Here is a 66,924-nt window from a genome sequence, read left to right on the forward strand (position 1 = left end):
CATAGTGATGCTCCCTCCCTCACAGTGATGTTCCCTCCCTCATAGTGATGTTCACTCCCTCACAGTGATGCTCCCTCCCTCACAGTGATGTTCCCTCCCTCACAGTGATGCTCCCTCCCTCAAAGTGATGCTCCCTCCCTCATATTGATGCTCCCTCCCTCACAGTGATGTTCCCTCCCTCATAGTGATGTTCCCTCCCTCATAGTGATGCTCCCTCCCTCATAGTGATGCTCCCTCCCTCATAGTGATGCTCCCTCCCTCATAGTGATGTGCCCTCCCTCATATTGATGCTCCCTCCCTCACAGTGATGTTCCCTCCCTCATAGTGATGTTCCCTCCCTCATAGTGATGCTCCCCCACAATAATCCCCCAAATAATTCACAATGAAAACCACCGTTCTCGTCATTTCATCTGCCCACGAGAGATTAGACCTGAGGGGAGACACTGGATTTGAAGTTCGCAGGTGGGGCTACACACACAGTGAGTATCCCTCACAGTGATGCTTCCTCCCTCACAGTGATGATCCCTCCCCCACAGTGATGCTCCTTCCCCCACAGTGATGATCCCTCCCCCACAGTGATGATCCCTCCCCCACAGTGATTCTCCCTCCCTCACAGTGATTCTCCCTCCCCCACAGTGATTCTCCCTCCCTCACAGTGATTCTCCCTCCCCCACAGTGAATCTCCCTCACAGTGATTCTCCCTCCCTCACAGTGATTCTTCCTCCCCCACAGTGGTGCTCCCTCCCTCACAGTGATTCTCCTTCCCTCACAGTGATTCTTCCTCCCTCACAGTGATTCTTCCTCCGTCACAGTGATTCTCCTTCCCTCACAGTGATTCTCCCTCCCCCACAGTGATTCTTCCTCCCCCACAGTGATTCTTCCTCCCTCACAGTGATTCTCCTTCCACCACAGTGATTCTCCCTCCCTCACAGTGGTGCTCCCTCCCTCACAGTGATTTTCCTTCCCCCACAGTGATTCTTCCTCCCTCACAGTGATTCTCCTTCCCCCACAGTGATTCTCCCTCCCTCACAGTGATTCTCCATCCCTCACAGTGATTCTCCCTCCCTCACAGTGATTCTTCCTCCCCCACAGTGATGCTCCTTCCCTCACAGTGATGCTCCCTCCCTCACAGTAGTTTGGGCTTTGGTGGTTAACAATGCTTGGGATGACATGCAGTCATAGCCATCTAGACTGAGACTCCAGACCCTCCAAAATCAAAAACTCCCCTTTATTTTCAACTGCCTTTATTTTAAATTTGCCAAAAAACAAGTCTACAAAGGACTGGACTCTTTGAACTTTAATCTCTTTAAAATAATATTATTAACATATAAACATATAATATCTTGTCATGACAGGAAGTAGTCCCTGCATAATATTTTCTGTCTACTTCTCTGTTTCTTCTAATAAACTCTTCTATAAATGATCCAGTTGGATTTTTCCTAAAAGATACAAAAACATATTTTTGAACAGGCATAAGGCCAGCTAAAGCCCCTAGAACAAGGACCCCACTGTTGGAGAATCCTCTCTGACATGGCAGTAGCCTCTAAGAACTCACAGGAATGTATGTGATTAACTCAGTAATCACTAGCTTTAGGAAATATGCAAGAAAACATAGTTTTATCGCATTGGGAAAGCCTCGTGTTTGTACTGCTACTGAGCTGTTTAAGGGTCTTGAAAGATGAGGGCGTTGTAATGTTAAATCAGCCACCTGTCTGAATGTTTTGCACGTCATCATATACGTGGAACTTGCAAGTGTATATGGGTAAGCCAGATGGAGGAGCCCCTGAGAAGAACCAAGGGATGCAGGTTGTCCTGGACCTGACACAGGGACTGCGTGACCACAACATCACATGTAATAACTTTTTTACTTTGCACAAGCTGGGACAGGAGCTCCTCAAGAGGAAGCTGACGATGGTATGAACAGTACGGAAAAAAAAACAAGCCAGAGCTTCCTCCCCAGCTGCTGAATACACGGAACAGGCCCATCAATTCCTCTGAGTTTGTGTTCACTGCCGACACGTCCCTAGTGTCATACGTGCCAAAGAAAGGCAAAAATGTGGTACTAATGAGTACGCTGCATAGGGATGGGAGAATCTGTGGCCAGGAACATCAAAAACCAGAACAAAAAAACAAATGGAGCTTTTATTGATTAATGTAATCTAGCAGAGGTAAATGGCAACTCACCATGTATGCTGTCTATATTTCTTGTAATTGATATAAGTTAACATCTAGGTATTAAGTATTTTTTACGTAAACTGCTATGGCTGTATTGTTGTGGGTCCATCAGAACATTGGGTGAATAAGAACATTGGGTGAATAACAAAAACATGAACACGATTCAAGGGTTAATCATGCAGGGGTTTTAATTGTAGATTCTCTGGACAGGATTTTGGCAGGATTTGGTATCTGTGACTAATTTACAACAGCAGTTACTTCCAAACATCCATGCGTCACTTTCTCTGAATATGAAATCACGGTAAAGTCTGAAGTTCAATCTTACTGTTCTGCACCTCTACCTGTCATAATTTAGATCAGGGCTGGAGAGCTACCGTTCCTGGAGAGCTACCGTCCTGTAGGTTCTCTCTCCAACCCTGTTCCTGGAGAGCTACCGTCCTGTAGGTTTTCTCTCCAACCCTGTTCCTGGAGAGCTATCATCCTGTAGGTTTTCTCTCCAACTCTGTTCCTGGAGAGCTATCATCCTGTAGGTTTTCTCTCCAACTCTGTTCCTGGAGAGCTACCGTCCTGTAGGTTCTCTCTCCAACCTTGTTACTGGAGAGCTACCGTCCTGTAGGTTCTCTCCAATCCTGTTCCTGGAAAGCTACCATCCTGTAGGTTCTCTCTCCAACCCTTTTCCTGGAGAGCTACCGTCCTGTAGGTTTTAACTCCAACCCTGTTCCTGGAGAGCTACCGTCCTGTAGGTTCTCACTCCAACCCTAATCTAGCACACCAGCTTCTAATAATTAGCTGGTTGATAAACTGAACCAGGTTAGTTACAACTGGGGTTGGAGTGAAAACATACAGGGGGCTTGGCCCTCCACTTCCTGCATCATGGCTGACCGATGCAGACTAGACCAGGGAAAGACCAGAGCCCGGCCAGGCCCAACCTGCCTTAGCCGTCCAGCTTGGAGACTGTCCAGGAGATCCTGCTTTAGAGGATTTACATTAGAATGTCTTTGTTTTGCTTCCAAGATAACTACAGGAGGTATCTACAGGAGATAACTACAGAAGATAACTACAGGAGATAACTACAGAAGATAAACAGGCATTCCTTTTAACTCTCACTCCAGTCCTCTGTAACGTAACTGTGTTATGAGTCCTAACGATTGGCTCTGGGGCGGCAGGTATCCTAGTGGTTAGAGTGTTGGACTAATAACCGAAAGGTTGCAAGGTCGAATCCCTGAGCTGACAAGGTAAAAATCTGCCGTTCTGCCCCTGAACAAGGGAGTTAACACACTATTTCTAGGCCGTCATTGAAAATAAGAATTTGTTCTTAACTGTCTTGCCTAGTTAAATAAAGGTACAATAAAAAAGGATTGGCTGAGAGGGCGAAGCTAATGTCTCCTTAGGTTGTTTTTTCTTTGTCATTTTTCCAATTGAGACTGAGGCTCTTGTCAATCAAAACTGAAGAATTTGTTGTGTACTGTAGCTTATGTAGAATGACTATGCGTTTTGTTTTGACAGCATTGTAATATATGTAGGCTTTGACATAAAGGACATTGCGGCTCATGATGTTCTGCTGTGGGAACAATGGTTGTGCCAATTTTCTCTGAATACTCCTCCACTGGCATTGTCTGTGAGGACAGAGTGTGGACACAGAAACTTTTGGGTGAATTGGCAATGGTTAGTTACATCCCCTCAAAGTATTTGTGTCAGACCTCATAGCTAGCTACCCCCACGCTGAAAACCAAACCCAATAACAGTCACTCCGGTGGACTGAAGTTTCCAACAAAAGCCATGGTGTCAGATGAAACTGGAATGCCACTGCGGTTCTCACTCTCTCCTGCCTCTCGGTGCCCGGAAAGTACCCAAACAGACAAAAGAGTCAGACAACGGCCAGGACAGTTTCGCTCTCTCTCTCTCTCTCTCGTTCTGGCTGCCAGATGAGATCCTGAAGAGGTCCCTGTACATGTCCATTATCTGGGTAACCCATCTCCCCTCTCCTCTGAGTGCCTCTCTGAGGTGTACTGTACAGTTAGTCCAGCCCGGCTGGCTGGACAGAGAAAGGAGCCCATTCTTCTCCTCTCTGAGTCTCGGCAGCAGAGCAGTGCTACCTCAGGCTTTGGTTTCTGTGGGGGCTTTTGTCTCGCGTCACCGAGTGAGGACACAGAATGGGGTCTGGAGGGAACCCAACACCACACCCTCACGTTTCTCATCGGTCCCTGCGCCTTGCTTTCAATGTTTCTGTTTCTAGCCCACAGGGCAGAGAAGAGAGAGAATGTTTTTGTGGAGAGTGATTCAAACTTTGTAGGATTTGTTTTTTTTTACTATGGCTATACCCCATCCATTCCTGTCCAATGAAGTATTGGATTGACTTTAGATTTGCCCTTTAGAATGACACTTGTATTTATTCTTCAACAACATGTTCAAATGTATCAACATGGTCTCAGGGCAATGCATATAATTCTGTACGTAAGTCTCAAAACCTCCTTTAATATGCTGTATTATTTTATGTTAGGTTACATTATGAATGGAATAGCAGTCATACAATATCAGACAAATTATGAGAAGGAAAGTATCGTACGTCATCCACATTCGCACAATAGCATACAAACTGAATGATATAACTTAGGCATCTTAGAGGACTTATAGTATTATACGTCTTTCTCTGAGACCAGGTTAGGTTGGCAGATAGGGGAACTAACGGCAAAGTTTAGATACAGTGCCTTGCGAAAGTATTCGGCCCCCTTGAACTTTGCGACCTTTTGACACATTTCAGGCTTCAAACATAAAGATATAAAACTGTATTTTTTTGTGAAGAATCAACAACAAGTGGGACACAATCATGAAGTGGAACGACATTTATTGGATATTTAAAACTTTTTTAACAAATCAAAAACGGAAAAATTGGGCGTGCAAAATTATTCAGCCCCCTTAAGTTAATACTTTGTAGCGCCACCTTTTGCTGCGATTACAGCTGTAAGTCGCTTGGGGTATGTCTCTATCAGTTTTGCACATCGAGAGACTGAAATTTTTTCCCATTCCTCCTTGCAAAACAGCTTGAGATTGGATGGAGAGCATTTGTGAACAGCAGTTTTCAGTTCTTTCCACAGATTCTCGATTGGATTCAGGTCTGGACTTTGACTTGGCCATTCTAACACCTGGATATGTTTATTTTTGAACCATTCCATTGTAGATTTTGCTTTATGTTTTGGATCATTGTCTTGTTGGAAGACAAATCTCCGTCCCAGTCTCAGGTCTTTTGCAGACTCCATCAGGTTTTCTTCCAGAATGGTCCTGTATTTGGCTCCATCCATCTTCCCATCAATTTTAACCATCTTCCCTGTCCCTGCTGAAGAAAAGCAGGCCCAAACCATGATGCTGCCACCACCATGTTTGACAGTGGGGATGGTGTGTTCAGCTGTGTTGCTTTTACGCCAAACATAACGTTTTGCATTGTTGCCAAAAAGTTCAATTTTGGTTTCATCTGACCAGAGCACCTTCTTCCACATGTTTGGTGTGTCTCCCAGGTGGCTTGTGGCAAACTTTAAACAACACTTTTTTATGAATATCTTTAAGAAATGGCTTTCTTCTTGCCACTCTTCCATAAAGGCCAGATTTGTGCAATATACGACTGATTGTTGTCCTATGGACAGAGTCTCCCACCTCAGCTGTAGATCTCTGCAGTTCATCCAGAGTGATCATGGGCCTCTTGGCTGCATCTCTGATCAGTCTTCTCCTTGTATGAGCTGAAAGTTTAGAGGGACGGCCAGGTCTTGGTAGATTTGCAGTGGTCTGATACTCCTTCCATTTCAATATTTTCGCTTGCACAGTGCTCCTTGGGATGTTTAAAGCTTGGGAAATCTTTTTTGTATCCAAATCAGGCTTTAAACTTCTTCACAACAGTATCTCGGACCTGCCTGGTGTGTTCCTTGTTCTTCATGATGCTCTCTGCGCTTTTAACGGACCTCTGAGACTATCACAGTGCAGGTGCATTTATACAGAGACTTGATTACACACAGGTGGATTGTATTTATCATCATTAGTCATGTAGGTCAACATTGGATCATTCAGAGATCCTCACTGCTGCACTGAAAGTAAAGGGGCTGAATAATTTTGCACGCCCAATTTTTCAGGTTTTGATTTGTTAAAAAAGTTTTAAATATCCAATAAATGTCGTTCCACTTCATGATTGTGTCCCACTTGTTGTTGATTCTTCACAAAAAAATACAGTTTTATATCTTTATGTTTGAAGCCTGAAATGTGGCAAAAGGTCGCAAAGTTCAAGGGGGCCGAATACTTTCGCAAGGCACTGTAAATGTACATAGCAGGTTAGGTGAATTGGGTTAAGTTTAGAACAAGGGTTAACTAAATTGCTACAGTTGTCCCCAACGCGACTCAAACACGCAACTGAAGCGAATCACGCCCACCCATCCTCCCCGACCAACCTCCTTACTTTTGTTTCTATCTACAGTAACTAGACCATTAGTAGGTATCATAAAGTGTCAGTCAAAAGTTTGGACACACCTACTCATTCAAGGGTTTTTATTTATTTTTGACTATTTTCTACTAGAATAATTAATAGTGAAGACATCAGAACTATGAAATAACACATGTGGAATCATGCAGTAACCAAAAAAGTGTTATATTTTATATTCTTCAAAGTAGCCACCCTTTGCCTTGATGACAGCTTTGCACACTCTCTCAACCAGCTTCACCTGGAATGCTTTTCCAACGGTCTTGAAGGAGTTCCCACAAGCAGCCAAAAAAAGGCTGAGCAATTGTTGGCTGCTTTTCCTTCACTCTGCGGTCCAACTCATCCCAAACCATCTCAATTGGGTTGAGGTCAGGTGATTGTGGAGGCCAGGTAATCTGATTCTCAGGTACTCAGAAATACGTAAAGTATGTTTTGTATGGCTCTGGGGCCAGTATTGAAATCAAATGTCCTTTGATAAGGAATTCCTGTTAACCACTCTGCCTGTGTCCCAGGTGTGTTGGCCAGTAAAGCAAAGCCATTGTCCCATGTAATGTGAGGAGTGTACTTCCTGCTAAAGTAGCTCCATGCCTGGGAGAGTGGATAACGTGGGTTACTCACAGCAGTAGGGGAATTCACAAAGCTAACGTTCTGGCCCCATAACCAGGTTGACGTTGGCATTGAGTTTCACCACCTTGACTTCTGTAACACTGTGGTATTCTGAATAAAAAAAACAAGAAACCTTGAGACTTTATATCTCAGTGATCTGGCAATACCCTACTAACTGTACTGTTGTGGGTTGTGAAATGTCTTCAAAGCATATTTCATCTGTGTGTGTTTTTCCTGCGGTTGGCACTGACAGATTGGCACCTCACTCTCAGTCTCTGCATAGGGGAAACTCTGCCAATCCACCTCTCAGCTCAGACAGACAGACTGGCTTAGCATGGCACAGGCCCTGGGACTCCCTCCAGCCTGGAAGGCTAAGGCAGGTTGAGCCTTGCCGGGCTCTGGTCTGGCCCTGGTCTGGTCCACATCGGTCAGCCATGATGCAGGAAGTGGAGGATCAAGCCCCCTGTCTGGACTTCCTGCTAGCTTCACTTCCTGTACGTCCTGTTCTCAGTAAACCCTGTCGTCTTTAGTCTCTGCATGGTTTTGTGAAAGATCAGAGGAATTATATATATTTTATTTTATTTATATATTCCAAAACAAATGACCTGTTTTTCTCCTCAATTAGTAGTTACAGTCTTGTCTCATCGCTGCAACTCCCGTACGGACTCGGAAGAGGTCGAATGTCGAGAGCCGTCCGTCCTCCGAAACACGACCTCGCCAAGCCGCACTGCTTCTTGACACACTGCTCGCTTAACCCGGAAGTCAGCTGCACCAATGTGTCGGAGGAAACACCGTACACCTGGCGACCGTGTCAGCGTGCAGGCGCCCGGCCCGCCACAGGAGTCGCTAGAGCGCGATGGGACAAGGACGTCCCGGATCTGAGTTTTACCAGTGACCTATTCTCCAGGTGTTACCGCTTCACACTCTCTTCACTTACAATTTAAGGCAATAAAATGAACGTGAAGAACTGGACTTCATTCCCAGAGGTACAGAAAAATGATCAGCCGCCGTCTCTATCGCAAAGTGCGATATTGCCACTTCTCACGCAAACAGGCCATAGGCCACAAGTAAAACTAAATGCATGCTCTTCAACCGATCGCTACCTGTACCTACCCGCCTGTCCAACATTACTACTCTGGACGGCTCTGACTTAGAATACGTGGACAACTACAAATACTTAGGTGTCTGGTTAGACTGTAAACTCTCCTTCCAGACCCATATCAAACATCTCCAATCCAAAGTTAAATCTAGAATTGGCTTCCTATTTCGCAACAAAGCATCCTTCACTCATGCTGCCAAACATACCCTTGTAAAACTGACCATCCTACCAATCCTTGACTTTGGCGATGTCATTTACAAAATAGCCTCCAATACCCTACTCAACAAATTGGATGCAGTCTATCACAGTGCAATCCGTTTTGTCACCAAAGCCCCATGTACTACCCACCATTGCGACCTGTACGCTCTCGTTGGCTGGCCCTCGCTTCATACTCGTCGCCAAACCCACTGGCTCCATGTCATCTACAAGACCCTGCTAGGTAAAGTCCCCCCTTATCTCAGCTCGCTGGTCACCATTGCATCTCCCACCTGTAGCACACACTCCAGCAGGTATATCTCTCTAGTCACCCCCAAAACCAATTCTTTCTTTGGCCGCCTCTCCTTCCAGTTCTCTGCTGCCAATGACTGGAACGAACTACAAAAATCTCTGAAACTGGAAACACTTATCTCCCTCACTAGCTTTAAGCACCAACTGTCAGAGCAGCTCACAGATTACTGCACCTGTACATAGCCCACCTATAATTTAGCCCAAACAACTACCTCTTTCCCTACTGTATTTTATTTATTTATTTATTTTGCTCCTTTGCACCCCATTATTTTTATTTCTACTTTGCACATTCTCCCATTGCAAATCTACCATTCCAGTGTTTTACTTGCTATATTGTATTTACTTTGCCACCATGGCCTTTTTGCCTTTACCTCCCTTATCTCACCTCATTTGCTCACATCGTATATAGACTTGTTTATACTGTATTATTGACTGTATGTTTGTTTTACTCCATGTGTGACTCTGTGTCGTTGTATGTGTCGAACTGCTTTGCTTTATCTTGGCCAGGTCGCAATTGTAAATGAGAACTTGTTCTCAACTTGCCTACCTGGTTAAATAAAGGTGAAATAAAAAAAATAAAAATAAAAATAGGAATAGGAAACTGATAGGAGACTCATAAGAGACTCAGGAGACTCACAGGAGACATATAGGAAGCTGAAACTCATAGGAGACTCATAGGAAACTGAAACTCATAGGAGACTCATAGGAAACTGAAACTCATAGGAGACTCGTAGGAGACTCATAGGAAACTGAAACTCATAGGAGACTCATAGGAGACGCATAGGAAACTGAAACTCTTAGGAGACTCGTAGGAGACTCATAGGAAACTGAAACTCATAGGAGACTCATAGGAGACGCATAGGAAACTGAAACTCATAGGAGACTCATAGGAAATTCATAGGAAACTGAAACTGTCAGGTGCGTGAATGAGGACCCAAAAGCGAATTAACAAGCAGAGTTTCTTTAATGATGAACACACGTGGGCTCAGATGGACAGGTAGATTCCGACAGGACAGGACAAGGTTGCAGCAAACACGATGATAGTCTGGTTCAGGCATGAGACACACAAACAAGAATCCGACAAAGACAGGAGCAGAAACAGAGAGAGATATAGGGACCTAATCAGAGGGAAAAAGGGAACAGGTGGGAAAAGGGGTGAATGAGGTAGTCAGAGAAGACAAGGAACAGCTGGGGGAAAGAGGGACAGAAACGGTAACCTAGTACGACCAGCAGAGGGAGACAGGGTGAAAGGAAAGGACAGAAACAAGACACAACATGACAATACATGACAGAAACTCATAGGAGACTCATAGGAGACTCATAGGAAATGCATAGGAGACTCATAAGAGACTCATAGGAAATGCATAGGAGACTCATAGGAGACTCCGTCCTAGCTCATAGGAGACTCATAGCATACTCATAGGAGACTCATGGCATACTCATAAGAGACTCATAGGAGACTCCGGCCTAGCATGGGGATCTCTACATCACAGAGGTATCTAATATTTACCATGTACCTGTGGACTGTGGGTGGTGGATATGGTGGAAAACCACAGAGCAGCATAGCTCGGATGACGATTTCCTTCACTGGGGGCACAAGTGTGTTCAAGTGTTCAGAACCAGTCATCTTGTGTGTGTACTGACACTTCAAGTCTTTTACTGACTCTAAACAGGCTCAGGCAGTATCACAGAGACAGACGGTTTGATCTACCTAGTAGTGGCGTTACTGACTCTGGATCAGCTCAGGCAGTATCACAGAGACAGACGGTTTGATCTACCTAGTAGTGGCGTTACTGACTCTGGATCAGCTCAGGCAGTATCACAGAGACAGACGGTTTGATCTACCTAGTAGTGGCGTTACTGACTCTGGATCAGCTCAGGCAGTATCACAGAGACAGACGGTTTGATCTACCTAGTAGTGGCGTTACTGACTCTGGATCAGCTCAGGCAGTATCACAGAGACAGACGGTTTGATCTACCTAGTAGTGGCGTTACTGACTCTGGATCAGCTCAGGCAGTATCACAGAGACAGACGGTTTGATCTACCTAGTAGTGGCGTTACTGACTCTGGATCAGCTCAGGCAGTATCACAGAGACAGACGGTTTGATCTACCTAGTAGTGGCGTTACTGACTCTGGATCAGCTCAGGCAGTATCACAGAGACAGACGGTTTGATCTACCTAGCAGTAGTTCACGTGTGGCACACGTCTCCTTCCTAGCAAGCGTTACTGTGATTTTGTTCCCTTAGCCAAATACTCAATTACTACATCTACAACCCAATATGTTACATTTTTGCAAATGTAACTTTAAATCCTGAATGTCTTTAAATATAACCAAACATCTCCACTGCTCACGATTCAGTATGAAGCATAATACATTGTATTGGTATGGCGTCTTGGTGTGGTGTGGCCCAAACCCTCTTTAACAGTCCAGGTTAAGGCTATAGGGCTATAGGACCATGGCTGAGAGAATTACAGGCTTTACAGGCCATTCTCTAAGCAGAGGTTGTAGGGGAGTATCTGGGCTGTAGCTGGGCGTACTCCCTTCAGGAAATTAAAAGCTGGAGCTACTTCCTTCAGACTCCCTATACCCTCTCATCTGCTGCCAGTAATGAATAGCAAACTATTAGTCTTCAACTTCCTTCTTCCCCTTGTGTTTGTATAAAGGCACTCACCTTGGTACCGAGGCTATCAAAGCAGACAACCTGTGGTTTGACGTTATATACACTGAGTGTACAAAACATTAAGTTCTTTCCATGACATAGACTGACCAGGTGAATCCAGGTGAAAGCTATGATCCCTTATTGATGTTGCTTGTTAAATCCACTTCAATCAGTGTAGATGAAGGGAAGAATACAGGTTAAAGAAGGAATTTTAAGCCTTGAGACATGGATTGTGTGTGTGTGTGTCATTCAGAGGGTGAATGGGCAAGACACAATATTTAAGTGCCTTAGAACAGGGTACGGTAGCAGGTGCCAGAAACCCCGGTTTGTGTTAAGAACTGCAACGCTGCTGGGTTTTTCATGATCAACAGTTTCCTGTGTGTATCAAGAATGGTCCACTAACCAAAAGACATCCAGCTAACTTGACACCTCTGTGAGAAGCATTGGCGTCAACATAGGCCAGCATCCCTGTGGAACGCTTTCGTTCTGTTATAATCTCCACCCGGCACAGCCAGAAGAGGACTGGCCACCCCTCAGAGTCTGGTTCCTCTCTAGGTTTCTTCCTAGGTTCCCGCCTTTCTAGGGAGTTTTTCCAATCCACCGTGCTTCTTCTATCTGCATCGCTTGCGGTTTGGGGTTTTAGGCTGGGTTTCTGTCCAGCACTGTGTGCTACACGTGCATGTTAACATTAGAAGCCTCCTCCTAAGTTTGTTTTATTCACTGCTTTAGCACACTCTGCCAACCCGGATGTCCTAGCCATGTCTAAATCCTGGCATAGGAAGACCACCAAAAACCCTGACATTTCCATCCCTAAGTATAACATTTTCCGACAAGATAGAACTGCCAAAGGGGGCGGAGTTGCAATCTACTGCAGAGTAGATTCAGGTCTGTACCCAAACAATTCGAGCTTCTACTTCTAAAAATCCACCTTTCCAGAAACAAGTCTCTCACCATTGCCGCTTGCTATAGACCACCCTCTGTCCCCAGCTGTGCCCTGGACACCATATGTGAATTGATTACCCCCCATCTATCTTCAGAGAACATGCTTAACACCCCGGCCATCCTACAGTCTAAGCTTGATGCCCTCAATCTCACACAAATTATCAATGAACCTACCAGGTACAACCCCAAATCCGTAAACACGGGCACCCTCATAGATATCATCCTAACCAACTTGCCCTCCAAATACACCTCTGCTGTCTTCAACCAAGATCTCAGCAATCATTGCCTCATTGCCTGCGTCCGTAATGGGTCTGCGGTCAAACGACCACCCCGCATCGCTGTCAAATGCTCCCTAAAACACTTCAGTTAGCAGGCCTTTCTAATCGACCTGGCCCGGGTATCATGGAAGGATATTGACCTCATACCGTCAGTAGAGGATGCATGGTTATTCTTTAAAAGTGCCTTCCTCACCATCTTAAATAAGCATGCCTCATTAAAAACAATGTAGAACCAGGAACAGATATAGCCCTTGGTTCACTCCAGACCTGACTGCCCTTGACCAGCACAAAAACATCCTGTGGCGTACTGCATTAGCATCGAATAGCCCCTGTGATATGCAACTTTTCAGGGAACTTAGGAACCAATATACATAGGCAGTTAGGAAAGCTAAGGTTAGCTTTTTCAAACAGAAATTTGCATCTTGTATACAAACTCAAAAAAGTTCTGGGACACTGTAAAGTCCATGGAGAATAAGAACACCTCCTCCCAGCTGCCCACTACACTGAAGCTAGGAAACACTGTCACCACCGATAAATCCACGATAATTGAGAATTTCAATAACATTTTTCTACGGCTGGCCATGCTTTCCACCTGGCTACCCTTACCCCGGTGAACAGCCCTGTACCCCCCACAGCAACTCACACAAGCCTCCCCCATTTCACCCAAATCCAGATAACTGATGTTCTGAAAGAGCTGCAAAATCTGGACCCCTACAAATCAGCCGGACTAGACAATCTGGACCCTCTCTTTCTAAAATGATCTTCCGAAATTGTTGCAACCCCTATTACTAGCCTTTTCAACCTCTCTTTCCTATCATCGGACATTCCCAAAGATTGGAAAGCTGCCGCGGTCATCTCCCTCTTCAAAGTGGAAGACCCAAACTGCTACAGACAGAGCACGTGCTCTATCCTACCCTGCCTTTCTAAGGTCTTTGAAAGCCAAGTTAACAAACGGATTACCGACCATTTCGAATCCCACCGTACCTTCTCCGCTATGCAATCTGGTTTCAGAGCCTGTCATGGGTGCACCTCAGCCACGCTCAATGTCCTAAACGATATCATAACCGCCATCGATAAGAGACAATACTTTGCAGCCGTATTCATCGACCTGGCAAAGGCTTTCGAATCTGTCAATCACCACATTCTTATCGGCAGACTCAACAGCCTTGGTTTCTCAAATGACTGCCTCGTCTGGTTCACCAACTACTTCTCTGATAGAGTTCAGTATGTAAAATCGGGGGGCCTGTTGTCCGGACCTCTGGCAGTCTCTATGGGGGTTCCACAGGGTTCAATTCTTGTACCGACTCTCTTCTCTGTATACATCAATGATGTCGCTCTTGCTGCTGGTGATTCTCTGATCCACCTCTCCGCAGACGGTACCATTCTGCATACTTCTGGCCCTTTTTGGACAGTGTTAACAAACCTCCAGACGAGCTTCAATGCCATACAACACTCCTTCCGTGGCCTCCAACTGCTCTTAAATGCAAGTAAAACTAAATGCATGCTCTTCAACCGATTGCTACCCGCACCTGCCCACCCGTCCAGCATCACTACTCTGGACATTTCTGACTTCTGAATATGTGGACAACCACAAATACCTAGGTGTCTGGTTAGACTGTAAACTCTCCTTCCAGACTCACATTAAGCATCTCCAATCTAACATTAAATCTAGAATCGGCTTCCAATTTCGCAACAAAGCATTCTTCACTCATGCTGCCAAACATACCCTCGAATAACCGACTATCCTACCGATCCTCGACTTCGGCGATGTCATTTACCAAATAGCCTCCAAAACTCTACTCAACAAATTAGATGCAGTCTATCACAGTGCCATCCGTTTTGTCACCAAAGCCCCAGCTACTACCCACCACTGCGACCTGTACTCTCTCGTTGGCTGGCCCTCGCTTCATACTAGTTGCCAAACCAACTGGCTCAAGGTCATCTACAAGTCTTTGCTAGGTGAAGCACCGCCTTATCTCAGCTCACTGGTCACCAGCACCCACCCGTAGCACGTGCTCTAGCAGGTATATTTCACTGGTCACCCCCAAAACCAATTCTTCCTTTGGCCGCCTTTCCTTCCAGTTCTTTGCTGCCAATGACTGGAACGAACTGCAAAAATTACTGAAGCTGGAGACATATCTCCCTCACTAACTTTAAGCACCAGCTGTCAGAGCAACTCACAGATCACTGCACCTGTACATAGCCCATCTGTAAATAGCCCATCCAACTACCTCATCCCCATACTGTATTTATTTATTTATTTTGCTCCTTTGCACCCCAGTATCTCTACTTGCACATTCATCTTCTGCACATCTATCACTCCAGTGTTTAATTGCTATATTGTAATTACTTCGCCACTATGGCCTATTTATTGCCTTACCTCATCTTATCTCATTTGCACACACTGTATATAGACTTGTTTCTACTGTATTATTAACTGTATGTTTGTTTTACTCCATGTGTAACTCTGTGTTGTTGTATGTGTCAAACTGCTCTGCTTTATCTTGGCCAGGTCGCAGTTGTAAATGAGAACTTGTTCTCAACTAGCCTACCTGGTTAAATAAAGGTGTTCTCAACTAGCCAACCTGGTTAAATAAAGGTGAAATAAAAAAATAAAAACATTGCGGTGGCAGCATCATGCTGTGGGGATGTTTTTCAGCGGCAGGTACTCGGAAACTAGTCAGGATCGAGGCAAAGATGAACGAAGCAAAGTACAGAGAGACGACTTTCCTGTGTACGTACTGTGTATATATGTATGTATGTATATATATATATATATGAATTTAAATAGACCACATTTGTTTGGGTATCTGGATCCATTTTGTACTGCTACAAACTAATGTGGTGGAAGTGGTCTCGATATTTAGTGACTGTGTTCTACCAGACACACCTTGCCCAACACCACTTTGTGATTTTAACTGCAACACATTGAAAAGTCAGCTAGTTGGCATTTCTGTGTTGTGAAGAACCACTCCTTGAGTACTGGAGGCCCTGCAGGTTCTGGAGGCCCTGCATTAGATGGTATAAATAGAAGTCCATACACATGTTTATCATTTTGAAAAAGTAGAGTCCTAGCAGGCGGTTGGCTTACCTCTCAAAGAAAACTACAAATTAGTTCCACAACAAGCATCATCATCAACCATCAGACATGCTGAGCTGCCAATGTGGTCATTAACAGCGTTGTTTTAGAAACACTGGCGTGAGGTATTCAAAAAATGCTTTTCCCTGCTTCAGTTGTCTCCTTGTAATGATAGGAAAAACAAATGTCCACACGCCAAAAAGGGTCTGTGAGAGTTCAAGAGGCTGCTGTTTGGCTTCATTTTAAAAATGTAGTCCTTTAGCAGACGCTCTTATCCAGAGCGACATACAGAAGTAATTAGGGTTTTAAGTGACTTGCTCAAAGGCACATTGACAGATTGTTTTCACCTAGTCAGCTCAGGGATTCAAACCAGCAACCTTTCGGTTACCGGACAAACGCTTTTAACTGCTAGGCTACCGGGCACCCACATGTGCAATAAAAGGCCGTTGTTTATTAGATCTAGAGGTATGGCTTTGACTGGTATGGTGCCTTGACTTCTTGAACATTTCATACTTCCAACTTGCGCTAGAGTTCCTGAGAGGTTTTCCCGTGGGATTTGTGTCTACTGTAGACTATGAGGAAATGCTGTATGTAGGACATATTCTGTCCTTTCTTTGTCTTTCTCAATAGAACTCTTAGAATATGATTCTAAAAAAAACACAGGCCACAAAGTGTTCACTCGAGAGGTTGTTGACACAGATGAGCACAACCTGAGACTTTGTTAGAAGACACTGATAAACTGTGTTATGATCCTGTACATTATGTTTCATTGGGGATTCATGGAAATATAATCATTAGGAACCTTTCTCTCCAGGGAGGAGTCTTTCAAAATCAAAACAAAACTAATTTCATTTTCCAAAGGTATAGGATCAAACGTTCTGTAGTGGCAGCAGGTTCAAAAGAAAATGTGGATTCTCCATCTCCCGGTCTTGAATTTGAACGTGATGTTTTGATACACTGGATGGAGGCCAATGTAACAGTAGAGATTCACAAAATGGCCCCCCATTCCCTATGCAGTGCGCTACTTTTGACCAGGGGAGTAGACTACAGCATTTGATATAAACAGAGTAGGGTCCATTTGATACGCAACTACAGTGAAGCTTTCTTATTGGCCAAAACTCACAGTGAAGCTTTCTCATTGGCCAAAACTCACAGTAAAGCTTCCTTATTGGCCAAAACTCACAGTAAAGCTTCCTTTGTTTATTATATATCTTGATGTCAAGTCACCTTACCCCTATACATACAGTGTCTACCCTTACCACTCCAGTATTCCACCACATTTTAAATATGGCACTAACCATAGAACTGACCTTATATACAGTGCCTTGCGAAAGTATTCGGCCCCCTTGAACTTTGCGACCTTTTGAAACATTTCAGGCTTCAAACATAAAGATATAAAACTGTCTTTTTTTGTGAAGAATCAACAACAAGTGGGACACAATCATGAAGTGGAACGACATTTATTGGATATTTCAAACTTTTTTAACAAATCAATAACTGAAAAATTGGGCGTGCAAAATTATTCAGCCCCTTTACTTTCAGTGCAGCAAACTCTCTCCAGAAGTTCAGTGAGGATCTCTGAATGATCCAATGTTGACCTAAATGACTAATGATGATAAATACAATCCACCTGTGTGTAATCAAGTCTCCGTATAAATGCACCTGCACTGTGATAGTCTCAGAGGTCCGTTAAAAGCGCAGAGAGCATCATGAAGAACAAGGAACACACCAGGCAGGTCTGAGATACTGTTGTGAAGAAGTTTAAAGCCGGATTTGGATACAAAAAGATTTCCCAAGCTTTAAACATCCCAAGGAGCACTGTGCAAGCGATAATATTGAAATGGAAGGAGTATCAGACCACTGCAAATCTACCAAGACCTGGCCGTCCCTCTAAACTTTCAGCTCATACAAGGAGAAGACTGATCAGAGATGCAGCCAAGAGGCCCATGATCACTCTGGATGAACTGCAGAGATCTACAGCTGAGGTGGGAGACTCTGTCCATAGGACAACAATCAGTCGTATATTGCACAAATCTGGCCTTTATGGAAGAGTGGCAAGAAGAAAGCCATTTCTTAAAGATATCCATAAAAAGTGTCGTTTAAAGTTTGCCACAAGCCACCTGGGAGACACACCAAACATGTGGAAGAAGGTGCTCTGGTCAGATGAAACCAAAATTGAACTTTTTGGCAACAATGCAAAACGTTATGTTTGGCGTAAAAGCAACACAGCTGAACACACCATCCCCACTGTCAAACATGGTGGTGGCAGCATCATGGTTTGGGCCTGCTTTTCTTCAGCAGGGACAGGGAAGATGGTTAAAATTGATGGGAAGATGGATGGAGCCAAATACAGGACCATTCTGGAAGAAAACCTGATGGAGTCTGCAAAAGACCTGAGACTGGGACGGAGATTTGTCTTCCAACAAGACAATGATCCAAAACATAAAGCAAAATCTACAATGGAATGGTTCAAAAATAAACATATCCAGGTGTTAGAATGGCCAAGTCAAAGTCCAGACCTGAATCCAATCGAGAATCTGTGGAAAGAACTGAAAACTGCTGTTCACAAATGCAACCTCACTGAGCTCGAGCTGTTTTGCAAGGAGGAATGGGAAAAAATGTCAGTCTCTCGATGTGCAAAACTGATAGAGACATACCCCAAGCGACTTACAGCTGTAATCGCAGCAAAAGGTGGCGCTACAAAGTATTAACTTAAGGGGGCTGAATAATTTTGCACGCCCAATTTTTCAGTTTTTGATTTGTTAAAAAAGTTTGAAATATCCAATAAATGTCGTTCCACTTCATGATTGTGTCCCACTTGTTGTTGATTCTTCACAAAAATATACAGTTTTATATCTTTATGTTTGAAGCCTGAAATGTGGCAAAAGGTCGCAAAGTTCAAGGGGGCCGAATACTTTCGCAAGGCACTGTGTATATATATATATATATATATATATATGTTATTATACAAAAACTACTGTCTACAGTAAATAAAACATCTATTAAAATTGTAGATTCCACATTGGAGGAAATTGGACCTCGGACAAATCATCTAAAATAGCCTCCCCTCCTGTCTCAAAACATTAAGAACACCTGCTCTTTCCATGACGTAGACTGACCAGGTGAATCCAGGTGAAAGCTATGATACCTTATTGATGTTACTTGTTAAATTCACTTCAATCTGTGTAGATCAGTGCTCTCCAATCTTTTCTGAGTCAAGATCAGTTTCTCAGTCAAAAAGCGCTCAGATTCTTTTTAAACATTACTTAAATGTAACATTAACTTAATTATTATTTTTTTGTAATGTTTATTTAACTAGGAAAGTCAGTTAAGAACAAATACTTATTTACAATGATGGCCTATCCTGGCCAAACCCTAACAATGCTGGACCAATTGTGTGCTATCCTATGGGACTCCCAATCACAGCAGGTTGTGATACAGCCTGGATTCAAACCAGGGTGTCTGTAGTGACACTGCAGTGCCTTAGACCGTTGCGCCACTCGGGAGCCCTAATAAAGACATTTCTGCAGAAATTAGGTCTGTGCAGTAGGTCTACTACATTATCACAGCATATTGGCTATATGCCTGGTCTAATACATTATCACAACATATTGGCTATATGCCTGTTCTAATACATTATCACAGCATATTGGCTATATGCCTGGTGTAATATATTATCACAGCATATTGGCTATATGCCTGGTGTAATATATTATCACAGCATATTGGCTATATGCCTGTTCTAATACATTATCACAGCATATTGGCTATATGCCTGGTCTAATACATTATCACAGCATATTGGCTATATGCCTGGTCTAATACATTATCACAGCATATTGGCTATATGCCTGGTCTAATACATTATCACAGCATATTGGCTATATGCCTGGTCTAATACATTATCACAGCATATTGGCTATATGCCTGGTCTAATACATTATCACAGCATATTGGCTATATGCCTGGTCTAATACATTACCACAGCATATTGGCTATATGCCTGGTCTAATACATTATCACAGCATATTGGCTATATGCCTGTTCTGCCAATATTGTTATTCTCAGACCAGATTATATTTTAACTTGAGTTTTGATAACAAAATAGATCAATTGCTGTAACACTTGCGAGGCTTAGCTGAGCATCAATTGAAATCATTTGCAAATAATTCGCTTTTTTTGTTTTACTTGTCCGGTACTACTGTACCTGCATCTGATGGTCGTGCTGCTTTCAAGACAAGTGGGAAATCTGGGGGAAAAAACAAGGTCAAATCATGACCTCGGCGAACTTCAGGTTTGAAACCTTTGTTATGGCAAGCCTGCAACTCTTCTTGAGTTGCTTACCAATATAATATTGAATGTTAATTTTTATCCCAAAACATGCATCCTGATAGATGCCTGAGTTCCCGAGATGGATGACCGTTCAAAAAATAATTTTTTTCCGAGTTCCCAATGGTCTTGAACACCGCATTCGTCTCAGCGGGGGGATGGAGAGAGCAGCAGAGGGTCCGCCTCTCGTCTTCCATTCCTCCGGTGAGACTGACCGTAGATAGCAGACAGACAGTCTTCCTCCTGATGGTGCCTCTCGAGTCACACAGCATTTGCCTCAGGCACAAATTAATGTTGTTTCTATGACCAGAGAAAGTGAAATACTCCTCGATATTAAAATAGACAAGACAAGCAGCTAATAATAACACAGCTCAGGGTTATAGATACACCTGGCTACTCATTCAGTACAGCTGCAGCGCGAGTGGAAGTTTTATAATAGTGTAATTAATGAAACAGCAGGGAGCAGGTCTCGAACCCTCGACCTTCGAGGCCGAGGTCCGGCGCGCTATAGACTGTGCAGTAAAAGCATGCTGGTGCGGCAGGGTCGATTTCCGCGCTTATAAACCCAGGGTCGTTACAATAGTGTTGAATAAAACCAGCGTTGACAGTGTTGAAATAAACTTAGACATGAACTCACTCATAAAAACAGACGCTCTTTTCTGTATTATTTGACAGCCTCTCTCTGGTCATGGTTTTAAAAGTTATATCTTACGTAGGCTGGTATCAAACGTAGCTGTGGCCGGGGAGGTTGTAGCTAGGCACAGTGATTTGAGCTATCCGCTTGACCAGCGCAGTAGACGGACTCAATTTAGCCACAGATCTCCCGGTCCTCTGGGTTGGTGGAGTTTGTAATATAATTTATATTTTTAAGACAAACGACATTTTCAAAATTGGGAACACTTTGCATACCCGGTGCGCAGGGCTTATGAATCAAGTGCACCTACCGACAAGAGCGCAACACAAAAAAAAGGGGACGCCAAGCCTTTATTTGCCTTTATCGTTGGCTTTTCTACAGCAATGTTTGGTGATCGACTAGGAATGCCTTGAAGCTCGACCAGTCTGTCGCAATCGAACGGTTGGTGACCACTGGTGTAGATGAAGGGGAGGAGACAGGTTAAGCCTTGAGACAATTGAGGCATGGATTGTGTATGTGTGCCATTCAGGAGACGGTGCCTTTGAGCAAGGTATGGTAGTAGGTGCCTGGCGCACCAGTTTGTGTCAAGAACTGCAACACTGCTACGTTTTTCAAGCTCACGTGTGTATCAAGAATGGTCCACCACCCAAAGGACATCCAGCCAACTTGACACAACTGTGAGAAGCAATTGAGTCAACATGGACCGCTTGTAGAGTCCATGCTGCAACGAATTGAGGCGATTTTGAGGGCAACTCAATATCAGGAAGGTGTTCCTAATAATTGGTATATTCAGCATATATTATTTACTGTAAATACAGTACTGTATATATGATTTACTGTTGACACAGTACTCTATATATCATTTACAGTAGATACAGAACTGTATATATGATTTACTGTAGATACAGTTCTGTATATATGATTTACTGTAGATACAGTACTGTACATATCATTTACAGTAGATACAGAACTGTATATGTGATATACTGTAGATACAGTACTGTGTATATGTTTTACTGTAGATGTAGTACTGTATCAATTATTTACTGTAGATACAGTACTGTATATATACTTTACAGTAGATACAGTACTGTATACATGATTTACTGTAGAGGCAGTACTGTATATATAATTTATTGTAGAGTCAGTACTGTATATATGATTTACAGTAGATACAGTACTGTATATATGATTTACAGTAGATACAGTACTGTATATATAATGTATTGTAGAGGCAGTACTGTATATATAATGTATTGTAGAGGCAGTACTGTATATATAATGTATTGTAGCGGCAGTACTGTATATATAATGTATTGTAGAGGCAGTACTGTATATATGATTTACAGTAGATACAGTACTGTATATATGATTTACAGTAGATACAGTACTGTATATATGATTTACAGTAGATACAGCACTGTATATATGATTTACAGTAGATACAGTACTGTATATATAATGTATTGGAGAGGCAGTACTGTATATATGACGTACTGTAGATACAGGACAGTGGTTGTTGAGGCAAGGGACATTGAGGGCTTGGCGCATAGTAGCCTTCAGTAAGGGAGTGCACTTCTTCACCCCACAACAGGATAAACCAACCAGAGAGCTATAGAAGTACCAGTAATTCTAGTGTGAAGGACCTTTGATCCAGCAGCCAAATTTAGACCCCCAGTTTAGGCCCATTTGTTGATTCCTTGTTCTTATACTTACGGTTTGGGACTTGAAAGGAGTCTAATTGACAGACCTGTGAAGATAACTGTGATAATGGGACAGTTCCTCTGACCAAAATCGGTGGTTCAAATCAAATCAAATCAAATTTTATTTGTCACATACACATGGTTAGCAGATGTTAATGCGAGTGTAGCGAAATGCTTGTGCTTCTAGTTCCGACAATGCAGTAATAACCAACGAGTAATCTAACCGAACAATTCCACAACTACTAACTTATACACAGAAGTGTAAAGGGATAAAGAATATGTACATAAAGATATATGAATGAGTGATTGTACGGAACGGCATAGGCAAGATGCAGTAGATGGTATCGAGTACAGTATATACATATGAGATGAGTAATGTAGGGTATGTAAACATAAAAGTGGCATAGTTTAAAGTGGCTAGTGATACATGTATTACATAAAGATGGCAAGATGCAGTAGATGGTATCGAGTACAGTATATACATATGAGATGAGTAATGTAGGGTATGTAAACATTATATTAAGTGGCATTGTTTAAAGTGGCGAGTGATACATTTTTTACATCAATTTCCATCAATTTCCATTATTAAAGTGAGCTGGAGTTGAGTCAGTATGTTGGCAGCAGCCACTCAATGATAGTGGTGGCTGTTTAAAACCTCTTGAAGCTAGGGGGCACTATCTTTATGTTTGGAAAAATAACGTTCCCAAAGTAAACAGCCTTTTTCTCAGGACCAGATGCCAGAATATGCATATAATTGACAGATTAGGATAGAGAACACTCTAAAGTTTCCAAAAATGTCAAAATATTGTCTGTGAGTATAACAGAACAGATATTGCAGGCGAAACCCTGAGGAAAATCCAATCAGGAAGTGCCTCTTATTTTGAAACCCTTCTGTTCCTATGCATGCCTAGCCTCCATTTAAAGGGATATCAACCAGATTCCTTTTTCTATGGCTTCCCTAAGGTGTCAACAGTCTTTAGACATAGTTTCAGGCTTTTATTTTGAAAAATGAGTGAGAAAGATCACATTGCGTAAGTGGATAGGTGGGGGCTCTCAGAGTGAGTTTTTGAGCAACAGAGTAAAGCCGCCATTGTTCCTCCCGCTGTTATTGAAAAACCTACATACTCGGTTGATATATTATCCAATATATATTTTAAAAACTACCTGAGGAATGATTATAAAAAACATTTGACATGTTTCTGTGGACATTATGAAGACTATTTGGAATTTCCGTCTGCGTTGTCGTGACCGCTCTTTCCTGTGGATTTCTGAACATAACGCGACAAACAAACGGAGGTATTTTGGGTATAAAAATAATCTTTATGGAACAAACGGAACATTTGTTGTGTAACTGGGAGGCTCGTGAGTGAAAACATCCGAAGATCATCAAAGGTAAACGGTTAATTTGATTGCTTTTCTGATTTTCGTGAAAAAGCTTCCTGATGCTAAGTGTACATAATGCTATGCTAGGGTATCGATAAACTTACACAAACGCTTGGATTGCTTTCACTGTAAAGCATAATTTCAAAATCTGAGACGACAGGTGGATTAACAAAAGGCTAAGGTGTGTTTTGCAATATTGCACTTGTGATTTCATGAATATGAATATTTTTTAGTAATATTATTTGACTGTTTGACATATTTGACTATGCTATTCAGCGGTTGCTGACGAAAATGATCCCGCGACAGGGATGGGTAGCGTCATTAACAGTCTGATGGCCTTGAGATAGGTGTTTTTCAGTCTCTCAGTCCCTGCACCTGTACTGACCTTGCCTTCTGGATGATAACGGGGTGAACAGGCAGTGGCTCGGGTGGTTGTTGTCCTTGATGATCTTTATGGCCTTCCTGTGACATCGGGTGGTGTAGGCGTCCTGGAGGGCAGGTCGTTTGCCCCCGGTGATGCGTTGTGCAGACCTCCCTACCCTCTGGAGAGCCTTACGGTTGTGGGTGGAGCAGCTGCCGTACCAGGCGGTGATACAGCCCGACAGGATGCTCTCGAATGTACATCTATAGAAGTTGGTGAGTGCTTTTGGAGACAAGCCAAATTTCTTCAGCCTCCTGAGGTTGTCCAGTACCCAGTTGCACAGGGCGGGGTCGAGACCCAGGGTCTCGAGCTTGATGACGAGTTTGGAGTGTACTATGGTGTTAAATGCTGAGCTGTAGTCGATGAACAGCATTCTCACATAGGTATTCCTCTTGTCCAGATGGGTTAGGGCAGTGTGCAGTGTGGTTGCGATTGCGTCGTCTGTGGACCTATTGGGGCGGTAAGCAAATTGGAGTGGGTCTAGGGTTTCAGGTAGGGTGGAGGTGATATGGTCCTTGACTAGTCTCTCAAAGCACTTCATGATGGCGGAAGTGAGTGCTACGGGGCGGTATTCGTTTAGCTCAGTTACCTTTGCTTTCTTGGTAACAGGAACAATGGTGGCCCTCTTGAAGCATGTGGGAACAGCAGACTGGGATAAGGATTGATTGAATATGTCCGTAAACACACCAGCCAGCTGGTCTGCGCATGCTCTGAGGACGCGGCTGGGGATGCCGTCTGGGCCTGCAGCCTTGCGAGGGTTAACACGTTTAAATGTTTTACTCACGTCGGCTGCAGTGAAGGAGAGTCCGCAGGTTTTGGTAGCAGGCCGTGTCAGTGGCACTGTATTGTCCTCAAAGCAAGCAAAGAAGTTATTTAGTCTGTCTGGGAGCAAGACATCCTGGTCCGCGACGGGTCTGGTTTTCTTTTTGTAATCCGTGATTGACTGTAGACCCTGCCACATACCTCTTGTGTCTGAGCCGTTGAATTGCAACTCTACTTTGTCTCTATACTTAGCTTGTTTGGTTGCCTTGCGGAGGGAATAGCTACACTGTTTGTATTTGGTCATGTTTCCGGTCACCTTGCCCTGGTTAAAAGCAGTGGTTCGCGCTTTCAGTTTCGCGCGAATGCTGCCATCAATCCACGGTTTCTGGTTTGGAAATGTTTTAATAGTTGCTGTGGGTACAACATCACCGATGCACTTTCTAATGAACTTGCTCACCGAATCAGCGTATTCGTCAATGTTGTTGTTGGACGCAATGCGGAACATATCCCAATCCACATGATCGAAGCGTGGAATCAGATTGGTCAGACCAGCGTTGAACAGACCTGAGCGCGGGAGCTTCTTGTTTTAGTTTCTGTCTGTAGGCTGGAAGCAACAAAATGGAGTCGTGGTCAGCTTTTCCGAAAGGAGGGTGGGGGAGGGCCTTATATGCGTCGCGGAAGTTAGTATAACAATGATCCAGGGTTTTACCAGCCCTGGTTGCACAATCGATATGCTGATAGAATTTAGGGAGTCTTGTTTTCAGATTAGCCTTGTTAAAATCACCAGCTACAATGAATGCAGCCTCAGGATCTGTGGTTTCCAGTTTACATAGAGTCAAATACATTTTGTTCAGGGCCATTGATGTGTCTGCTTGGGGGGGAATATATACGGCTGTGATTATAATCAAAGAGAATTCCTTTGGTAGATAATGCGGTCGACATTTGATTGTGAGGAATTTTAAGTCAGGTGAACAGAAGGACTTGAGTTCCTGTATGTTGTTATGATCACACCACGTCTCGTTAATCATAAGGCATACCCACCCGCCCCTCTTCTTACCAGAAAGATGCTTGTTTCTGTCGGCGCGATGCGTGATTAAACCAGCTGGCTGCACCGACTCCGATAGCGTCTCTCGAGTGAGCCATGTTTCCATGAAGCAAAGAACGTTACAGTCTCTGATGTCCCTCTGGAATGCTACCCTTGCTCGGATTTCATCAACCTTGTTGTCAAGAGACTGGGCATTGGCGAGTAGTATGCTAGGGAGTGGTGCGCGATGTGCCCGTCTCCGGAGCCTGACCAGAAGACCGCTTAGTTTGCCCCTTTTACGGTGACGTTGTTTAGGTTCGCCGGCTGGGATCCGATCCATTGTCCTGGGTGGAGGGCAAAGCACAGGTTCCGCTTCGGGAAAGTCATATTCCTGGTCACAATAATGGTGAGTTGACGTTGCTCTTATATTCAGTAGTTCATCCCGACTGTGGGTAATGAAACCTAAGATTACCTGGGGAACCAATGTAAGAAATAACACGTAAAACTACAAAATACTGCATAGTTTCCTAGGAATGCGAAGCGAGGCGGCCATCTCTGTCGGCTATACCCTACCCTTAGGAAAAAAATATTGCAGTCAGAGTGCAGTATAACTACAGTATACTGCAGTATAACTACAGTATGCTGCAAATACTGCGTCTAAAAATAACACCTGTTTTTTTACTGCAGTAATTTTGAAGTTAAGAGTTCAGTATAACTGCAGTTATTCTGCAATTATTGGGTCCAAAATATCACAGTCGACTAAAGTTATTCTGCAATTTTACCTGCAGTTTAAAAACTGCAATCTTTTTTTTATTTGTTTTTCTGAACAAATCTCCCCTCACAGAGGTGTCAAATCATGAGTTTGTGTGTATGTTATGCATGGATGTCAATGGGAGATTTGGCAAAAACTTTGGTGTAAAAATGATTATGGGTGAGTATTGTATCTCAAGATGGTATTCACTCTATACCACCTCTGTATCTCAAACATCACACAGACTACTTTTCCTGATGGCCAAGTTACTATTTATTTATAAAATGTAACCTGCCTTGTTCAGGGGAACAGTGGGTTAACTGCCTTGTTCAGGGGAATAGTGGGTTAACTGCCTTGTTCAGGGGAATAGTGGGTTAACTGCCTTGTTCAGGGGAATAGTGGGTTAACTGCCTTGTTCAGGGGCAGAACAACATATTTTTTACTTGTCAGCTCAGGGATTTGATTCAGCAACCTTTTGGTTACTGGCCCAACACTCTAACCACTAGGCTACCTGCCAACCCCTACTATAATGATGTCAGTTGGAAATTCTGCAAAATGTACTGATGCAGAAGCCAGGATTCACCCCACCCTGACTATTCATACACACTATATACATTCTACAAAAGTCAAATTAGTGGATTTGGCTATTTCAGCGACACCCGTTGCTGACAGGTGTATAAAATTGAGCACACAGCCATGCAATCTCCATAGGAAAACATTGGCAGTAGAATTGCCTTACTGAAGAGCTCAGTGACTTTCAACGTGGCACTGTCATAGGATGCCACCTTTCCAAAAAGTCAGTTTGTCAAATTTCTGCCCTGCTAGAACTTCCCCGGTCAACTGTAAGTGCTGTTATTGTGAAGTGGAAACGTCTAGGAGCAACAACGGCTCACAAGCTCACAGAACGAGACCATGAGTGCTGAAGCATTGTAACACTCACTACCAGGTTCCAAACTGCCTCTGGAAGCAACGTCAGAACAATAACTGTTCGTCGGGAGCTTCCTGAAATAAGTTTCCATGGCCGAGCAGCCACACACAAGCCTCAGATCACCATGCACAATGCCAGGTATTGGTTGGAGTGGTGTTAAGGTTGGCGCCATTGGACTCTGGAGCAGTGGAAACACGTTCTCTGGAGTGATGAATCGCGCTTCACCATCTGGCAGTCCAACAGACGAATCTGGGTTTGACAGATGCCAGGAGAGCGCTACCTGCCCCAATGCATAGTGTTAACTGTAAAGTTTGGTGGGGGAATAATGGTCTGCCGCTGTTTTTCACGGATCAGGCTGGCCCCTTAGTTCCAGGGAAGGGAAATCTTAACTCTACAGCATACAATTACATTTTAGACAATTCTGTGCTTCCAAGTTTGTGGCAACAGTTTGGGGATGGCCCTTTCCTGTTTCAGCGTGACAGTGCACAAAGCAAGGTCCATACAGAAATTGTTTGTCGAGATCGGTGTGGAAGAACTTGATGGTCATGCACAGAACCCTGTTCAAACATCTAGTGAAAAGCCTTTCCAGAAGAGTGGAGGCTGTTATAGCAGCAAAGGACGAGACCAACTCCTTATTAATGCCCATGATTTTGGAATGAGATGTTCGACGAGCAGGTGCCCACATACTTTCGGTCATGTAGTGTATTTCTCTTCCTAGCAATGAGGTTGATGTATCATCTGTGTAGGCTACGTGGTAGTGCTTCTTCTATCGCAGGACCAGTAGAATGGGGGTCTGAATAAACATGAACCATGGCTTAGACCCCAAAAGCACCCTATTCCCTATATAGTGCTCTATATTTGACCAGAGCCATATGGGGGATAGGTTGCCATTTGGGACAGCCGATGGCTGAGGGGCTAAGGCTGTTCTTCAACCTATTAGTCTGGAGAAAGCTATTTTCCACCCCAACATTGACGTTATGCATGCAGAAATTACAACAATGTCTATATAGGAGATATCTTCCAATCGAGTAATATGTTTGTACATAATTGATCTCTCAGCATCACAAAGAGAGACGACATGGTGGTGTCCGATCTTACATTGCCTTTCAATGATCTTTAACCCCTGTTCTCGGAGGGTTAGACAGATCAATGCTACATTCCTCATGTGCCCCTGAGGAAGGCATGTGTCTTTAACAGGGACAAAGAAGAGAGTATATAGACACTGCCCCATTAGGCTCTTTGAATAAGGGCCTAACACTGACTTTGAGACGGATAGCTGGGCTCATGTTAATGATGGTGACTGAATGTGTTCTACGAGGACTTTGAGCCTGCACTCGATGCTCTTGTGTGTTCTACGAGGACTTTTAGCCTGCACTGGATGCTCTTGTGTGTTCTACGAGGACTTTTAGCCTGCACTGGATGCTCTTGTGTGTTCTACGAGGACTTTTAGCCTGCACTGGATGCTCTTGTGTGTTCTACGTGGACTTTGAGCCTGCACTGGATGCTCCTGTGTGTTCTACGAGGACTTTGAGCCTGCACTGGATGCTCTTGTGTGTTCTACGAGGACTTTTAGCCTGCACTAGATGCTCTTGTGTGTTCTACGAGGACTTTGAGCCTGCACTGGATGCTCTTGTGTGTTCTACGAGGACTTTTAGCCTGCACTGGATGCTATTGTGTGTTCTACGAGGACTTTTATTCTGCACTGGATGCTATTGTGTGTTCTACGAGGACTTTTAGCCTGCACTGGATGCTCTTGTGTGTTCTACGTGGACTTTGAGCCTGCACTGGATGCTCCTGTGTGTTCTACGAGGACTTTGAGCCTGCACTGGATGCTATTGTGTGTTCTACGAGGACTTTTAGCCTGCACTGGATGCTCTTGTGTGTTCTACGTGGACTTTGAGCTTGCACTGGATGCTCTTGTACTCGGCTCAGCTGCAAATCCATGCACTATATTTAGACTTTATGCAGTTAGTATTAGTTTTGTCTAAGACAAAAATATCAATACAATAGGGTAGTCTAGTGGTTAGAGAGTTGGACTAGTAACCGGAAGTTTGCAAGTTCAAACGATCTGACAAGGTACAAATCTGTCGTTCTGCCCCTGAACAGGCAGTTAACCCACTGTTCCTAGGCCGTCATTGAAAATAAGAATTTGTTCTTAACTGACTTGCCTAGTTAAAATAAAAGTTTTAAAAAAATAATGAAAATAATGGAATGTAGACATTGTGTTTGTGAAAAGACAGACAGAGAATGGATTTCAACAACTATTTATTGTTTCTGAAGTATATGTAACAAAATAATTGCTATGGATAAAAACATCATTTTTTAAAAACACTGCACAACTAAGTAAAAATGTTTACAGACAACAAGCCTCACTAAATTGTACAAAAATAACGGTAAAAATAACAACATAAACGATAAACAGAACATCCTCATGTCAGTGTGCAAACCGTTTATACATATACGGACACGCCCCCTTCCGCAGGCAGCGAATCCTGATAAATTATTTAAATAGCATTTATCTACACGAATCGATCTCTCACACACAGAATAGCAAAGACAAAGCAAAACAGAACAATCATTTATCCATTAAAAGAGCACTGGACAAAAGACACAAAAGCAAAAATAGAATATGTATATAAAAACAACTCTACCATTTGACTGTTTTTTTTTTTTACTGTAGGGGGGTGTTGGGCGGGGGGTGGGGGGGGTCTGTGTTGAAAAGAAAAGTAGTAATATTTACAGATTCATGGTACAGTAGCAATAAGATGTTGATCCATTTGTATTCTGTAAGCGTACAATGAAAAAATAAAAAAATCACATTTTTTTTTCTCGATCAAATTAATTATACAACAGCAATGAGGTATTATGTGTACATCATACATCAAAGGTTCCTTTGTTTTTAATCTCAGAAGAAAAGGATACACCGGTCACATACATGCCATTCTGAGTCAGATGCCCTAGTTCTAACCATGGCTATAATGGGATTAGAGTAAGATCCCACTTCTGACACCAAAGGCACCAGTCTGACTGACTCTGGATCAGTTTACACCTTGAACACCTGGGGAATAGTCTTTACTTCCTCAAAGTATTTTTTGCCTAAAATGACATACCCAAATCTATCTGCCTGTAGCTCAGGACCTGACTCTGGATCAGTTTACACCTTGAACACCTGGGGAATAGTCTTTACTTCCTCAAAGTATTTTTTTGCCTAAAATGACATACCCAAATCTATCTGCCTGTAGCTCAGGACCTGAAGCAAGGATATGCATATTATTGATAACATTTGAAAGGAAACACTTTGAAGTTTGTGAAAATGTTAAGTTAATGTAGGAGAATATAACATATTAAATCTGGGAAAAGATAATACAAAGAAAACAACATGCGTTTCATTTGTACTTTTTCGTACCATCATTTTTGAAATGCAAGAGAAAGGCCATAATGTATTATTAAAGCCCAGGTGCAATTGAGATTTTGGCCACTAGATGGCAGCAGTGTTTGTGCAACGTTTTAGACGGATCCAATGAACCATTGCATTTTTGTTCAACATTTTGTTTTAAGACTGCCCAAATTTTCTTATTTGGTTTATTAATACATTTTTAAGTTCACAACTGTGCACTTTCTTCAAACAATAGCATGGTATTATTTCATTGTAATAGCTTCTGTAAATTGGACAGTGCAGTTAGATTAACAAGAATTTAAGCTTTCTTCCAATATCAGATATGTCTATGTCCTGGGAAATGTTCTTATTACTTACAACTCCATGCTAATTACATTAGGCTACTTTAGCTACTTCAACTCAACCGTCAAACAATTTTTTTTTTAAAGCTTCTAAAGATGTTCAATGTTTCTAATTTGATCTTTTTACATTTGTAAAATAAATTAACAGAATATTTGTAACATTTAATGTTCGAAATGGAAAGTGTCGTAATAGACAGAATGGCTTTGACTTGCTGGCACTGACAATGCCCTTTTTTAATTGGCCCTCCCATGTAATTTTCTGCAATGGTTTGATATGCTAAGATGGCCGCTCCCATCTTACCCTGAGTATCACGATGTTCCATTTCAACTGAACTATATCAATCTAATGCCAGCCACAAAGCCTACAAGCAATCATGTATTTGACAAAAAAAGTATTTTGGCTCGTTTTAATTTTGGTTTGTTTTCTTTTGTCTCCAAGGCAACATATATAGAGGGGTAAAAGCAAGCGTTAAATGTCTTCTTATTTACACACAAACATACGTATATACATCATACATACACCATCCTCCATATCTTGTTGTTACGCAACTGACTTCCAAGGGCTACAAGTCCTTTCCTGACGAAAACTTAAAGTAAAAAAGTCTTATTGCGTTCTTCAACCACTGAGCCAAAAACCCCTCATCATCAGAGTTGTATCGTTCAGAACCTACATCCGCCTAGATTTGTTTTTATATAAACGGAACATCACATACTCTTTCTTTGGGACGTCCATTCCAGAACAAAGAGATGGAAAGAAAGAAAGAGGGATAGCGAGAGAGAGATGGATAGAAAGAGGGATAAGCGAGAGAGAGATGGATAGAAAGAGGGATAGCGAGAGAGAGAGAGATGGACAGAAAGAGGGATAGCGAGAGAGAGATGGACAGAAAAAGGGATAGCGAGAGAGAGAGATGGATAGAAAGAGGGATAAGCGAGAGAGAGATGGATAGAAAGAGGGATAGCGAGAGAGAGAGAGATGGACAGAAAGAGGGATAGCGAGAGAGAGATGGACAGAAAAAGGGATAACGAGAGAGAGAGATGGATAGAAAGAGGGATAGCGAGAGAGAGATGGATAGAAAGAGGGATAGCGAGAGAGAGATGGATAGAAAGAGGGATAGCGAGAGAGAGAGATGGATAGAAAGAGGGATAGCGAGAGAGAGAGATGGATAGAAAGAGGGATAGCGAGAGAGAGATGGATAGAAAGAGGGATAGCGAGAGAGAGATGGACAGAAAGAGGGATAGCGAGAGAGAGATGGACAGAAAGATGGATAGCGAGAGAGAGAGATGGACAGAAAGAGGGATAGCGAGAGAGAGAGATGATAGAAAGAGGGATAGCGAGAGAGAGATGGACAGAAAGAGGGATAGCGAGAGAGAGATGGACAGAAAGAGGGATAGCGAGAGAGAGATGGACAGAAAGAGGGATAGCGAGAGAGAGATGGACAGAAAGAGGGATAGCGAGAGAGAGATGGATAGAAAGAGGGATAGCGAGAGAGAGATGGATAGAAAGAGGGATAGCGAGAGAGAGATGGATAGAAAGAGGGATAGCGAGAGAGATGGATAGAAAGAGGGATAGCGAGAGAGAGATGGATAGAAAGAGGGATAGCGAGAGAGATGGATAGAAAGAGGGATAGTGAGAGAGAGATGTAAAAGTTTGGAAGTGCATAGTTGTCCATAGGGAGACTTTCCCGCACAGGGATGAATGAGGTCTTTCAGATCAGAAAGAGATCGTCCGGACGGTTGGGAACATCGGTCGGTCTCTCACTCACGCCAAGCAAACGGGCTGTTTTTTTTCCCCTTCTCTACCTGCTCTGGGTGGGTAGGAGTAGCTTCTCTGATCTTCGACTGGCAGTCACCCGGATGGTTCTCTGTCCAAACCAGCATCAATTTACCCCGAGGCTGACCACAACAGAATTTTCCCCCTTCGTCCCCTTCAGTGTGAGTCCCGCAGAAGAAAAGAGGAGTAGAAAAAAACAGTCCCTGGACATTGTATTGGAATACATATCGTTCATATTTATACAGAAAGGTGCATTGTTCCAAGAGCTTCCTGCTCCGTGCAATTATGCATCTGAAAAAAAAAAAAAAGTCAAGCATTAACTTAAAACAAAACGGTTAAGTTATGTGGTCTGGTATTTCACATCAGTCTATTGTGAAAGAGATTCCACTAAACAAGTGTTGTTGGAGATAGTAAGATGTAGAAATGTCCTTGTTGCTTACCTCTGCATTCATACTTGAGGTCTGAGAAGTATACCATCTCTTGCGAGAAGACAAAGAGGCCTAGTCTTCCGCCTGCGTACGTCTTGTCGTATATGCTCCCGGAATCCTTCATGATCCTCTTCCCCTCGTACATGACCACTCTGAAATTACAAACAAGACTCTTGAGACAAACCATCAGAGGACATACAGTAAATACTGGCATTATGGAAAGCCTCATAACTCTCCACCAGGCCAATGAGTCTCCAGTGCTTACCTGATGTGTCCTGTTCTTGGTCTGTGGATCAGGTGCCATCTGTAGGCTGTGAAGTCTTTCCAGCCAACATTCTTAGGGTCGTGCCACAGAGTCCTCACCTAGAGAAGAAAGGAGAAATATAGGGAGAGTTAGGTGGTGTTGTCCTGAGGTGTTTCCTGTGTGTGTTTGTGTGTTTGTCCATCTTACCTGTCCTGGGGTGTTGCCCGTGTGCCAGAGAGCGTTCCTGAGGTGCTCTCCAGGTCCAGTAGTAGAGTTGACCACCTTGATGGACAGTCCTGAGTATCCCTGAGCCTTGGTGGGTTTGTTGCTCCAGTAAGTCTGTGTGATCTGCTTCCACATCACAACGTAGAACCTGGAGCTGGACTGGTAGCCGAACACAAAGCCGGCGTAATCATCATCTCTCTCTGTGTTGATGAAGAAGGTTCCACTGAAGTCCACCGCGTTGAACTCATCAAAACCTGAGAATGGAGAAACAGAGAAGATGTCAGTGAGAGGATGGTGTTTTTTTAGTTAGGCTTGGGTTATTTTGAGATATCCCAAAGTCTAGAATATTTCAATCAAGCCACCCACCAATCAACCAACCAACCAACCACCCAACCAATCCACTCACCAACAGCAATGCCAGGGTCACAGTTGACGGTCTGGACCAGCTCTTTGCCCTGATGTCTGACCACCCAGTTGGGGTCGATCTGGGACGTTCCCTTGGGGTCCAGGGGAACCATCTGGAACTTCCTGAAGTCCGTTTCGCTGATGTCAAAGTTCTCCGGACACACGTCGTAGATGTCAGGGACGTTGTCTTGGTCAAAATCATCTTTGCAAACATCTCCGCGACCGTCACCTGGAAGAAGATCGAAAGTTCAGTAAATTACATGTTTTAGGATGAAGCAGCTAGTGAACTCAACCGTTAACTAATGTCTAGAAATGTATTAGTTGAATAAGAAATTTAACTCCAATTTTTATCTCGTATCTCTCCTATTCTCCATCTAACTCACCATCAGAGTCGAGCTGGTCAGGGTTGAAGGCCAGTCTGCAGTTGTCTTTCTCATCAGGGATCCCGTCGTTGTCGTCATCGTGGTCGCAGGCGTCTCCCTTGCCGTCTTTGTCGTGGTCGGCCTGGTTAGCGTTGGGGATGTAGGGGCAGTTGTCCAGGTTGTTCTGGTGGCCGTCCTCATCGATGTCCTGGTTGCTGTCACACTTGTCTCCCACACGGTCGTCATCAGAGTCAACCTGTAGAGGTAAATGGCGATTTACATTAGCATGCTAGCTAATGTTAGCGGTTGCAACACAGTAGATACATACACCTGTTGGTGAAGATTAGTTAACATATTGTGAGTTGGTGGAGATTATTTAATTAACATGCTGTGAGTTGGTGGAGATTATTTAATTAACATGCTGTGAGTTGGTGGAGATTATTTAATTAACATACTGTGAGTTGGTGGAGATTATTTAATTAACATACTGTGAGTTGGTGGAGATTATTTAATTAACATACTGTGAGTTGGTGGAGATTATTTAATTAACATACTGTGAGTTGGTGGAGATTATTTAATTAACATACTGTGAGTTGGTGGAGATTAGTTAACATACTGTGAGTTGGTGGAGATTAGTTAACATACTGTGAGTTGGTGGAGATTAGTTAACATACTGTGAGTTGGTGGAGATTAGTTAACATACTGTGAGTTGGTGGAGATTATTTAATTAACATACTGTGAGTTGGTGGAGATTAGTTAACATACTGTGAGTTGGTGGAGATTAGTTAACATACTGTGAGTTGGTGGAGATTAGTTAACATACTGTGAGTTGGTGGAGATTAGTTAACATACTGTGAGTTGGTGGAGATTAGTTAACATACTGTGAGTTGGTGGAGATTAGTTAACATACTGTGAGTTGGTGGAGATTCGTTAACATACTGTGAGTTGGTGGAGATTAGTTAACATACTGTGAGTTGGTGGAGATTAGTTAACATACTGTGAGTTGGTGGAGATTAGTTAACATACTGTGAGTTGGTGGAGATTAGTTAACATACTGTGAGTTGGTGGAGATTAGTTAACATACTGTGAGTTGGTGGAGATTCGTTAACATACTGTGAGTTGGTGGAGATTAGTTAACATACTGTGAGTTGGTGGAGATTAGTTAACATACTGTGAGTTGGTGGAGATTATTTAATTAACATACTGTGAGTTGGTGGAGATTAGTTAACATACTGTGAGTTGGTGGAGATTATTTAATTAACATACTGTGAGTTGGTGGAGATTAGTTAACATACTGTGAGTTGGTGGAGATTAGTTAACATACTGTGAGTTGGTGGAGATTAGTTAACATACTGTGAGTTGGTGGAGATTAGTTAACATACTGTGAGTTGGTGGAGATTAGTTAACATACTGTGAGTTGGTGGAGATTCGTTAACATACTGTGAGTTGGTGGAGATTAGTTAACATACTGTGAGTTGGTGGAGATTAGTTAACATACTGTGAGTTGGTGGAGATTCGTTAACATACTGTGAGTTGGTGGAGATTAGTTAACATACTGTGAGTTGGTGGAGATTAGTTAACATACTGTGAGTTGGTGGAGATTAGTTAACATACTGTGAGTTGGTGGAGATTAGTTAACATACTGTGAGTTGGTGGAGATTAGTTAACATACTGTGAGTTGGTGGAGATTAGTTAACATACTGTGAGTTGGTGGAGATTAGTTAACATTTTGTGAGTTGGTGGTATTTAGTTAACATACTGTGAGTTGCCCTGAGACACCGATGTGGGGTCAATTCTGTGCTCCTCTCCTAGACTCCTACTGTAGATCTCCTTTGACACTGATCTAGGGTCTGTTTTGTGTTTCCTCCCTACAGGTAAAGTGTAGAACATGGGGAAGATAATGACACCTGATGCTGATTGGATTTCCAGCTGTACCATTCGTTTAACCTCTCATTTCCTAATATCTCTCCTCTCATGATGGACTATCCCCAGGCTCTGTTTACTCTCCCCTCTCTAAACCTGCCAAGATCAATTTGTCTTCTGGTGGAGTTTTTCATCTGCTGACAATCAAAATATTCTATAAACCCTGTACCCTATAAACACACCCTTTCTCTCTTCCTCCTTCCTTCCTTCTCTCCTCCTCCTTCCCTCCATTCTTCCCTCTCTCCTCCTCTCCTCCACTAGCACCAGTAGGCAGGTCTTTCCACAGACAGAAGCATTTTAGCCATATCCCTGCGGACATGATTCTCCTGTGCCTGCTGCTTGGCAAGACTACACACAGATTTCATTGCCTCACACGAGGCGAGGGAGGGAGAGAGGGAAGGATTGGATTGGTGTGAATTCCGCCCATTTCCCCCCTAACTGAGTCCTGTTGTTCCGAACACATTCCTGGTCGTCAGTCTAGCATGGCACAGGTGGGATCCACACGGGGCTTGTGTGTGTGCCGACGCCCGACGGGGCACGCATACATCCAGGGGCGAGCCCATTCCTGGGTAATAACAACCAGCCCGGGGCCCCACCCTGGCCTCTACCCCTCCATCACTCCACCTTTCCTTCTGAGCAGTCAAAGCCAATGTCAATGCCCTATTGAAAAGCCTGGCTCCCCGTGCATGCTGTAGGTGCCCCTGAGCTGCAGAGGATATAACTCCACCTTAACATGGCATGATACAGCCTAGACTTACATCTACCCAGTACAGTGACCCATTACATCTACCCAGTACAGTGACCCATTACATCTACCCAGTACAGCGACCCAGTACAGTGACCCATTACATCTACCCAGTACAGCGACCCAGTACAGTGACCCATTACATCTACCCAGTACAGCGACCCAGTACAGTGACCCATTACATCTACCCAGTACAGCGACCCAGTACAGTGACCCATTACATCTACCCATTACATCTACCCAGTGCAGCGACCCATTACATCTACCCAGTGCAGCGACCCAGTGCAGTGACCCAGTACAGTGACCCAGTACAGTGACCCATTACATCTACCCAGTGCAGCGACCCATTACATCTACCCAGTGCAGCGACCCATTACATCTACCCAGTGCAGCGACCCATTACATCTACCCAGTGCAGCGACCCAGTACAGTGACCCAGTACAGTGACCCAGTACAGTGACCCATTACATCTACCCAGTGCAGCGACCCATTACATCTACCCAGTACAGTGACCCAGTACAGCGACCCAGTACAGTGACCCATTACATCTACCCAGTACAGTGACCCAGTACAGCGACCCAGTACAGTGACCCAGTACAGTGACCCAGTACAGTGACCCATTACATCTACCCAGTGCAGCGACCCATTACATCTACCCAGTGCAGCGACCCATTACATCTACCCAGTGCAGTGACCCATTACATCTACCCAGTGCAGTGACCCATTACATCTACCCAGTGCAGCGACCCATTACATCTACCCAGTGCAGTGACCCAGTGCAGCGATCACACAACAGAGAGAGTTCTTCTAGAATCACAGACAGTGTTTGTGATAGTGGCATGCGTGTGTACTCCTACGTGCATGCATCGCTCTCAACTTACAACCTATTCTACACACACGAGCCCAGGGGCGAGCCCATTCCTGGGTAATAACAACCAGCCCGGGGCCCCACCCTGGCCTCTACCCCTCCATCACTCCACCTTTCCTTCTGAGCAGTCAAAGCCAATGTCAATGCCCTATTGAAAAGCCTGGCTCCCCGTGCATGCTGTAGGTGCCCCTGAGCTGCAGAGGATATAACTCCACCTTAACATGGCATGATACAGCCTAGACTTACATCTACCCAGTACAGTGACCCATTACATCTACCCAGTACAGTGACCCATTACATCTACCCAGTACAGCGACCCAGTACAGTGACCCATTACATCTACCCAGTACAGCGACCCAGTACAGTGACCCATTACATCTACCCAGTACAGCGACCCAGTACAGTGACCCATTACATCTACCCAGTACAGCGACCCAGTACAGTGACCCATTACATCTACCCATTACATCTACCCAGTGCAGCGACCCATTACATCTACCCAGTGCAGCGACCCAGTGCAGTGACCCAGTACAGTGACCCAGTACAGTGACCCATTACATCTACCCAGTGCAGCGACCCATTACATCTACCCAGTGCAGCGACCCATTACATCTACCCAGTGCAGCGACCCATTACATCTACCCAGTGCAGCGACCCAGTACAGTGACCCAGTACAGTGACCCAGTACAGTGACCCATTACATCTACCCAGTGCAGCGACCCATTACATCTACCCAGTACAGTGACCCAGTACAGCGACCCAGTACAGTGACCCATTACATCTACCCAGTACAGTGACCCAGTACAGCGACCCAGTACAGTGACCCAGTACAGTGACCCAGTACAGTGACCCATTACATCTACCCAGTGCAGCGACCCATTACATCTACCCAGTGCAGCGACCCATTACATCTACCCAGTGCAGTGACCCATTACATCTACCCAGTGCAGTGACCCATTACATCTACCCAGTGCAGCGACCCATTACATCTACCCAGTGCAGTGACCCAGTGCAGCGATCACACAACAGAGAGAGTTCTTCTAGAATCACAGACAGTGTTTGTGATAGTGGCATGCGTGTGTACTCCTACGTGCATGCATCGCTCTCAACTTACAACCTATTCTACACACACACACACACACACACACGTGTGTGCATCGCTCTCAACTTACAACCTATTCTACACACACGTGTGTGCATCGCTCTCAACTTACAACCTATTCTACACACACACACACACACACGTGTGTGCATCGCTCTCAACTTACAACCTATTCTACACACACACACACATGTGTGTGTGTAGGTTGTATGTGTATGTACACACACCTGGTCAGGGTTGTGTTCCAGAGGACAGTTGTCACACATGTCTCCCACACCGTCCAGGTCGGTGTCTCTCTGGTCCACGTTGTAGACATACGGGCAGTTGTCTTTCTCATTCAGAATACCTGTTGGACCAATCACAGTAGTTGTTATTCCGGGGAAGAGGAGGAAGGTGAGGAATATGACTTGTAGTTGAGTTAGTAATGGAATGCACGCTTGTGCATACTGTCAATTTGCACTTGGTTTCAAAGCGTTGTCATTGAACGGTGTGGTGCCTGCATTCAACACCAATCTACAGCATGTTCATTATATCGTATAGGTCTTAAATAGGGACAGATAAGCAACGTTAGAGTCTCTTAGGTCAGAGTCTCTTAGGTCAGAGTCTTAGGTCAGAGTCTCTTAGGTCAGAGTCTCTTAGGTCAGAGTCTCTTAAGTCAGAGTCTCTTAGGTCAGAGTCTCTTAGGTCAGAGTCTTAGGTCAGAGTCTTAGGTCAGAGTCTCTTAGGTCAGAGTCTCTTAGGTCAGAGTCTTAGGTCAGAGTCTTAGGTCAGAGTCTTAGGTCAGAGTCTCTTAGGTCAGAGTCTTAGGTCAGAGTCTCTTAGGTCAGAGTCTCTTAGGTCAGAGTCTTAGGTCAGAGTCTTAGGTCAGAGTCTCTTAGGTCAGAGTCTCTTAGGTCAGAGTCTCTTAGGTCAGAGTCCAACTAAGCAGGTTTAGAGTCTCACCATCTCCATCAATGTCGACAGAGCAGGCGTCTCCTTCCCCGTTGTTGTCTGTGTCGGTCTGGTCAGGGTTGCTGTTGTAAGGACAGTTATCACAACGATCTCCAACATCATCTCTGTCATAGTCATATTGCCTGGGGTTGTACACGAACGGACAGTTATCCTGTAGAGAGGGGAGAGAGGGAGGGGGGATAGGGGGAGGGAGAGAAGGGTAGATGGGGAGAGAGAGAGGGAGGGAGAAAGAGAGAGGCAGAGGAGAGAAATTGAGGGGGAAGGGAGAGAGAGGGGGGAGAGAGAGGAGGGGAGAGACGCAGAGAGACGGAGGTTGGAGAGAGAGAGAGAGAGAGATGGAGAGAGGGAGAGAGGGAGAGGGAGATGGAGAGAGAGAGGGGGAGAGGGAGCGATAGAGTGGGAGGAAGAGAGATGGAGAGAGGGAGTGGTAGAGGGGGAGGGAGGGAGCACTATTCAATTACTCCAGCCTCAGAACTGCCAGAAGAATCAGTCGTGTCCACTGCCTTGCTTAGGAAAACATCTGACATGATATATTCATTTCAGATACTGTGCTTTTAACTTGCTGTGGTCTGTGTAACCTATATAGAGAGAGGAAGGATGAAAGCATGTTGCCTATTTAGGCCCGGTCCCAAATATAATGTTAGGACTAGCAGTTTACACCGCGGCTCGTTCAGAGTGGCACCTCTGTGTTGGGATTTGAGCTTTGTCTCTGAAGGCAAAAAAAAATGTGTTTTTCTTCCCCTTATTTCACAGCATGAATGATGAATGTAAAACCACATTTATGTCTCACTGCCAAAACTGAACACACACACACACACACACACACTGACTACCCAAGGAGGTAGCATAACCTGGATTCATTTCTCTCAGTAAGGGGTAGGACTTCAGACCTTCAATGAGTGAATCAATGATTAATTCTTCACTTACCCTGTCGTCAGGAATGCCATCGTTGTCATCATCGTTGTCACACGCGTCACCAACACCATCCATGTCGTAGTCTTCTTGGCCTGAGTTGGGAAGGTTGGGGCAGTTGTCCTACAAAAGAGAAGTACCATCCTATGTTTACGCGATGTAGTCAACAAGCATGAATATTATATTTAACTATTGTAATGGTCCTTTAAGACATTAAATGTACCTGTTTTTTGTTTTTCTTTCAAAAAGATTTGTTCTTTCTAATTGCAGTCAGCATTGACACGTCACTCAAAAGGGATGTGTGGTTTTTACTAGTTAAACAGCAAGCTGGATCTATTCAGGGATCTATATGAGTCAGGAAGTGCATACCTTCTTGCAGTGGTAGGTGGCGTTCTCCACACAGACCAGGTCTTGGTTGGGCCATCCGTCCAGGTCCGTGTCCTCACCACAGATGTGTCCGTTTCCGGCATAGCCAGGCTTACACTCACAGCGGTACATGGGGTCGGCAAAGTGTCCCAGGTAGTTACAGCGTGCGTTCTTGTTGCAGTCGTGGCTCCCATCCAAGCAGGGGTTACGTGGTGTACACACCTGGAGTAAACGGAATAGAAGAGTTGGTCAGACAAGCCAGGAAATATTGTGGCTACCTGGCTTTGTTTTCAAAGAGCACAATCTGCTGACCGCCATGTAACAGAGTTGGCAGTATGATCTGGACAAAGAAAAGCTAGGCTTTTGTAAAGCAATCTTTGATCTTGTAAATTCCAAATTCTAAATTCTAAATTCTTAATTCTTAATTCTTAATTCTAAATTCTTAATTCTAAATTCTTAATTCTAAATTCTAAATTCTAAATTCTTAATTCTAAATTCTTAATTCTAAATTCTAAATTCTAAATTCTTAATTCTAAATTCCATATTTCTAAAGTTCTAAATCAACTGAGGACAGAGATGCAGTATGACAGGACTATCACCCCAACAGTAGTCCACAGCACCAGGTGATGCTACCTACCTGTTTCTTGGCGGTGGCCTCCTCCACTCCCCTGCCGAAGGGCTGAGGTCCAGAGTAGCGTGCGGGACAGGGCAGACAGTTGTAACCAGGGTCAGTGTTCTCACAGCGGTGGACTCCGTTGAACACGAAGCAAGCGTCAGGAACCTCTTTGCACTCGTCAATGTCCTCGCACTTGATGCCGTCACCAGAGTAACCAGTGGGACATTTCCCACAATTCCATGTTCCATCGGGAACGCTGGTGCACTTGGTCCCAGGAAAGCAGGGGTTAGACAGACAACCATCTGAGGAGAGAGACATTGGCTTTCAGTACTGATTACTGACTGCTTCTAAGTACTAAGTGCTGTCTGTGTTTAAGTAGACTTTTATGTCTTTAATAAGCCCTAAGATAATTAAAAGTAATATTTTGAAAGTGTTAGTGTACTAACTAAACTGTCTAAAACCGACAATTTTAGCAACTAATTCACAGCATGTAGGAGTTATAAGAGACGTCGGCTACTCATCCAGCGCCTGCTACTCACCGACGGGACAGGCGTTCCTGTTGCACAGCTGAGTGGCCTTGGAGTCACCCTGGCACTCCTTGCCACCATATTTGGGGGCGGGGTCGTTGCAGAGACGTTTACGTGTCTGGGCTCCTCCCCCACAGGTGGAAGAGCAGGTATCCCATAGCGACCAGGGTCCCCAGTTACCGTTGACTGAGAGTGAAGAAGAGAGACAGGTACAGGTCAGTACAGGTGTACGTGGCGTCCCTAGTAGGGTCTGTGTTGTATTAAATAGGCACAATGACACGTGGCCCGAGTGACAGTTTTTGTTTCTTTAGACAAATTCTTGTTTGTTGACTTGCCAAACAACAAACAGTGACAATCTGCTAGGGAAACTGACTATGTAGAGATAAGATGAGGATTGAGATTATGCATTTGACTGGAAACATCTCACAGTGTGGTGTGCATGAAAAGGCATTTGACTGGAAACATCTCACAGTGTGGTGTGCATGAAAAGGCATTTGACTGGAAACATCTCACAGTGTGGTGTGCATGAAAAGGCATTTGACTGGAAACATCTCACAGTGTGGTGTGCATGAAAAGGCATTTGACTGGAAACATCTCACAGTGTGGTGTGCATGAAAAGGCATTTGACTGGAAACATCTCACAGTGTGGTGTGCATGAAAAGGCATTTGACTGGAAACATCTCACAGTGTGGTGTGCATGAAAAGGCATTTGACTGGAAACATCTCACAGTGTGGTGTGCATGAAAAGGCATTTGACTAGAAACATCTCACAGTGTGGTGTGCATGAAAAGGCATTTGACTAGAAACATCTCACAGTGTGGTGTGCATGAAAAGGCATTAGACTGGAAACATCTCACAGTGTGGTGTGCATGAAAAGGCATTTGACTGGAAACATCTCACAGTGTGGTGTGCATGAAAAGGCATTTGACTGGAAACATCTCACAGTGTGGTGTGCATGAAAAGGCATTTGACTGGAAACATCTCAGTGTGGTGTGCATGAAAAGGCATTTGACTGGAAACATCTCAGTGTGGTGTGCATGAAAAGGCATTTGACTGGAAACATCTCAGTGTGGTGTGCATGAAAAGGCATTTGACTGGAAACATCTCACAGTGTGGTGTGCAAGAAAAGGCATTTGACTGATGTCAAATGGAGATGACCCAGGTCTTGTGCATAAAAGCCTGTGACTAATGGTACTCACCGGGGCAGGGTGACTTGGTGCACTTCTCAGTCTGTCTTCCCTCTCCTTGGCAGTCCTTGCCTCCCAGCTGGGGTGTGGGGGAGTTGCAGAGGCGAATACGGGTGATGACACCCGCCCCACAGGTGACCGAGCAGGATGACCAGGGGGACCAGTGGCTCCAGGCGCCGTCCTGCCTGACTGGAGGGACAACACAGAGCAGAGGTCAGAGGTTAAAAGTTAGGGAGTCAATGGTTATGGGTCATTGTCATGCTATATAGGTCATTGTCCAGTCAAAACAGGGTAAAATATGTGTTATGACTTGTTGCTCTGTAGAGACACAGGTGGCTGATCTGTGGATAGATACTTAGATGTGGGTGCAGGTGTATCGTTTCTGTCACCATGGATACAAATCAGTGATAGAAGTTTCCCTGTGTGACGATTGATGAATGTGATTTTTATGGTCGTTTGTCATGTGAACACTGAACTCACAGCGTTTGTCACACTCCTGAAGGTAGCAGTCCCTGGTTTGGACGGAGGTTCCCTCGCAGTTGTTGTTGATGCGGTCGCAGGAACGGCCCCTCTGCTGAATGCCCCGCCCACAAGACACGGAACAGTGGGTCCATTCAGACCAGAGGGACCAGCCGTCCTCCGCATAGTCACTCACTATGGAGACAGCGAGAGAAGGAGGGAGAGGAGGAAGGGAGGGGAGGTAGAGAAGGTGAGGGAGGAAGAAAGGAAGGAGAGAGGGAAGGAGCGAGGAGGAGGAGGTGAGAGGGAAGAAGCGAGGAGAGGGAGGGAGGGAAGGAGCGAGGAGAGGGAGGGGAAGAGTGAGAAAGAGCGAGGATAGATGGAAGGGTAGTGAGGGAGAGGAGGAAGAGGAGGGGAGGGAAGAAGTGAGGAGGAGGAGAGAGAGGGAGACAATGAGAGAGCTATTGGACTGCAGTCCCCAAGCAGAAAATGAGGGTTATAAGCTCTTAAAGATCTTAAAGCTCCAGTCTAATGTACTGACTTTAGCCCTGGGGTGTGTGTGTGTGTGTGTGTGTGTGTGTGTGTGTGTGTGTGTGTGTGTGTAGAGTGTGTGTGTAGAGTCAGCCCACTCCAGGAATTTCAGGGGCAAGAGAAAACCCAAAGGGAAGCCAGTGGAAATGGATAAGTCCTTCTAGAAATATGACTGGGATCCCCCATTGACTGTTGTTACTTTAAAGAGCAAATTGAATTTGCTCATAGCAGGGTTCTTGATCATGTCAAAACTTTTGAGTGACCAAGGTAGAGGTTCTCCATGTGTGTTTAGATTTCAGGGGCCACTGCTGTCTTAGGTATGTGGGAAATGTCACTTGTTCTTGAGTGTAGGATGGCAGCGCTGAACAGCCCAACAATTTTCCATCCCACTTAAACCAATTTGGCCAAATTATAGCCATTAAAAGTTGAAGATTCAAAGATGTTTTGGGGTGGATAACACACCAATGTTCCCGACACACTCATACGTTGACGAGCCAGAGAACCTAAATCACCCTTAAAATGAATTTAGTTTTCTTGAATAGAAACCTTTACATCCAGAAAAGTTGTTGTGGTTTCATGCTTTAGTTGGTGAAGGAGGTCCAAATAGCTGGCAGTAAATGGAGTGTTGTTTGAAATGGCCTGTTTGTCTTAGAGACATTAAGCCTTAGGACAACTCAGGCCATTCATAGATTTACAGTAGAACAGAACAAGCTTTGGGTTCATAATACAGTAGTATACTGTAAACCTTTGTTTGTATGTTTTATGTTACTTCCTGAGAGCTGAGTAGTTTTGTTGGAAGTTGGAACGACACAAATGGAACCATAGAATTAGAACTGTTCATTCTAATTCTAGAGTTGGAACAATGGAGAATAGAGAAACTTACGTGTTCCACAGCGCGGGCAACACTCTCCATCAGACACGGTGGCGTTGGCACAGGGGATCAGTGGGCAGGAGATCTTGCGGCATACGGTGGCAGAGTTCTACAGAGGGGCGGAGACAGTGACAAAGGACTAGGTCATTTCTTGAACTTGAAGAACGTGTCGTCACTCAGGTAGGTGGTAAAAAAAAGAAGAAGAATCTATCAAATGTATTTTCTAAAGACGTTTTTACATTAGCAGCCACACTATGAAAACAGCACTGTACACTACGAAAACAGCACTGTACACTATGAAAACAGCACTGTACACTATGAAAACAGCACTGTACACTATGAAAACAGCACTGTACACTATGAAAACAGCACTGTATACTATGAAAACAGCACTGTACACTATGAAAACAGCACTGTACACTATGAAAACAGCACTGTACACTATGAAAACAGCACTGTACACTATGAAAACAGCACTGTACACTATGAAAACAGCACTGTACACTATGAAAACAGCACTGTACACTATGAAAACAGCACTGTACACTATGAAAACAACATTGTACACTATGAAAACAGCACTGTACACTATGAAAACAGCACTGTACACTATGAAAACAGCACTGTACACTATGAAAACAGCACTGTACACTATGAAAACAGCACTGTACACTACGAAAACAGCACTGTACACTATGAAAACAGCACTGTACACTATGAAAACAGCACTGTACACTATGAAAACAGCACTGTACACTATGAAAACAGCACTGTACACTATGAAAACAGCACTGTACACTATGAAAACAGCACTGTACACTATGAAAACAGCACTGTACACTATGAAAACAGCACTGTACACTACGAAAACAGCACTGTACACTATGAAAACAGCACTGTACACTATGAAAACAGCACTGTACACTATGAAAACAGCACTGTACACTACGAAAACAGCACTGTACACTATGAAAACAGCACTGTAACAGCACTGTACACTATGAAAACAGCACTGTACACTATGAAAACAGCACTGTACACTATGAAAACAGCACTGTACTCTACGAAAACAGCACTGTACACTATGAAAACAGCACTGTACACTATGAAAACAGCACTGTACACTATGAAAACAGCACTGTACACTATGAAAACAACACTGTACACTATGAAAACAGCACTGTACACTATGAAAACAGCACTGTACACTATGAAAACAGCACTGTACACTATGAAAACAGCACTGTACACTATGAAAACAGCACTGTACACTATGAAAACAACATTGTACACTATGAAAACAGCATTGTACACTATGAAAACAACACTGTACACTATGAAAACAGCACTGTACACTATGAAAACAGCACTGTACACTATGAAAACAGCACTGTACACTATGAAAACAGCACTGTACACTACGAAAACAGCACTGTACACTATGAAAACAGCACTGTACACTATGAAAACAGCACTGTACACTATGAAAACAGCACTGTACACTACGAAAACAGCACTGTACACTATGAAAACAGCACTGTACACTATGATAACAGCACTGTACACTATGAAAACAGCACTGTACACTATGAAAACAGCACTGTACACTACGAAAACAGCACTGTACACTATGAAAACAGCACTGTACACTATGAAAACAGCACTGTACACTATGAAAACAGCACTGTACACTATGAAAACAGCACTGTACACTATGAAAACAGCACTGTACACTATGAAAACAGCACTGTACACTATGAAAACAGCACTGTACACTACGAAAACAGCACTGTACACTATGAAAACAGCACTGTACCCTATGAAAACAGCACTGTACACTATGAAAACAGCACTGTACACTATGAAAACAGCACTGTACACTATGAAAACAGCACTGTACTCTACGAAAACAGCACTGTACACTATGAAAACAGCACTGTACACTATGAAAACAGCACTGTACACTATGAAAACAACACTGTACACTATGAAAACAGCACTGTACACTATGAAAACAGCACTGTACACTACGAAAACAGCACTGTACACTATGAAAACAGCACTGTACACTATGAAAACAGCACTGTACACTATGAAAACAGCACTGTACACTATGAAAACAGCACTGTACACTATGAAAACAGCACTGTACACTATGAAAACAGCACTGTACTCTACGAAAACAGCACTGTACACTATGAAAACAGCACTGTACACTATGAAAACAGCACTGTACACTATGAAAACAACACTGTACACTATGAAAACAGCACTGTACACTATGAAAACAGCACTGTACACTATGAAAACAGCACTGTACACTATGAAAACAGCACTGTACACTATGAAAACAGCACTGTACACTATGAAAACAGCACTGTACACTATGAAAACAACATTGTACACTATGAAAACAGCATTGTACACTATGAACACTGTACACTATGAAAACAGCACTGTACACTATGAAAACAGCACTGTACACTATGAAACTAAATTTTAGGAAGGTGTTCTTAATGTTTTGCACATTCAGTGTATGTCATGTTGTGTGGTATATGTGTGTGTGTTTGTGTTTGTGTGCTGAGAGGAACATCCCCCCTGTTCAGGCTCTGTCTGTTCACTGCAGTGGTAGGCCTGGGCCATGGTCAGATCACTACAGACCCACTGTTGGCCTGATTCCAGCCTCCTCCTCCTACCCAATTACTGGCCAGATGACAGAGCTCTGGAGTAGTGAGCAGGCGCTTGCTGAGTGGGGGATGAGTGTGTGTTTGCAAGTGGCTGTGTGCAAGTGCAAACACACAGGCTTGTCCCCCCCCCCACACACAGACACAAAGTCTCTCGACTTCGGTCCTTACCTGACAAGTGCACTCAGTGCAGTCGTCGACAGTCCACTCGGCCTTGTTCTTGTGGACGATGCCGTTGTGCAGACAGACTCCACTGTGGATCCCCGCTCTGTTCATCAACAGCTTGTTCTCATCCGTCTGACAGGAGCAGACAGATATGAGACATTCAGTATGAATACGATATGAGAAGAGTGCTCAGTCCCTCAAGGGTTAAGGGTTTCAAATCCACACACTGTTTCAATTTTCATTTCTTGATAGCCTGAGTGGTTTGGAGGAGACTCAGGTGTTTGAGAACGCCTGTCACCACCTCACACTGGTTTATCATTAAGACGTCTTCCAAGTGAGAGTTAATTAAGAAAAATTGACCTAATTTGATGTGATGTATGAATTAAAATGCAGTTTGTCAGATTAGCTGGTACTGGGAGACCAGTATGTCAGATTAGCTGGTACTGGGAGACCAGTATGTCAGATTAGCTGGTACTGGGAGACCAGTATGTCAGATTAGCTGGTACTGGGAGACCAGTATGTCAGATTAGCTGGTACTGGGAGACCAGTTTGTCAGATTAGCTGGTACTGGGAGACCAGTATGTCAGATTAGCTGGTACTGGGAGACCAGTATGTCAGATTAGCTGGTACTGGGAGACCAGTATGTCAGATTAGCTGGTACTGGGAGACCAGTATGTCAGATTAGCTGGTACTGGGAGACCAGTATGTCAGATTAGCTGGTACTGGGAGACCAGTATGTCAGATTAGCTGGTACTGGGAGACCAGTATGTCAGATTAGCTGGTACTGGAAGACCAGTATGTCAGATTAGCTGGTACTGGGAGACCAGTATGTCAGATTAGCTGGTACTGGGAGACCAGTATGTCAGATTAGCTGGTACTGGGAGACCAGTATGTCAGATTAGCTGGTACTGGGAGACCAGTATGTCAGATTAGCTGGTACTGGGAGACCAGTATGTCAGATTAGCTGGTACTGGGAGACCAGTATGTCAGATTAGCTGATACTGGGAGACCAGTATGTCAGATTAGCTGGTACTGGGAGACCAGTGTGTCAGATTAGCTGGTACTGGGAGACCAGTATGTCAGATTAGCTGGTACTGGGAGACCAGTATGTCAGATTAGCTGGTACTGGGAGACCAGTATGTCAGATTAGCTGGTACTGGGAGACCAGTATGTCAGATTAGCTGGTACTGGGAGACCAGTATGTCAGATTAGCTGGTACTGGGAGACCAGTATGTCAGATTAGCTGGTACTGGGAGACCAGTTTGTCAGATTAGCTGGTACTGGGAGACCAGTATGTCAGATTAGCTGGTACTGGGAGACCAGTTTGTCAGATTAGCTGGTATTGGGAGACCAGTATGTCAGATTAGCTGGTACTGGGAGACCAGTATGTCAGATTAGCTGGTACTGGGAGACCAGTATGTCAGATTAGCTGGTACTGGGAGACCAGTTTGTCAGATTAGCTGGTACTGGGAGACCAGTTTGTCAGATTAGCTGGTACTGGGAGACCAGTATGCTAAGCAAGGTACACATGCAGTGGCAGAACAACTGGTTGTTGCAGAGTCTCATGCCACGGACGGACGGACGGATGGACGGACGGATTTAAAAATAATTTAAATCAATGAATGTCAAGTTCCGTTACTGTAGACAGACAGACAGACAGACAGACAGACAGACAGACAGACAGACATCTGGTTCAGGAGTTAGGTGTGTTTCCTCACCACTTTGCGCAGCTCGTTAGACAGCTCCTTCACCACCACTCCCAGCCCCTTCAGTTCCTTGAACATGCCAGTCAGGTCCTCACAGGAGAACCCACAGATCATCTGCAGGTCTGGAGGGAAGGAAAACACCATAGAGATACATTCATTCCATGGGAAACACAGAGTGACCATCAGTGTACATGAAGGCTTCCAGACTTACTTTCAACTCCCTACAGCTACAGACAACTGTTGACAGTAGAATAGAATGCTTTAACTTCTAACAGATCTGTGTTGTTCTCTTCCTATCGAGGAGCCTTTAACAGGGTTTAATATGGAGACCGGCAGTTTGGATGAGTTTACCTTTAGTTTTGTGGCCAGTGTAGTCAGTCCTAATGGCAGGGCTGGACCCATTGATGGGGTTGTCCATAACGATGATTCTATCAGTCAGAACAGCTGAGGAGAGGGAAGGACATGAGGGGAGAAGAAGGTAGACATAGGGGGAGAGGGAGGGGGGAGACAGAGGGAGAGGGGAGACAGAGGGAGAGGGAGGGGGGAGACAGAGGGAGAGGGGGGAGACAGAGGGAGAGAGAGGGAGGAGACAGAGGGAGAGGGGAGAGACAGAGGGAGAGAGAGAGAGAGAAAGAGAGGGGGGAGTGAGAAACGGGGGAGAAGGAGGGATACAGAGGGATTAAGAGAGAGGGAGGGAGAGAGATAAATGAGATGGAGAGGGTTGGAGGGAGGGAGGGAGGGGAGTAAGTGGGAGGGAGGGAAGAAGGGATATAGAGGAGGTTGGGAGAAAGAGGGAGGGAGGGAGTAAGAACACACAGAGAGACAGTTAGAGCACTGTAGACTGTAATGGTAATAGCCACCAGACCACATCAGACCACATTAGACTACAACAGACACACTATAGACTGTAATGGTAATACCCACTACACCACAACAGACACACTGTAGACTGTAATGCTAATACCCATCAGACCACAACAGACACACTGTAGACTGTATTGGTAATACCCACTAGACCACATCAGACCACAACAGACACACAGTCCCCAGGGCTCATTGGTGACATAACTACAGTTGGGGATATGTAACTACAGTCAGGGTATTACAGAACATTGCAGCATCATACTATCTTGAATCACCCAAAAAGTTAATGAGTTAATGTGCCCAGCCCTGGGGAGGCATTGAAGTGTTAGTAAACTTCCCAGCTTTTCCATGGCAATATAAACGTGATCCCCCCCCCCCCCCCCCCTCTCAACTCCCATGAGGCTTTTAAACAGTCATGCATAATCTTAGGAATGGCTTGCTGGCTTCAGCATAACAACCAGTGATGTACGGATAAACACACAAAGATGCTTTCTGTTTTTAATGTATATGTTACTTACAGTTTTGGCATCCTTTGTTGCGCAGTATCGCTTCTAAGGTGGTTCCAAAGACAAAGCGAACGTTTTGGAGCACCCCCTGCGAGAATCAATGGTACATTTTACCTCTAGTGCCTCCCCGTTACTATCACTCCGCTCTATGCAACACTATGGATCACTTAGATGGGTTTCAATACAGTGTATAACTTTAACGCATCGGTCTATGGGTTTTACGCACGATAATATTTACGCGTGTACGTGTTACACAATCCTATATTCAACACTTACTAAACATCTAAAGCAACTCGACAACGTATATTATCTGGGTCCATCACGCGTCGTCGCGTGAGCTCTGCATGTGCGCTTCACTTACCATGAACCGGTCCTTCACCGCTCCTTTCCCGATTCTGAGACGCGCGGTGATGGGAGTCTCCTGAGTGAGGATGCTCTGGATGGGAGCGTCCAGTTCCGCCGTGTTCACCTCCTCACAGCCAACATACAGCTGCGCCCGGTCCTCCTGCACGAACAGCGTAATATTCTTCCAGTGGCCCGTCGCCAAGTCCACATCTTCTATCGACACCACCTGTTGTTTATTCACGGTGGAGAAAACCACATCCAGGGTGTTCGCTTTCCCGTTGGAGACGATCTCGAACACGGCTCCGGATCCGTCACGCTTTTCCACCGTTAGGAGGGAGCCCCTGGTCCGCTTGAACTGCTTGAAGTTGAGGAGGAGAAGGAATCCCCTCTCCGCGTGGATGGAATCAATGAGGTCCCTGAAGGAGCTCTCGGGGACCTCGGGGATCAGGTCCGGGTTGAGGATCTTGTAGGCGGGACTGTATGGGTCGTCGCCCTTCACTAGGGTCACTCCGTGGTTCTTCTTGGAGACGTGGACCAGCTCGAACAGGTCGTACACGCTATTGTCGTCTCGGCTCTCTGTGTGCAGGAGACCGGGGAATGAGCGTAAACAGTTAGTCTTTGTCTACTTGTCTTGGGAATGGATTATTGTTGTTGTGAAGAATAAACTCTAAAATTATCTCTATGTTGAACCATTGTCAGGGTAAATCAATACATTAAGAGGATTTAATAATGCTTTTAAAAACGTTGATGTTTTTCTATAGTTTAATGTTCAAATCGAAGCTCAAACTCCTTTCATTCTATAGTAGACGAACTCATCAGGAAAATGATTTCACCTGCAACTCGTACGCTCTCGCAGGTCCAAAGCATCAATAGCAGAAATATTCCTGTCAACTTCATGGTGAAACTGGTTTTTACCTATGAAAAATAAACATAGAAACGTCAAAGGTCCACTTTTCACAAAAGTTCATGTATGCGCACACATGACTGCAAGTGGCTTTGGATAAAAGCGTCTGCTAAATGTCATATATTATATTAATATTTATATATAAAATAAATTTTTTAAACATCTAAATAAACAATCATCAAAACAAATTATTATTTCACACTTTATTATGTCACATTATTTATTTATAATAGAATATAATAAAAAAATATATATATTTGGATTAGATTCCTTGAAAGAAAATCGAAATATTGCTCACCCACCTGTTGAATGAAAAGAGCAGAGAGAAACTGTCAAATCCAAATAGAAATGGAAATCCAATAATAATCCACAAGATTCAAGCGTTTCTTGATCTTTTTTTTTAACGGAATGAGTTCTGATTTAATACGCAGAAATGTCGTTTCTTTTGTTGCTTTAATTTAATGGTAATTCTCTCCGGTATCGCACGCTAGAATTTAACTGTAAACCAGGGGACAAAGTGCTATTTAAATAGTTTCATGACATTCCTAAGAACGCGTCTCGCCCAATCGGATGGTAGAAGGAAAAAGGGACGAGCTTCTGGTGAGAGGGGGAGAAAAAAAAGCGCCACATTCCAGAGGCCAAATTCCATGACTGGATCCACACTTAATAGAACATCGTTTCCGGTTATTGTCTCACACACCAGTCTGAAATGTTCTCGTTTTATAACAAAAATCCACCTCTCTATCTTTGAACCTTTTGCGCATGTTTGATAAATGTTGTTTTAATTCTCAATCCCAGAATTGCCATTATCAATCAAGTTTTCTGGCCAAGTGGCAAGTCATGCACATGTGTCTTTATCACCAGACTGCTGTACATCTATGTGAAAAGTTGAATGAAAATAGAGGCGCTATTAGAAATCGTATAGAAACGGGTCCTTATTTGTTACCCCGACTGCGCTTCAGAGGTTTGGTAGAGGATGCTCAATCAGGCAACGGAAGGGATTTTATTCCCTACCGCTGTTCCGGGTTTGTCCGCTAGGAGTCGTTGTGAGCTCACTAGAGAGGCGCCGAGGGGCCATTCTGCAATGATACGGATGAGAACACCTGGGTTTCCATAAAATCCACACACACAGATGTCATGTACTTATTACCTGTTGTTATTTTTATCAGGTCAAAAAATACAATTATATTCCATGTGACCTATGGCCTAAATGCATTTGTGGATGTTCTGTGCATAGTCATTTATAGGATATCTGTGGTTCGGGGTCACCATTTTTGTACTTGTATAGCTAAAATTGACTATAGTTCCAACTCTATGTGAGAATGAATATAACTATAGTTTAGTTGCAGAAGACCGCTGTGAGTACTCTCCAATGAATGCAATATGGAGACTTTTATCTCCCTCACCAACTTCAAACATCTGCTATCTGAGCAGCTAACCGATCGCTGCAGCTGTACATAGTCTATTGGTAAATAGCCCACCCAATTTTCACCTACCTCATCCCCATACTGTTTTTATTTATTTATTTACTTTTCTGCTCTTTTGCACACCAATATCTCTACCTGTACATGACCATCTGATCATTTATCACTCCAGTGTTAATCTGCAAAATTGTAATTATTCGCCTACCTCATGCCTTTTGCACACATTGTATATAGACTCCCCCTTTGTTTTCTACTGTGTTATTGACTTGTTAATTGTTTACTCCATGTGTAACTCTGTGTTGTCTGCTCATACTGCTATGCTTTATCTTGGCCAGGTCGCAGTTGCAAATGAGAACTTGTTCTCAACTAGCCTACCTGGTTAAATAAAGGTGAAAAAAATAAATAAAAAAAAATAAATGTATTTCATTCAACTCCTTAACATTCTCTGAAAGTAAAGACGAGTGAGAATACAAAAAGGGACTTGATGAATATGTCTGGGTATTGGTGCAGGTGAACTGTCATTGACTATGACACATCTGGGTCAGACATGATGAATATCAAATCAAATTAAATCAAATCAAATTTTATTTGTCACATACACATGGTTAGCAGATGTTAATGCGAGTGTAGCGAAATGCTTGTGCTTCTAGTTCCGACAATGCAGTAATAACAAGTAATCTAACTAACAATTCCAAAACTACTGTCTTGTACACAGTGTAAGGGGATAAAGAATATGTACATAAGGATATATGAATGAGTGATGGTACAGAGCAGCATAGGCAAGATACAGTAGATGGTATCGGGTACAGTATGTACAAATGAGATGAGTATGTAAACAAAGTGGCATAGTATAGTATAAAGTGGCTAGTGATACATGTATTACATAAGGATACCGTCGATGATATAGAGTACAGTATATACGTATGCATATGAGATGAATAATGTAGGGTAAGTAACATTTATATAAGGTAGCATTGTTTAAAGTGGCTAGTGATATATTTACATCATTTCCCATCAATTCCCATTATTAAAGTGGCTGGAGTTGAGTCAGTGTCAGTGTGTTGGCAGCAGCCACTCAGTGTTAGTGGTGGCTGTTTAACAGTCTGATGGCCTTGAGATAGAAGCTGTTTTTCAGTCTCTCGGTCCCAGCTTTGATGCACCTGTACTGACCTCGCCTTCTGGATGATAGCGGGGTGAACAGGCAGTGGCTCGGGTGGTTGATGTCCTTGATGATCTTTATGGCCTTCCTGTGACATCGGGTGGTGTAGGTGTCCTGGAGGGCAGGTAGTTTGCCCCCGGTGATGCGTTGTGCAGACCTCACTACCCTCTGGAGAGCCTTACGGTTGAGGGCGGTGCAGTTGCCATACCAGGCGGTGATACAGCCCGCCAGGATGCTCTCGATTGTGCATCTGTAGAAGTTTGTGAGTGCTTTTGGTGACAAGCCGAATTTCTTCAGCCTCCTGAGGTTGAAGAGGCGCTGCTGCGCCTTCTTCACGATGCTGTCTGTGTGAGTGGACCAATTCAGTTTGTCTGTGATGTGTATGCCGAGGAACTTAAAACTTGCTACCCTCTCCACTACTGTTCCATCGATGTGGATAGGGGGGTGTTCCCTCTGCTGTTTCCTGAAGTCCACAATCATCTCCTTAGTTTTGTTGACGTTGAGTGTGAGGTTGTTTTCCTGACACCACACTCCGAGGGCCCTCACCTCCTCCCTGTAGGCCGTCTCATCGTTGTTGGTAATCAAGCCTACCACTGTTGTGTCGTCCGCAAACTTGATGATTGAGTTGGAGGCGTGCGTGGCCACGCAGTCGTGGGTGAACAGGGAGTACAGGAGAGGGCTCAGAACGCAACCTTGTGGAGCCCCAGTGTTGAGGATCAGCGGGGAGGAGATGTTGTTGCCTACCCTCACCACCTGGGGGCGGCCCGTCAGGAAGTCCAGTACCCAGTTGCACAGGGCGGGGTCGAGACCCAGGGTCTCGAGCTTGATGACGAGCTTGGAGGGTACTATGGTGTTGAATGCCGAGCTGTAGTCGATGAACAGCATTCTCACATAGGTATTCCTCTTGTCCAGATGGGTTAGGGCAGTGTGCAGTGTGGTTGAGATTGCATCGTCTGTGGACCTATTTGGGCGGTAAGCAAATTGGAGTGGGTCTAGGGTGTCAGGTAGGGTGGAGGTGATATGGTCCTTGACTAGTCTCTCAAAGCACTTCATGATGACGGATGTGAGTGCTACGGGGCGGTAGTCATTTAGCTCAGTTACCTTAGCTTTCTTGGGAACAGGAACAATGGTGGCCCTCTTGAAGCATGTGGGAACAGCAGACTGGTATAGGGATTGATTGAATATGTCCGTAAACACACCGGCCAGCTGGTCTGCGCATGCTCTGAGGGCGCGGCTGGGGATGCCATCTGGGCCTGCAGCCTTGCGAGGGTTAACACGTTTAAATGTCTTACTCACCTCGGCTGCAGTGAATATGTCTGGGTATTGGTGCAGGTGAACTGTCATTGACTATGACACATCTGGGTCAGACATGATGAATATGTCTGGGTATTGGTGCAGGTGAACTGTCATTGACCATGACACATCTGGGTCAGACATGATGAATATGTCTGGGTATTGGTGCAGGTGAACTGTCATTGACTATGACACATCTGGGTCAGACATGATGAATATGTCTGGGTATTGGTGCAGGTGAACTGTCATTGACTATGACACATCTGGGTCAGACATGATGAATATGTCTGGGTATTGGTGCAGGTGAACTGTCATTGACCATGACACATCTGGGTCAGACATGATGAATATGTCTGGGTATTGGTGCAGGTGAACTGTCATTGACTATGACACATCTGGGTCAGACATGATGAATATGTCTGGGTATTGGTGCAGGTGAACTGTCATTGACTATGACACATCTGGGTCAGACATGATGAATATGTCTGGGTATTGGTGCAGGTGAACTGTCATTGACTATGACACATCTGGGTCAGACAAATGATGTGGTCGTAGGAAGGAAGGTCTGGGTCAGACATGATGAATATGTCTGGGTATTGGTGCAGGTGAACTGTCATTGACTATGACACATCTGGGTCAGACATGATGAATATGTCTGGGTATTGGTGCAGGTGAACTGTCATTGACTATGACACATCTGGGTCAGACATGATGAATATGTCTGGGTATTGGTGCAGGTGAACTGTCATTGACTATGACACATCTGGGTCAGACATGATGAATATGTCTGGGTATTGGTGCAGGTGAACTGTCATTGACTATGACACATCTGGGTCAGACATGATGAATATGTCTGGGTATTGGTAAAGGTGAACTGTCATTGACTATGACACATCTGGGTCAGACATGATGAATATGTCTGGGTATTGGTGCAGGTGAACTGTCATTGACTATGACACATCTGGGTCAGACATGATGAATATGTCTGGGTATTGGTGCAGGTGAACTGTCATTGACTATGACACATCTGGGTCAGACATGATGAATATGTCTGGGTATTGGTGCAGGTGAACTGTCATTGACTATGACACATCTGGGTCAGACATGATGAATATGTCTGGGTATTGGTGCAGGTGAACTGTCATTGACTATGACACATCTGGGTCAGACAAATGATGTGGTCGTAGGAAGGAAGGTCTGGGTCAGACATGATGATGTGGTAGGTAGGAAGGTCTGGGTCAGATATGATGATGTGGTAGGTATGAAGGTCAGACATGATGTGGTCGTTAGGAAGGACTGGGTCAGACATGATGTGGTCGTTAGGAAGGACTGGGTCAGACATTATGTGGTTGTTAGGAAGGACTGGGTCAGACATGATGTGGTCGTTAGGAAGCTCAGACATGATGTGGTCGTTAGGAAGGACTGGGTCAAACATGATGTGGTCGTTAGGATGGTCTGGGTCAGATATGATGTGGTAGGTAAGAAGGTCTGGGTTAGACATGATGGTGTGGTTGGTAGGAAGGTCTGTTTCAGACATGATGTGGTAGGTCGGAAGGTCTGGTTCAGTCATGATGATGTGGTAGGTCGGAAGGTCTGGGTCAGTCATGATGATGTGGTAGGTAGGAAGGTCTGGGTCAGTCATGATGATGTGGTAGGTAGGAAGGTCTGGGTCAGTCATGATGATGTGGTAGGTCGGAAGGTCTGGTTCAGTCATGATGATGTGGTAGGTAGGAAGGTCTGGGTCAGTCATGATGATGTGGTAGGTCGGAAGGTCTGGTTCAGTCATGATGATGTGGTAGGTAGGAAGGTCTGGGTCAGTCATGATGATGTGGTAGGTAGCGAGGTCTGGGTCAGTCATGATGTTGTAGGTAGGAAGGTCTGGGTCAGATTTGATGATGTGGTAGGTAGCAAGGTCTGGGTCAGACATGATGATGTGGTAGGTAGCAAGGTCTGGGTCAGATATGGTGTGGTAGGTAGGAAGGTCTGGGTCAGATATGATGATGTGGTAGGTAGCAAGGTCTGGGTCAGACATGATGATGTGGTAGGTAGCAAGGTCTGGGTCAGATATGATGATGTGGTAGGTAGGTAGGAAGGTCTGGGTCAGACATGATGATGTGGTAGGTAGGAAGGTCTGGGTCAGACATGATGATGTGGTAGGTAGGTAGGAAGGTCTGGGTCAGACATGATGATGTGGTAGGTAGCAAGGTCTGGGTCAGATATGATGTGGTAGGTATGAAGGTCTGGGTCAGATATGATGTGGTAGGTAGGTAGGAAGGTCTGGGTCAGACATGATGATGTGGTAGGTAGGAAGGTCTGGGTCAGACATGATGATGTGGTAGGTAGGAAGGTCTGGGTCAGACATGATGATGTGGTAGGTAGGTAGGAAGGTCTGGGTCAGATATGATGATGTGGTAGGTAGGAAGGTCTGGGTCAGACATGATGTGGTAGGTAGGAAGGTCTGGGTCAGATATGATGATGTGGTAGGTAGGAAGGTCTGGGTCAGATATGATGTCGTAGGTAGGAAGGTCTGGGTCAGATATGATGTGGTAGGTAGCAAGGTCTGGGTCAGATATGATGTCGTAGGTAGGAAGGTCTGGGTCAGATATGATGATGTGGTAGGTAGGAAGGTCTGGGTCAGTCATGATGTGGTAGGTAGGAAGGTCTGGGTCAGTCATGATGTGGTAGGTAGGAAGGTCTGGGTCAGATATGATGATGTGGTAGGTAGGAAGGTCTGGGTCAGTCATGATGTGGTAGGTAGGAAGGTCTGGGTCAGTCATGATGTGGTAGGTAGGAAGGTCTGGGTCAGACATGATGATGTGGTAGGTAGGTAGGAAGGTCTGGGTCAGACATGATGATGTGGTAGGTAGCAAGGTCTGGGTCAGATATGATGTGGTAGGTATGAAGGTCTGGGTCAGATATGATGTGGTAGGTAGGTAGGAAGGTCTGGGTCAGACATGATGATGTGGTAGGTAGGAAGGTCTGGGTCAGACATGATGATGTGGTAGGTAGGAAGGTCTGGGTCAGACATGATGATGTGGTAGGTAGGTAGGAAGGTCTGGGTCAGATATGATGATGTGGTAGGTAGGAAGGTCTGGGTCAGACATGATGTGGTAGGTAGGAAGGTCTGGGTCAGATATGATGATGTGGTAGGTAGGAAGGTCTGGGTCAGATATGATGTCGTAGGTAGGAAGGTCTGGGTCAGATATGATGTGGTAGGTAGCAAGGTCTGGGTCAGATATGATGTCGTAGGTAGGAAGGTCTGGGTCAGATATGATGATGTGGTAGGTAGGAAGGTCTGGGTCAGTCATGATGTGGTAGGTAGGAAGGTCTGGGTCAGTCATGATGTGGTAGGTAGGAAGGTCTGGGTCAGATATGATGATGTGGTAGGTAGGAAGGTCTGGGTCAGTCATGATGTGGTAGGTAGGAAGGTCTGGGTCAGTCATGATGTGGTAGGTAGGAAGGTCTGGGTCAGACATGATGATGTGCAAGGTAATAAAGTATAACAAAGACATCAGCTGACATTCTCATCCTGGGGTTTTCACAGTCACAGCAAGGGTATACTGCTGGAGTGTATGTGTGTGTGTGTGAGTGTGAGTGTGAGTGTGTGTGTGTGTGTGTGTGTGAGTGTGAGTGTGAGTGCTTGCTCGTGTAACAGCATCGCTTCCGTCCCTCTCCTCGCCCCAACCTGGGCTCGAACCAGGGACCCTCTGCTGGAACCAGGGACCCTCTGCTCGAACCAGGGACCCTCTGCTCGAACCAGGGACCCTCTGCACGAACCAGGGACCCTCTGCACACATCGACAACAGTCACCCACGAAGCATCGTTACCCATCGCTCCACAAAAGCCGCGGCCCTTGCAGAGCAAAGGGGAAACAACTACTTCAAGGTCTCAGAGCGAGTGACGTCACCGATTGAAACGCTATTAGTGCGCCCCACCGCTAACTAGCTAGCCATTTCACATCGGTTACACTCGCAACATGTGTGTGTGTGTGTGTGTGTTTGTTAATGTTCGTGGATGTCTGTGTGTGGCATCCTCACTAGCCCCTAGGTCTCTTGGCTCTCCTTCACCAGACGGCTCCCTGAGTCTTGGCTAAAGACATGTTTTCATACACCATCCAGCGTCCAGCTCAGCTATCAAAACCACAAGCTGAAACATGTGGCGTTTTCAACACCTTCCTAATATTGAGTTGCACCCCCCCCCCCCCCCCCCCCCCCCCCATTCTTGATACACACGGGAAACTGTTGAGCATGAAAACCTCAGCAGTGTTTCAGTTCTTGACACACTCAAACCGGTGTGCTTTCAAAGGCACTTAATCAATATTTTGTCTTTCCCATTCACCCTCTGAATGGCACACATACACCATCCATGTCTCAACACTAGCGGTTCTGGGGGGGGGGGGGGGGGGGCAGTGCCCCTGTGACAACTATTTTGGACCCCCTTGCGGCCCCGCTAAATGTGGAGTATGAAATCATTTTTACATAACTAGTTTTTGCTGTCATTATTTTCTTTTTTTTTCTTTTTTTACATCTGTTATTAATGTAACTGGCCCCTCTAACAGTACAACTGGCCCCTCTAACAGTACAACTGGCCCCTCTAACAGTACAACTGGCCCCTCTAACAGTACAACTGGCCCCTCTAACAGTACAACTGGCCCCTCTAACAGTACAACTGGCCCCTCTAACAGTACAACTGGCCCCTCTAACAGTACAACTGGCCCCTCTAACAGTACAACTGGCCCCTCTAACAGTACAACTGGCCCATCTAACAGTACAACTGGCCCCTCTAACAGTACAACTGGCCCCTCTAACAGTACAACTGGCCCCTCTAACAGTACAACTGGCCCCTCTAACAGTACAACTGGCCCCTCTAACAGTACAACTGGCCCCTCTAACAGTACATCTGGCCCCTCTAACAGTACAACTGGCCCCTCTAACAGTACAACTGGCCCCTCTAACAGTACAACTGGCCCCTCTAACAGTACAACTGGCCCCTCTAACAGTACAACTGGCCCCTCTAACAGTACCACTGGCCCCTCTAACAGTACCACTGGCCCCTCTAACAGTACAACTGGCCCCTCTAACAGTACAACTGGCCCCTCTAACAGTACAACTGGCCCCTCTAACAGTACAACTGGCCCCTCTAACAGTACAACTGGCCCCTCTAACAGTACCACTGGCCCCTCTAACAGTACAACTGGCCCCTCTAACAGTACAACTGGCCCATCTAACAGTACAACTGGCCCCTCTAACAGTACAACTGGCCCCTCTAACAGTACAACTGGCCCATCTAACAGTACAACTGGCCCCTCTAACAGTACAACTGGCCCCTCTAACAGTACAACTGGCCCATCTAACAGTACAACTGGCCCATCTAACAGTACCACTGGCCCCTCTAACAGTACAACTGGCCCCTCTAACAGTACAACTGGCCCCTCTAACAGTACAACTGGCCCCTCTAACAGTACAACTGGCCCCTCGAACAGTACAACTGGCCCCTCTAACAGTACAACTGGCCCCTCTAACAGTACAACTGGCCCATCTAACAGTACAACTGGCCCCTCTAACAGTACAACTGGCCCCTCTAACAGTACAACTGGCCCATCTAACAGTACAACTGGCCCCTCTAACAGTACAACTGGCCCCTCTAACAGTACAACTGGCCCATCTAACAGTACAACTGGCCCCTCTAACAGTACAACTGGCCCCTCTAACAGTACAACTGGCCCCTCTAACAGTACAACTGGCCCCTCTAACAGTACAACTGGCCCCTCTAACAGTACCACTGGCCCCTCTAACAGTACAACTGGCCCCTCTAACAGTACAACTGGCCCCTCTAACAGTACAACTGGCCCCTCTAACAGTACAACTGGCCCCTCTAACAGTACAACTGGCCCCTCTAACAGTACAACTGGCCCCTCTAACAGTACAACTGGCCCCTCTAACAGTACAACTGGCCCCTCGAACAGTACAACTGGCCCCTCTAACAGTACAACTGGCCCCTCTAACAGTACAACTGGCCCCTCTAACAGTACAACTGGCCCCTCTAACAGTACAACTGGCCCCTCTAACAGTACAACTGGCCCCTCTAACAGTACAACTGGCCCCTCTAACAGTACAACTGGCCCCTCTAACAGTACAACTGGCCCCTCTAACAGTACCACTGGCCCCTCTAACAGTACCACTGGCCCCTCTAACAGTACAACTGGCCCCTCTAACAGTACAACTGGCCCCTCTAACAGTACAACTGGCCCCTCTAACAGTACAACTGGCCCCTCTAACAGTACAACTGGCCCCTCTAACAGTACAACTGGCCCCTCTAACAGTACCACTGGCCCCTCTAACAGTACAACTGGCCCCTCTAACAGTACAACTGGCCCCTCTAACAGTACAACTGGCCCCTCTAACAGTACAACTGGCCCCTCTAACAGTACAACTGGCCCCTCTAACAGTACAACTGGCCCCTCGAACAGTACAACTGGCCCCTCTAACAGTACAACTGGCCCCTCTAACAGTACAACTGGCCCCAGCTTGGCCCCCCCCCAGTTGAAATGGTCTAGAACCGCCACTGTGTCTCGATTGTCTCAAGGTTTAAAAATCCTTCTTTAACCTCTCCTACCCTTCACCTATGCGGATTGAAGTGGATTTAACAAGTGACATCAATAAGGGATCATAGCATTCACCTGGATTCACCTGGTCAGTCTGTGTCAGTGGTCACCAACCTGTTGATCACGATCGACTTGTCGATCTCCAAGTCATTTCTAGTCGATTGTCAAACATTTCTGTAAAAAAACCCAACGATAAATCATTGTGTCCCTATTTTTTTTTTCTCGGGCTGTTGGTGGTAGGTGTAGTCAATTCAGCTGCCCTGCGCGCCGGGTAGGCAAACTGTTGCCGTTTCATGTGTCTGAAGGTACAAACTCTACCTTCCCGGTGGGCCTGGAGAGGAAACTATGTGCATTATGTCACCGCTGGCCAATCAGATTGCTCAGATGACCGAGTCTGCAGTAACGTAGCAGGCATAGAAGAAATCTACGGGCAAAATTGATACTGTGAGATTTCTTAACGTTTAAAACCACGACTAGAGAAAGATTGTCAACGAATGCAGCAAAGAGCTGCTGTTTTTATGAGTTCTTACTCCGCACTGTCAACACTTTGTATTCAACACTTTTATAACTCATAAAATGCGCGTTCTTCCTATTTCCACTCAGCGCCACAACAAGCAGAGTAGCAGTGAATGAGGAGAAACGTGGATCTATAGGCGTTGTAGTTATTGTTAGCGGCTTGGGGCTTTTTTAATATCGAGGAATATTTAACTTTCTCTGTCATGGACTAACAACATGCATTTGTGCATGAGGCAGAAATAATGCTGTGCGACTCGAGTTTCGCCATCAGCTGGAAGACAGTGTCCCTTTTCAGTCAGTGTCAGTGGAGGAAAGGGAGAGTGGAAGGATATTGAGAGATGGACCCTCAGTCTGCTGTGTTGACATGTAAATTCAAGCAAAGCCAGCATGCGGTTTTAATCTATTGGGCCTATAGTTTACTGCACAAACCTCATTGCTACAGTACTGTTTTTAATTGGTTAATGTTGCATAGTCATGTAAATAAAAAATGAAAAAGGTAGATCTCAGCATTTTGATTCAGAAAGTGATCTCGACCACTGGTCTGAAAATATATTTTGGATACACAGCGTATCTATCTATTCGACTCACTCCCACCTGTCAATGAAACTGACCTGATCCTGTCCTCTGTCTAGGCCTACGATCAGGACGATCAGGACAGGGTGAAAAATGTGGATCATAATCTTGACAAATGATTGAATTATTTGCACAATTCGTGCGACAACAATTTGTCTTCTCTCGGTCTCTGGTCAGAGAGTCCAGAGTCCAGTTGGCCTGTTTACGTCCTGAGGGAGTCCTGGACAGTGGTTGGATAATGTAAATGCTCCAGTATTGTATGTGTAGTGTGGCAGTGTGCTACAACATTGATGACAACAACATTGTCCTGTCACTTTGTCACAGGGAGTCACGACAACAGGATTGTCCAGTCACATTGTCACAGGGAGTCACGACAACAACATTGTCCTGTCACATTGTCACAGGGAGTCACGACAACAGCATTGTCCTGTCACATTGTCACAGGGAGTCACGACAACAGCATTGTCCTGTCACATTATCACAGGGAGGCACGACAACAGCATTGTCTTGTCACATTGTCACAGGGAGTCACGACAACAACATTGTCCTGTCACATTGTCACAGGGAGTCACGACAACAACATTGTCCTGTCACATTGTCACAGGGAGTCACGACAACAACATTGTCCTGTCACTTTGTCACAGGGAGTCACGACAACAACATTGTCCTGTCACTTTGTCACATGGAGTCAAGACAACAACATTGTCCTGTCATTTTGTCACAGGGAGTCACGACAACAACATTGTCCTGTCACTTTGTCACAGGGAGTCACGACAACAACATTGTCCAGTCACATTGTCACAGGGCGTCACGACAACAACATTGTCCTGTCACATTGTCACAGGGAGTCACGACAACAACATTGTCCAGTCACATTGTCACAGGGAGTCACGACAACAGCATTGTCCTGTCACTTTGTCACAGGGAGTCACGACAACAGCATTGTCCAGTCACATTGTCACAGGTAATCACGACAACAGCATTGTCCTGTCACATTGTCACGGGGAGTCACGACAACAACATTGTGCTGTCACATTGTCACAGGGAGTCACGACAACAGCATTGTCCAGTCACATTGTCACGGGGAGTCAGGACAACAACATTGTCCTGTCACATTGTCACAGGGAGTCACGACAACAACATTGTCCAGTCACATTGTCACAGGGAGTCAGGTTTCCATTCAAAAGTGTGAGTCATCAATTAAGATTTTTCTGAGCGGGACCTGCTAGAGGAGGTGTTAGTGAATGTGAGGACATGCGCACACACTCCCATTCCCCCTTGGCGTGCAAGACAGTGATCCAAATTGGGATGAAATCCATCTACCGTTGGCCCTATACTCCTAAATGAAATCAAAATCAAATTTTATTGGTCACATACACATATTTATCAGATGTTATTGCGGGTGTAGTGAAATGCTTGTGTTCATAGCTCCAACAGTGCGGTAGTATCAAACGATACACAACAATACACACAAATCTAAAAGTAAAATAATGGAACTAAGAAATATATAAATATTAGGATGAGCAATGTCAGAGTGGCATTGACTAAATACAGTAGAAGAGAATACAGTATATACATATGAAATGAGTAAAGCACTATGTAAACATTATTAAAGTGACTAGTGTTCCATCATTAAAGTGGCCAGTGACTCCAAGTCTACAGTCGTGGCCAAAAGGTTTGAGAATTTTCACAAAGTTTGCTGCTTCAGTGTCTTTAGATATTTTTGTCAGATGTTACTATGGAATACTGAAGTATAATTACTAGCACATCATACGTGTCAAAGGCTTTTATTGACAATTACATGAAGTTGATGCAAAGAGTCAATATTTGCAGTGTTGACCCTTCTTTTTCAAGACCTCTGCAATCCGCCCTGGCATGCTGTTAATTAACTTCTGGGCCACATTCTGACTGATGGCAGCCCATTCTTGCATAATCAATGCTTGGAGTTTGTCAGAATTTGTGTGGTTTTGTTTGTCCATCCGCCTCTTGAGGATTGACCACAAGTTCTCAATGGGATTAAGGTCTGGGGAGTTTCCTGGCCATGGACCCAAAATATCGATGTTTTGTTCCCCGAGCCATTTAGTTATCACTTTTGCCTTATGGCAAGGTGCTTCATTATTCTGGAAAAGGTATTGTTCGTCACCAAACTGTTCCTGGATGGTTGGGAGAAGTTGCTCTCTGAAGATGTGTTGATACCATTCTTTATTC

At 44.6% G+C, this 66,924-nt stretch overlaps 1 protein-coding gene across 1 annotated transcript; it reads right to left on the minus strand.

Annotated features, from left to right (window-relative positions):
- Positions 1–29,990: 29,990 nt before the first annotated feature.
- LOC110529176 (thrombospondin-1) lies at positions 29,991–53,715 on the minus strand. The gene is made up of 22 exons (XM_036984653.2): positions 53,450–53,715; positions 53,077–53,158; positions 52,260–52,819; positions 51,911–51,986; positions 50,880–50,972; positions 50,541–50,650; positions 48,829–48,954; positions 45,986–46,082; positions 44,593–44,766; positions 44,125–44,301; positions 42,938–43,111; positions 42,420–42,700; positions 41,786–42,004; positions 41,432–41,539; positions 40,496–40,655; positions 39,781–39,899; positions 34,937–35,171; positions 34,555–34,782; positions 34,131–34,402; positions 33,945–34,042; positions 33,692–33,831; positions 29,991–33,542 (listed from the first exon to the last, which is right to left on the minus strand). Exons 2-22 carry the CDS (start codon positions 53,138–53,140, stop codon positions 33,535–33,537), a joined length of 3,519 nt encoding a protein of 1,172 aa, XP_036840548.2. The 5' UTR covers positions 53,141–53,158; positions 53,450–53,715; the 3' UTR covers positions 29,991–33,534.
- Positions 53,716–66,924: the final 13,209 nt, after the last annotated feature.

The sequence above is a fragment of the Oncorhynchus mykiss genome, chromosome 8 (genome assembly GCF_057628025.1).
Source record: "Oncorhynchus mykiss isolate SJ-2025 chromosome 8, ASM5762802v1, whole genome shotgun sequence".
In the NCBI taxonomy this organism is placed as follows: domain Eukaryota; kingdom Metazoa; phylum Chordata; class Actinopteri; order Salmoniformes; family Salmonidae; genus Oncorhynchus; species Oncorhynchus mykiss.

What these genes read in the sequence shown, in the direction of transcription:
- LOC110529176 (XM_036984653.2), bottom strand. Translation starts at nt 53,140, where the DNA reads ATGAAGTTGACAGGAATATTTCTGCTATTGATGCTTTGGACCTGCGAG. An exon ending in CGGTGAAGGACCGGTTCATG is followed by an intron (nt 51,987 to 52,259) that starts GTAAGTGAAGCG and finishes TGATTCTCGCAG; the next exon opens with GGGGTGCTCCAAAACGTTCG. An exon ending in CCACCTACCACTGCAAGAAG is followed by an intron (nt 41,540 to 41,785) that starts GTATGCACTTCC and finishes TCTCTTTTGTAG; the next exon opens with GACAACTGCCCCAACCTTCC.